The following is a 72,089-nucleotide window of genomic DNA, read 5'->3' as shown; positions in this document are numbered from 1 at the left end:
TGCATTATTTAATGAAGGAAGCTGATGAGCTGGAACTGATTAAATGATTGGTATGCCATGCATGAAGTTTGTTAATGAATCTATGGCAAAGGAAAATCGGCATGAAGATCTACAACTCAGATTGAACTGCAATACCCTAACACAAGTTCCAAGAAATGTATGCAAGTTCCAAGGCAGGGTAAAACATTTTCAGATCGAAGGATACATTGAACCTGGACAAGATTGAAGATTTGATGGCTATGATTGAATATGGGAAATGTGATCAAGGAGATTAAGCGGTTGGCCAATTGTTTATAAATAGGGAACTATTGATAAACAATGTATGTAGGCAAATGTATGCACAGGGATGCTACATAGTGATTACCGAGCACAGAAGCTTGAAGACCTGTTTGAATAACAGAGTATAGAAGCCCAACAGATGGACAAGATTAGTTCTATGTCTAGATTGTATTGAGCAAATAAGAATCTGCTTTAGCATTTTAGATGTGAAGTTGCAAATAGATTTTTATTACTGTTATTTTGTGAAAGTGACAGAAAATCTCTTAACCGAGTGGACTTAACAGTCTTATTTGTAAAACCCTCTAGCAAGGTGACATTCTGATTGAGTGTTGGAAATCCTTTAACAAGGTCACTTCTAACAAGGTGAAGATCCTAACAGATCTGAGGGAAATCCCTTAACCGGGTCACATCTAGCAATGTGTTTGTAATCTTTAACAAGATTTGCTTTTAACCGAGCATACTCTAGAAGAGTATATTTCTTAGTGGGTCCGAAATCCCACAGTGGTTTTTCCCTATTTGGGTTTCCACGTTAAATCTGGCATTATGAGGTTTATGATGTTTATATGCTTTTGAGTTTGCATGTTTAGCAGTTTTGGTTATATTACTGAAGTATATTTACCGAGGCTGAATCTGATGTTTTTATGGAAGATTAAGTTTGTATGATTCACCCCCCCCTCTCATCTTGTTGGCTATTGGATATGTACTTACATTAAGTATTAGAACTATCAATTGGTATCAAAGCTTTGGACTCCGGAAGAAAAGTTTAAAGGTACTTGAGGCAAAGATCCAAAGATGATAAGAGGGATGCACCGAAGCTGAACAAGTCAAGTTTCTCTACATGGCAGAAAAGGATGAAGCTGCACCTATCAGGAGTTGGAGAATATGCTGTATATTATTTGGAGAATGATTTCATTACACCAAGCACCTATCCATTGGCAATGGAAGAGATAAAGGCAAAGCAAGAACATATCCAAGCAATGATTGAAATAACATCTGCATTGACCGACTCAGAGTTTAATGATCTAGAAGGCTGCAATGATGCAAAGGCTATGTGGGATAAGCTCATATTAGTATATGGAGGAGATGAACACATTCAAAGAGCAAAAGTAGACAATCTAAGAGGAAAACTTGAATCTATGAGGATGAATGAAGGTGATAACATAACTTAGTACACTACAAGACTAAAGGAGATTGTCAATCAAATCAAAGGAGCAGGTGGAACTATTGAAGAAAAGGATATAACAAGTTGTTAAGAACCCTTCTACTAGCTTATGCAATCCTCTACAATCAATGAATTGAGGTCTGTACCTATAATGCTAGTTTCTTTAGATGCTACTATTGGTAAGCTACATGTATTTGAGTTAAGTAACTTTGATAATAGTGGATCTTCGGTAAATAAAGTTGAATCTGCATTTAGTTCTTTTCATCTTGATGAATCTAATGATTACAATGAAAGAAAGTATAAGTACGCCAAAGGAGCTCACCGTGGAGCAAGTGAAAGATTTCGTAAGAACATGGAAGAAGTATACAAACTGTATGAGGAAATCAGAAAGCAGGAAGAGTTTGAAGCACTATTAGCCATAAGGTTACCGAGAGGCAAAGGTAAGTATAAAGTGTTAGGTCCCAGAGACAATTGAGAGGGGGGGGTGAATCAATTGTCTAATAAATTCAAACCAAAAACCAATTAACCAACTTAATGCTTAATACCGGTAAACCAGTTAAGTATGCCGGTAGACAGTGTTAACAGTAAATTGCTATACCGATAACAATTAATGCATGAAACATAAACACATGACACCAAAATTTGTACGTGGAAACCCTGTAAGGGGAAAAACCATGGTGGGAAAACTTACCCACAATCAGATGATACTACTGCAAATAGTAAGTGTACATAAATGGGGTTTGCACATGCAGAAAGGCCAACAACTTAGAGCTCATTGCTCAATCACAAAATAGGAGTCACACTGACTACAGTTGGATGGTTAAATCCAATAAGAATATACTGCACAAAATAGCATCTTCATATGATGGATTTAGTATAGGTGTAATGCTGATATGCTTCTACAAAAACCTATCTTCACCTTTAAATGATGTCTTCATGTATACCTCTGCTTAATCTCGCATATAAACTCTCACAATTCTTTTTCACATTCCCACATTCGATCTTACAAATAAGATCTTACATTTATACCATACCCTAAGACCAATTTTAGTAGGTCGGCTCTACAAGATAGTACAATAAAAATATTTTACAAACAATATAATATCCGATGCAATAACCAATTGAACATGTTGGCTTAATGCATTTACAACAATAATAAATCATCTCCATAGCGTGTCATGCTGATCTGGAAAAGATAAACCTTCCGGTGTAACCCTATGTAACCCTGGACCTATTTGCCGGTAAAAACAAATATGCAAATATGAATATACCAATGATTAATTCTTCAAAACAAAGTGTCCATATGATGTCTTCGACATTACCAAGTGTCTTTCATATCATTCCAAGTGCTGGTGATCATTATATCCTGCCGGTGAACCATATACCAGTAACTGTGCAATAGTTACTTGCTTGTCGATGAATGTTGTTGGATCTCCAAAGTGCTAGCATTCCAGTAGGTGTTGACATCAATGAAAAAACCATACCAAAATACCAACAATCTCCCCCTTTGGCATTGATGGCAACACAAGATGGAAAAACCATCAAAGTGCCAAAATAGAAATGCCAAATACCAAAAACCAACAATCTCCTCTAAACAATTTCTCCCCTTGGGAGCAACATGTGTTTATCCAAAGATTTATTTTCAATACCAATCTCTCCTCAAAAGATAATGTGTTTTTCCATAGATATCTCTTCCCCTTTGACATCAAATGCCAAAGTTACAAAAATCAAGTTCATATACAAAATACCAATCAATTCAATATACCAACTACTCCCCCTGAGAAGTAGCTTCCTCATCAAAGACTGGAGTAAAAGATTTGTCTTTCAATTCTGCCGGTTGATGACAATCATCAACTATTTAAGTTTCTACTGGTGGTGGTATGACTCCAAGCTGATCTCTGAGATATTCAAAAGTCTCCTTAGGCAAAGGTTTTGTGAAAATATCTGCAAGGTGTTCTTTAGTATTCACATAAACCAGTTTTATCTCCTTTTCTTCAACTTTTTCCCTTAGTAAATTTAGTTTGATAGAAGCATGTTTTGTTTTAGAGTGTAATACCGGATTCTTAGATATATCAATTGTTGTAGTGTTATCACAATATATAGTAATAGGTTCCTTGCATTTTACCTTTATGTCTTTCAACATTTGCTTAAGCCATAGTACCTGTGTACAGTTAGTTGCTGCTGCAACATATTCTGATTCTGCTATTGATAAAGATGTACAACTTTGTTTCTTACTCAACCAAGAAACTAATCTCTTTCCAAGAAAGAATGCTCCTTCAGTGGTGCTTTTTCTATCATCCACATCTCCTGCCCAATTTGCATCTGTATATGCACATAGATCAAAATTTTCATCTCTAGGATACTATAATCCAAGATTTGTTGTGCCTTGTAAGTATCAAAAAATCCTTTTTACTACTGATTCATGATTTTCTCTAGGATTACTTTGAAATCTAGAAACAATACATACTGCATTCATAATATCAGGCCTGGTTTGTGTCAAATATAGTAGACCTCCTATCATAGATTTATATCTAGTTGGATTAACAGGTGTAGATTCATCCCTTTGGGATAATTTGCCATTTGTAGTCATAGGTGTGCTTATCGGTTTAGAGTTCTCCATCCCAAATCTCTTTAGTAATTCTTTCAAGTACTTGGATTGACTAAAAAATATACCTTTATCAGTCTATGAAATCTGCAATCCTAAAAAGAATTTTATTTCTCCAATCATAGACATTTCAAATTCTTGCTGCATTTTAATAGAAAATTCCTTACATAATCCAACTTCTCCTCCAAAGATTATATCATCAACAAATACTTCTATAATCAAGATGTCATCATTAGTTATTTTGTGATATAAATTGCTGTCTGCATTTCCTTTAGTAAAACCAATCTTTAAAAGATACTTATCCAACCTTGCATACCAAGCTCTTGGGGCTTGTTTCAATCCATACAGAGCTTTTCTTAACCTGCAAACCATATCATTGCCATCTGTCAAAGAAAATCCATCAGGTTGTTCAATATAAACTTCCTCTTCAAGATCTCCATTCAAAAGTGCACATTTAATATCCATTTGATAAACTTTGTAGTCCTTGTGAGCTGCAAAAGCCAAGAATAATCTGACTGCCTCAATTCTAGCTACCGGTGCAAAGGTTTCATTGTAATCAACTCCTTGTTTATGAGAATATCCCTTACACACTAGTCTTGCTTTATTTCTAACAACCTTACCATCTTCATTAAGTTTGTTTCTAAATACCCATTTGGTTCCAATTACATTTTTATCTTTAGGCCGGGGAACTAATGTCCAAGTATTATTCTTCTCAATTTATCCTAATTCTTCTTCCATAGCTTTAATCCAAAATTTATCTTCACATGCCTCATTGATAAATGATGGTTCAATTTGAGAAATAAGACATACCTCTTCATTTTCCAATCTTCCTCTTGTCATAACTCCTTTAAATTTGTTTCCAATTATCTGATCTTCAGAATGATTCAATCTTACATACCGGGGTGTCTTAGTTTGCTGTTGTTCTTCAATTATTGTGGAATCATCTGATGATACCAGGTTAACTGGATCTTCATTCTGTACCGGTGGATTTAGTGTAGGTTCATTTGTCACAATTTCTATTGCCGGTTTAGAGTCTATATACCTTGAAGTTCCTCTCAATTGTTCATCAATCTTTACATTTGTACTCTCAACAATTTTCTGCAATCTTTTATTAAAACATCTATATGCCTTTCTCTTAGATGAATAACCAAGAAATATTCCTTCATCACTTCTAAGATCAAATTTGCCAATATAATCATCTCTTCTAATATAATATTTACTTCCAAAAATTCTGAAATACTTAAGAGTAGGAGTATTACCAAACCATAGTTCATGAGGGGTCTTACCGGTTTCACCTTTGATGTGAACTTTGTTGAATGTATAGACATCAGTGCTAACTGCTTCTCTCCAATACACATATGGTAGATTTGCTTTAGATAACATACTTCTTGTTGCATCCAAGATAGTTCTATTTTTCCTTTCAACAACTCCATTCTGCTGTGGTGTCCGAGGTGCTGATAACTATCTTCTAATTCAATTCACTTCACAGAATGTATTAAAGTCTTTAGATGTGAATTCTCCTCCTTGATCTGATCTTAAACATTTGATTTTCTTACTGGTTTCATTTTCGACCATTGCTTTGAACAATTTGAACTTTCCAAGTGCTTTTGATTTTTCTTTGAGAAAAGTAACCCAACACATTCTAGAATAGTCATCAATAATTAGCATGAAATATCTATCACCTTGTAAGCTTTTAGTTCTAGCTGGACCACATAAATCAGTGTGAATTAAATCAAGAGTATTATTGGATTTTTCTGGAATACTTTTGAAACTAGCTCTAGCCTATTTTCCAAATTGACATTCCTTACAAATTGTATTATGAGGTTTCACAATTTTAGGTAGATCTCTAACCGCCTTAGAAGTACTGATTTTCACCATGCAATCAAAGTTTACATGACATAGTCTCTTATTCCATAACCAACTTTCATCTATATGTGCAATCAAGCATGCCTTTTAACTGTTATTCAAATGAAAGATATTACCTCTAGTCTGATTACCGGTTGCAATTTCCAAACCAGTTCTATTCATGATTTTGCATTTTCCATTTTTAAATTGTAACTAAAATCCTTTCCCAACTAATTGACCAACACTTAAAAGATTATGCTTTAATCCTTCAACATAGTAGACATTGTCAGTGTTATGCTTACCATCAAGAGATATTGAACCCTTACCTTTGATTGAACAGGCTTTGTCATCTCCAAATCTTACTAAACCTCCATTGTATTCTTGAAAGTTCAAGAATTTACCTTTGTCTCCTGTCATGTGATGTGAGCATCCTGAGTCAATGATCCATTCATCCTTTACTTCAACTTTAGCTGCTAGGGCTTGTTCTACTGGTTGAGCAGTAGGTGCCAGTTGATCTTCTGTTAGAGAAACAAAATCCCATCCATTGTCTGCTAGATCCTCATTAGAATCATCAGTCACACCTTCATCAACAATGTAACAAGATTTGTCTTTGTTCTTCTTAAATCTGTATTTCTGATATTCAAAATAGGCTTGTATGTTCTTCTAGCTTCTTCTCTGAGTCTAGCATGTCTATCAGGGCATCTCGAAGCCATATTACCAATCTTATTGTAGTTGAAACATTTAAAGGGTGCTTTACCTTCATATTTACTTCCAATTGGACCTTTTGGCATTTTTCTTGCAAATAGTGCTTCAAGTTCTTCAAGCTCTTCATTCTCCTTCCTAGTTTCTTCAAGTTCTCTTGCATAAAAGGCTTTCCAGTCTGATTTGTCAAATGATGGAGTAGATGATGTTGATGCTTTAAAGACCAAATCTGTCTTTATAGTAGCAACATGACCAAATTCCTCAATTTCAAAGGCTGAAAGTTTTCCAATCAATGTATCCCTAGTTACTGATGTATTAGGCATTGTTCTCAACTCATTTATAGAAGTAACCTTCATTTTATATGCCGGTGGCAATCCTCTTAAAATTTTTGAAACAATTTCATCCTCACTCAAGGTTCCTCCACAACATTTAATACCTAAAACAATTTCATTTACTCTTTCCATAAAAACAGAAATCCTTTCATCTTCTTCCATTTTCAGATGTTCATACCTGACTCAGAAGCTTTCAAGTTTTGCAATCTTGACTGTGGAATCTCCTTCATTTAGTGTTTCCAAATGATCCCAAATAGCTTTAGCAATAGACCTATCTGATAATCCCATGATTTGTTGATCTGATAATGAGCTCAAAAGTGCTTCTCTTGCTTTGCAATCATTCTCCTCATCTTTAGCTAAGGTAGTTGGAGCAGTCTGACCAGGTACAACAGTAGTATAACCATTCTTTGTAACTTCCTAGATGTCTTTACCAATGCAATTCAGATGTGTCTCCATCCTGATCTTCCATATCCCATAGTTGGTTCCATCAAGTTTAGGACTGTCCTTCCTGAAGTAATTAGTAGACATTGGATCTCCTCAAGTTTTTAAACTTCTGCAAAAAGAGGACTAAGCTCTGATACCAATTGTTAGGTCCCGGAGACAACTAAGGGGGGGGGGTGAATTAGTTGTCCAATAAATTCAAACCAAAAACCAATTAACCAACTTAATGCTTAATACTGGTAAACCAGTTAAGTATGCCGATAGATAGTGTTAACAGTAAATTGCTATACTAGTAACAATTAATGCATGAAACATAAACACATGACACCAATATTTGTAAGGGGAAAAACCATGGTGGGAAACCTTACCCACAATCAGATGATACTACTGCAGATAGTAAGTGTACATAAATGGGGTTTGCACATGCAGAAAGGCCAACAGCTTAGGGCTCACTGCTCAATCACAAAATAGGAGTCACACTGACTACAGTTGGATGGTTAAATCCAATAAGAATGTACTGCACAAAATAGCATCTTCATATGCTGCATTCAGTACCAGTGTAATGCTGATATGCTTCTACAAAAACCTATCTTCACCTTCAAATGATGTCTTCATGTATACCTCTGCTTAATCTCGCATATACCATCTCATAATTCTTTTTCACATTCTCACATTCAATCTTACAAATAAAATCTTACATTTATACCATACCCTAAGACCAATTTTAGTAGGTCGACTCTACAAGATAGTACAATAAAAATATTTTACAAACAATATAATATCCGATGCAATAACCAATTGAACATGTTGGCTTAATGCATTTACAAAAATAATAAATCATCTCCATAGTGTGTCATGCTGATTTGGAAAAGATAAACCTGCCGGTGTAACCCTGGACCTATTTGCCGGTAAAAACAAATATGCAAATATGAATATACCAATGATTAATTCTTCAAAATAAAGTGTCCATATGATGTCTTCGACATGACCAAGTGTCTTTCATATCATTCCAAGTGCCAGTGATCATTATATCCTACCGGTGAACCATATACCAGTAACTGTGCAATAGTTACTTGCTTGTCGGTGAATGTTGTTGGATCTCCAAAGTGCTAGTGTTCCAGTAGGTGTTGACATCAATGACAAAACCATACCAAAATACCAACATAAAGGAAAACTACCTTTGAAATGTTTCAATTGTGATAAGATAGGACATATGGCTTCTAACTGTCCTGACAAAGAATCTACTGAAAAGAGAGATTACCGAGATGACAGACATAAAGACAATCATTACAGAGGACACCGATACTTCAGAAGAAGAGATAGAAAGACATGCTTAATAGCTGATGAGGAATCCAATGATGATAAATCAGATGAAACTGATACAGAGGAAGTAGTTTATGTGGCTATCAAAGATGGATCAGATGAAGAAAGGTATGAAGAAAAAGCCTTAATATCTCATGTAAATACTAATGATTCTTGGATTATAGATAGTGGATGCTCACATCATATGACAGGTGATAAACACAAGTTTGTTATGTTAGAAGATTATAATGGAGGCTATGTAAGATTTGGTAATGATGCACCATGTCCAGTAAGAGGTAAAGGATCTATAACACTTCTTGACAATGCAAGATGCAATGATGTTTATTGGGTTGAAGGTTTGAAATACAATTTGTTGAATGTAGCACAACTAAACAATATAGGTTACCGAATAGAATTTCAGAAGGGAATTGTCAAAGTGCATGACAAGAATGGAAAGTTAGCTGCTACTTGGACACAAACAAAAGGTAACACATTTCACCTTGAATCAACTCAGAACAAGTGTCTGTATGCAAAGATAGATGATACCTGGTTATGGCATAAAAGGTTTTGTCATGTAAATTTTGATAATCTGATCAAAATAAGTAAGAAGCACCAAGTAAGAGGTCTATCGAGTCTTGAAAAGCCTGAGAATGCTATGTGTCAAGGATGCCAGATGGATAAGATGACAAGATCAAGATTTACAAGTAAGTCTTACACTTCTAAGGAAATTTTAGATCTTGTGCACACTGATCTTTGTGGTCTTATGAAAGTTCAAAGTTATTATGGTGATAAATATTTCATATTATTTGTGGATGATTACTCAAGGATGATGTCAGTAATGTTTTTAAAAGAAAAATCAGAAGCTTTTCAAATGTTTAAATGGTACAAGACAAGAGTTGAAAATGAAATAGGAAGACAACTGAAATGTCTTAGATCAGATAGAGGAGGAGAGTTCACATATGATGAGTTCAACTTATTCTACAATGATCATGGTATTAAAAGAAAAGTCTCTGCGCTGAGAACTCCACAACAAAATGGAATAGCTGAGAGAAGAAACAGATCTATTGTGGATTATACCAGAACCCTGATGATTGAAAAGAAAGTGCCACAAACATTTTGGAGAGAAGCAATAAATACCACAGTTTACACCCTGAATCGAGTACAACTGAAGAAAGGTACTTTGAAGACACCTTATGAAATCTGGTATGACAAGAAACCTAATGTAAGTTATTTTAAAATCTTTGGAAGCAGATGCTATGTACACAAGGATGATAGAAATGGCAAATTTGATCAAAAAAGTGAAGAAGGAATGTTTCTAGGTTATTCTTCTAGAAGCAAAGCATTTAAATGTCTGATCAAATCATCTAACAAAATAGTAGAAAGTGCAAATGTGAAAATTGATGAATTTGCAGAAAGAAATGATGAAGGAAATTCCAAGGAACCAGAAGACTATGATGAATTTGTCTATGTTCAACCGAGAAGTCCTACCAAGAAGACTGTTAAGAAAATGAAGAGAATATCTAGTTACCGAGTGATGAAGAAGATCATACAGAGCCTACCAAGCCTGTATTAGCCAAGTATGTCAGAAGACAGCATGAACCAAGTCAGATTATAGGAGATAAGGATGATTCAGTGATGACAAGGAACAAACTGAGACATAACACATGTTTGATATCTGAATTTGAACCGAGAATAGTGAAATAGGCATTTAACAGTGAAGATTGGATAAATGCAATGACAGAAGAGATTGATCAAATCAAGAAGAATGACACATGGACACTAATCCCAAGATCGAAAGACAAAAATGTAATTGGTACAAAGTGGATTTTCAAAAACAAGCTAAATGAAAAAGGAGAGGTCATTCGAAACAAAGCAAGACTAGTTTGCAAAGGTTATGTTCAAGAAGAAGGAATTGATTATGGTGAAACTTTTGCACCTGTTGCTAGACTTGAAGGAGTAAGAACATTGTTGGCCTATGCTTCTTTCAAAAATTTCAAGGTATATCAAATGGATGTCAAATCTGCATTTCTGAATGGAATATTAGAAGAAGAAGTTTTCATTGAATAACTTGAAGGATTTGTTGAAGACAATAATAAAGATCAGGTATGTAAATTGAACAAAGCTTTATACGGTTTGAAACAAGCACCAAGAGCATGGTATGAAAGATTGCACTCTTATTTGATTAAGATTGGTTTTATAAGGACAAGTGAGAAAAGCAACATGTACACGAAGAATGATGAAAATGGAATACTGATCTCAACCATATTTGTTGATGATATTATATTTTGTGGAAATGACTCTTTATGCAAGAACTTTGGAAATGAATTGAGCAAAGAATTTGAGATGTCATTAATCGGTGAGATAAAGTATTTTATAGGTTTACAGATACTGCAAATGAAAAATGAGATTTTCATTACTCAATCCAAGTACATAAAGGAAATCTTGAAGAAATTTGGAATGAAGCATTCAAAACCAGTAAGTACTCCTATGACTACCAATTGTAAATTATCAAAGAATGATGAATCTACATCTGTTGATGAGACACTTTACCAATCCATGATTGAAAAGCTACAATATGTTGTTCACAGTAGACCAGACATAGCACATGTAGTAGGTATTGTTTATGGGGAAAATGGATAACAACAATGATAATATTGAAAGACTAAATGAATTCAACCACAAAACCCTAGCCTAACAACAACAAAGATCCACCATAACATATGAAGATTACCTAAGACAATGCAATCAAATGAAATCACAAAGATTATACCATCACATGTCCAATAGGGTTTGGATCTCCATTCTTCCTATCTCCATTGATCTTGCTTGATATATTTGCTCTTAGATTTTATGTGCACAAGAGCTCAATAAAGAACGGAATGTGGTTGCAAGTAGGATCGCATATGAAAAGCATCGTGTAGTCTAGTAATCAGATAGTTAGGGTTAGATAATGAAGGAAGAATCTCCTTATATAGAAGACACTATATGAAATGGAGGGATAAGATTGAGAGGTGTAAAAGGAGGTCGGCTATGATTAAAGGGTAGGAAGAGAAAATAAGAAAATAATGAAAGGGGTAGGTAGTGTATGATTTAAGAGATGAATGACATGTGTCATAAGTAGAAAAGGTTAATGAATTAATTAAATAAATAAAGATTTATTTAATTAATAGAGGAATAGGGATCAATTAAATAAATAAGTTATTTATTTAATTTAGGAAAAGGATAATTTAAATAAATAAATGTATTTATTTAAATGAGAAATAAGGCTAGAAGAGGATAAATGAATTAATTAAATAAATAAAGATTTATTTAATTAATAGAAGAATTATTTAATTAGACATGACAATTTTAGGTGTCTACATTTTGCCCCTCTTTGAGACAATGCGGCTTGTTGTGTTGTTTCAAAGAAGATAATATGAACTAATACAAAGTTGCCCCAAGATGGGAATGATATGCCCCCTCGAGAGATTGGATGAAAATGTCTAAAAAGATTGCAGACAATCTCTCGATAAGAAAGAATGGCTAGAAAGGATTGATCGGATAGAGTGACAGAGTCACAGGATAATGAAGACTGACTCGGGAAATGAGGGCTAGGGTAGTCTATAAGATAGACCACGAGCGAAATACATCCATCCACACATCCAAGAGATCAGAGTGCAAAAGGAGATAGAGAAGCAGCAGTCAACAGTGATGGAAATGGTTCATAGATTCGATCACGTTCATCGATTTCAGAGGCCAGCAGAGACAGGAGAGCCGGTAAGTACCACAAAACCTCCTTGTACTTTGTTGCATTTATTGTTGTCATTAATACATGCTAGATAGGGTAATAAATGCGCTCTAGGATAGGGTCCAAAAAAATGTCAAAAACGTCCAGGCACGTCTGCGTTGGTGCCAGGCGCGTCTGTGTTAGAAAAAACGTCTGTGTAGAATGCGGTCGCGTATGTGAAATGCAGGCACGTCTGTGTCTTTGAGGCGCGTCTATGCAGAGCATAGGCACGTTTGTGTGTTTCAGGCGCGTCTGTGCTAGGCAGGCGCGTTTATGTAGTCTCTAAGCGTGTTTGTGTCCAAAAATGTGAATTTGTGTCTTCGAGGTCAAATCGGCAGTTCTGTGATGAACATACGCTGTCGATTGGATAAGCTGCTGAGAGGATACACTCAAGCAGGTCCTCTAGGGAAGACTAGGATAGCAAATAGGGCTAGGATTGACAATTTTGTGATAGAACATACGTTGCCAATTAGGAAACTACTCAAGAGGATTCACTGAAGCAGAGGTCCTAGGATAGGATAGATCAAGGCACTTTGCGATGAACAGTGAGTACCAAGACATAGTACTTTGTGATGAACAGGGAGTACCAAAATATGAGTAGCACTTTGTGATGAACAGTGAGTGCAAATGTGAGCAGCACTTTGTGATGAACAGGGAGTGCCAAACACGTAGTACTTTGTGATGAACATGGAGTACCACTAGGATAGAAGCAACACTTTGTGATGAACAATGAGTGTCACTAGGATAGAGTACCATATGCATGTAGATAAAAAGTAGTATTTTGTGATGAATAGTGAATACCACTAGGACTGATATGATTGATTTGCTTGACTGCAGGAGTATCTGCCTATGCTAGAGTCACGGGAGAGATTCCCATCGACTCAGAGGTTGCGACCTGAGTTGATAGCCGAGGACCGAGCTGCGATTGAGGCTATGGGATTGAGACATATTTTGTATGTGCCTAAGTTTCAGGCAAACATGGGATTTCTAACTGCACTAGCGGAGAGGTGGCACTTTGAGACTTGCACTTTTCATTTGCCGATGGGGGAGATGACAGTCACCCTGGAGGATGTATATAGGATTCTATGGATATTGATCGATGGGGAGTTGATTCCGTACGATCGAGACAGAGACAGGGATGCCCTAAGACGAGTGTTTTAGGATCCAACATTGGAGATGAGGGTTGGACATGTTGCTTGGGATACCATGGCAGCGACAGGGTTAGTACTACTAGTGGTACTGGGAGGAGTGATTAGTGGGTTCTTGTGTCTGGACTGAGTGACACGAGGGTTGACTGTGGGCTGGGGAGGTGCACTGGAGACACTAGTTACTCAGCACACCAAATATGCCTGGGGATCGTGTGTGCTGGCACATTTATATTATGAGCTGCATCAGTTTGTGTACCATGGATCAGTGGGATTGGGCTGCGGGGTTACATTACTACAGGTGTGGGCATATGAGCATCTGCCAGTGACATGACCGATACGCTTCAGGGGTAGGGGCCATGGACGCAGTTTCGTGCATTTGTACGATATGATCACCTCGCAGCCACGGATTGGCAGGTTGGAGTACTGGCGATGGGCTATAGATGAGATTGATATGGTTAAATGGAGGCCGTACCTGGGATGCGAGTAGTGGGAAGATGATGTAGTAGAGCTACCCTACACCTTCCAGAGCAGGTATCTGATTGGGCGGACTCCCTATGTACTAGAGAGGCAGCTGGTTGATAGGGTTGGCAGATAGTTTGGCAGGATCCAACGGATGCCACGAGGTTTAGGCATGTATGCGTGGATGGTCAGGGATCAGGTGCACTTTGGGCCATTGCTATCATATGATTAGGCTGTTACATAGCTAGTGGAGATGATGCCCTTACCCTGGGATATATGGCTAGAGATCAAGGATGCCAGCATGGATGTAGAGTACATAGCGTATTGGGTCGAGCATCCATTCCCATGCCTGACAGATCCAGGAGAGCTGCTAGATGGAGATGGTGGTGGGGATGGTGATGATGATGGAGATGATGGGGGTAGAGGCCGATGGAGGAGGCGGGGTGTAGTTGGAGAGAGGAGGGTGGCACCGCGGAGGGAGGGTGGAGAGGACAGATAGGCTCGAATTGTGAGTGGTCGCGGTGGATTGTCGCTACAGGTGCCAGTAGCACAGGGTCCCAGATAGGTGCAGGGACAGGGACAGAGGTAGGTATAGGTATAGCCACCGGTACAGGCATAGGCACAGGGACAGGCACCCGTATAGGGGAAGCCACAGGCAGAGCCACAGGGGGAGGCACAGGGGGCCGAGGAGGAGGAGGATGAGCTGGTTGAACTGAGGGAGATCTGCTAGGGACAAGCAGATGAGATCCAGGAGCTGGAGAGGGAGAGGGATAGACTCAGGAGGCGGCTTAGAGATACTGAGCAGGAGCAGGACCAGGCCATTCAACGCTACACAAAGGCTGAGACAACACTGAGGGCTGGGAGGCAGGCGATAGAGGACACAAGGGCCGGATATGCCTATGTGCTACGGGCAGGAGAGGAGATAGGCTACTGGTGCGGCTCAGAGATACTGAGTGGGAGTGGGACCAGGCCATTCAGTGCTACACAGAGGCTGAGACAACACTGAGGGCTGGGAGGCAGGCGACAGAGGACACAGGGGCTTGATATGCCTATGTGCTACGGGCAGGAGAGGAGATAGGCTACTGGCGGGATCTATATTATGGTGCAGTGCCACTATATCAACGGGCGAGGAACTTCCGTAGACCATCGCGGACAACGACAGCTACAGGGGGGAGCCAGAGGAGACAGGCATCTAGCGGTGGGGTTATGGGTCCTCCACCACCACCAGATAGAGGGGACAGGAGGGATGATCCTGAGGCGGGTCCTTCCAGGGCTCAGATTCCGTCGAGGCCAGGTGGCTCTGAGGGAGGGAGTTCATCATAGCCATAGAGGGCTCCCTATGTATCAATATTGTACCATTTTATATTATGATGTAGACACCTTCAGGTGATTGTAGCCATATGATTTTGACATCATTGTATCATGACACTTTATATATATATATATATATATATATATATATATATGAGATGATTCATCTTTGTGGCAGCTATATGCATGTGTACCTATGTGATGAGATGTTCTTATGTTGTATGTTTCTATGTGATGGATGCAAATATGTACATGAGGAAATGCAATATTTTTGTTCTTTTATGTTTTTAATATGTTATGCTAATGCAAATGTGAATGTATGAAATGCTAATGAATATGATAATGCAAATGATGATGAAAAATGTGCTAATATGTGTTGTGTGCAGGATGTGATGTAATTGTGATATCTATATGTATGTATGAAATAATTAATATGTGGTAATGCAGGTGCAACTATATGAAATGCAAATGTTTTTAGTGTGTCGTTATACTCAGTCATGTGATAGTGGGCTACATGGACTCAAGAAGGACTATGGAGGTCAATCAAGAAAGGGGGATGGAAGATAAAAGATATGAAAGTGAAAGAGCTTCTTGTACGTTATCATCATTGAGCTTTATTATGGCAAGTAGGTTATGACAATCGAGGCATATGTTCGACCCAGAAAGTCATTGTACCTGTTTGCATGGAGATAAGACAGTCTCAAACAAGGAATGCCCCAGTTCATACTAGACTCACAATGTCCTCATATCCTTGGACAAGTCATAGCATTACTAAGAAAAAATCCACATACAACAAAGAAAAATAGGTGACGATACCCCATCCTTGCCTTTCTAGTCCAAGACATCCTGGAGATAGAATCTCTAGTCAAAGACATCCCGGAAAAGCTAAAAGACATGTCACCAAAAGATAAAAAATCAAAAGAAAACCAAGACTCGACACCAACATTCACTGTAGTCCTCAAGTTTAGTGTCTCTTGTCACTTGTATAAGTCTTATTTGATTGTGGTCACAATGTTTATTTTCACAAAAAGGATAAATAGCACTGAACCATATGTTGTCTGAGTCTGTTGAAAGATTTGATTTGTTGAAGCCCATTGTTGCTGCTATGTCTCATCTGAAACTGATTGAATCCATGAAACTGATACTTTATTGCGGACTGGCGATGCAAATGTTTCTTTATTGTGGATTGTGCGTGGATAGAATGAAGGAAAGTGGAAGAAACTATACTCTTCGAAACATGTGATGCTCTCAGTTCCACACCCATCACTAGATGTAGGATTTGCCTTAGCCACAGATAGGAGCTGATTTATTATGAATGGAAAGAGGTGAAAAGGAATGATTATTATGAATGGCTAACCAATCTTAGGTAGATCAATAACAAGCCATGATGGGAATGTTTATGTTTATTATGAATGGATAAGTTGTGAGTGTGTGCAAAGTGAAAGGATGAAAGTGAATCCTGAAGGAGGGAGGAGCAATGTCTCTACGCATGGTGCTGGTGACCCAATTTTCACCATGGTACTTGCCTAGGGTGCCACTGAAGTGGTTTTCACCATTGGACAAAATTATTTCTCTTTAGTTTTTTTGATTTTTCAATGTTTTTTGTGTCACAAGGCGCCTGTTTGCCAGGTTTTCACCAATTAACGATTTTTTGTTTTATGATTTTTTTTGTATTTTTGAAATTTTTGATTTTTTTTTTGTATTTTTTGAATTAGGATACTCTAAAGAGCTATGCGTAAAACCTGCGAAAGTGCATGCTGTTGATAGGATCCTCCAAAGGTTCACCTTATGTAGTTGAGAGCTGATATGCCCCAGATCCATATGCTGTTGTAATGATGTAAGGACCAAGCCAATTTGGTTCGAACTTGCCCTTCTTGTCTCTGTCTTGCTGATTTTTGGGGTTTTCTCTAAGAACCAAATCACCTACCTCAAATGTGCGAGGCTTGACTTTGTGATTGTAGCTGTGACTCATTCGTTGTTGATAAGCCTTGAGATGATTAAAAGCAGTTTGTCTTTGTTCATCCAATAGTTCAAGTTCTTGTAAGCGAGAGACCCTGTATTCTTCATCACTGATAATGTTTTACAAAGAGACTCGTAAAGAGGGCAACTCGACCTCAATAGGCAAGATAGCTTTAGTGCTGTAGACAAGTGAATAGGGTGTCACTCCTGTAGGTGTGCGGACACTTGTGCGGTAAGCCCAAAGTGCATGATTAAGTTGGATATGCCAATTACGGCCAGTGTCATCAACTGTCTTTTTTAAGATTTTGAGGATTGTTTTATTAGACGCCTTAGCTTGACCTTTACCTTGGGGGTAATATGGTGTGGAGAAATGATGGGAAATATGGAAGCGATCACAGAGTTCATGAACATCCTAATTTTTGAAGGGACGCCCATTATCGGTGATAATAGAAACAGGAATACTGTATCAAAAAATGATATAGTTGAGAATGAACATAACAATCTATTTTCCAGTGACTTGCATCAGAGGCACGACTTCGATCCATTTTGTGAAATACTCTGTGGTAGTAATAATGAATTTATGACCATTAGAAGAAGGAGGGTGAATCTTGCCTATGAGATCAAGTCCCCACTGACAAAAAGGCCAAGGAGTCACAATTGGTTGAAGTTCTTGTGCTGGCGCATGGATGAGGTCTCCATGAAGTTGACATTGCTTACATTTCCTGACAAACTGATATGAGTCTTTTTCCATACTGGGCCAGTAATATCCAGTCCTGATGAGTTTCTTGGCTAAGGTAGGACCACTAGAATGTGGACCACATATCCCTTCATGTACTTCACGTAACACAATCTGAGCTTCATCGCTTTCCAAATATCTAAGAAGAGTGCCATCTAGACCTCGACGGTATAGGACATCGGCTAAAATGACATAGTGAGAAGATTGGTGAATGAAAGTGCGACGTTGGTTATTGGATAGATCAGGAGGTAGGGTATTGTCACAAAGGTATGTGAAAATGGAACCATATAACTGGGACTCGGGACCGACGACACATATCATCTCAGTAGGAGTGATTTCATATGAAGGAACCAGAAGGTTATCCACCAAGAACTCATAGCGGGTCTCATTCTGAGGTAGATCGATCAGTGAAGCAATTGTAGCCATGGCATCTGCGGCTCGATTCTGCTCTCTTGGTATCTGCTCAAAGTCTATCTTTGTGAAATGTTGTTTCAGGTCATCCACCATTCTTTTGTAAGGCATTAATTTCTCATCCTTTGTTTGGTAATCATCAGTTTCTTGACGGATTACAAGTTGAGAGTCCCCAAAAATAGGAAGTTCCTGGGTCTTCCACTGAACTGCTATTCGTAATCCAGTTGTTAATGCCTCGTATTCTACTATGTTATTAGTGCAAGGAAATGATAAGCGGTATGATTTTGGTATGGAATCCCCTTGAGGAGTTATAAAGAGGATGCCAGCTCCTACCCCATGCTGTGTGTATGAGTCGTCAAAGTATAATTGCCATAGTTTTGCATGTGACATTGTTAAAATGGATTCATCTGGAAATTCTAAAATTAGAGGAACATCATCTATCCTGGGAGCATCTGCTAACTGATCTGCAATGGCTTGTCCTTTTATTGCTTTTTTGTCCACATACTCGATGTCTAATTCACTTAGGATCATTACCCATTTGGCTAGTCGCCCAGTAAGTGTTGCTTTATTGAGAAGGTATTTCAATGGATCGATCCTTGCAACCAACTTAGTCTTATGAGTTAGCATGTAATGTCATAATTTTTGCGAAGCAAAGACCACAACGAGACATGCAGACTCAATTGGTGTGTAGTTTAGCTCATATCCTACCAATGTGTGACTGATATAATACACTGCCTTTTCTTTGCCTTTAGCATCTTGTTGTGCTAAGAGTGCCCCCAGTGCTGTTGAAGTAGCTGATATGTATAGTAACAGGGGCTGATTTGGAATTGGTGGCATCAAAACTGGCAGATTCAAAAGATAATCTTTGAGTATCTAGAAAGCCTGTTGATAGTTATCATCCCATTTGAATTTGATGTTTTTATGTAGCAAGTGTTGAAAGGGATTACATTTATCTGCAAGTTGTGCTATGAATCTTCGTATGGGCTGAAGTCTCCCTTGTAAAGACCGAAGCTGACTGATGTTTCGTGGTAGTTGCATCTCTAGGATGGCCTTGACTTTTGCTGGATCAGCTTTGATTCCTCTTTTTGATACAATGAATCCTAGGAGCTTCTCGGAGGTTACTCCAAAGACACATTTCTTGGGGTTTAATCTTACTTTGTATTTTTCCAACCAATCAAAGACGATTGAAAGTATGTCCAAATGTGTATCTTTGTCTACTGATTTGCCCAAGAGGTCATCCACATAATCTTCCACAGTAACGTGCATGAGATCATGAAAGATAGTAGTCATGTCTCTTTGATATGTAGTGCCTGCATTTTTTAGCCTGAAGGGCATGACATTCCAGTAGAAGGTTCCCCAAGGACAAGTAAATGCCATTTTATGTTGATCCTCAGATGCAATCTTTATTTGGTTATAACCAGAGAATCCATCCATCAAAGATAACATCGCATCACCTGCTGCGAGATCAACAATCAAGTCAATTTTTGGTAATGGAAAATCATCCTTAGGACAAGCTTTGTTGATGTCTCTGAAATCTGTACATATTCTGATACTACGATCTGGTTTACTAATAGGCACTAAGTTGGAGATCCATTCAGGATAATCAATTGGGCATATGAATTCAACATCCAATAATTTCTCAAGTTCTGCTTTGACTAGTAATGCCACTTGTGGATGCATCTTTCTTAATTTCTGTTTCATTGGTTTTGCCCTCGGTTTAACTGTCAAATGATGCATTACCAAATCTGGATCCAATCCAGGCATATCAGCGTATGACCATGCAAAGTTGATTTGTCGTTCTTTGAAGAAATTTATGAACTTTGACCTTTCTGACTCCATCAAAGATTGGGCCAGGAATATGTTGTGTGGAACCTCTTCTGTACCAATATTTGTTTTGATAGTCTCCTCTACCAACATGGATGACTTTTCCTCATATGATGCTGGGAGAATGTCAAGCCTTTCATCTTCGGGTGTCTCAGAGAGGTTTTCGTCCTCAGATACATCCTTTCTTTTTACTTTTTTGGGGTCAGACAACGCCATGGTGTGGTTTTTGCCATAAGACCCTTGGTTTGCTTTTATTTTTATATTTTTGTGACTAGAAGGCCTGACACCCTCACCGAAATATGCCACGCTATTGAGTTCTATAGTGTATCCCGCTTTATGGTCCCTGGGGGGAAGATCATCTCGTATGCCAAGATAGTCAATAAAAGCTTCATCATTTTGGAATGTGTCAAACTGTGCAAGTCCTTCATGATCCCAGTCAATAAGTTGGTGATGAATGAGGGGAAGGCCTTTGATGTCTTTGAAGTTAGCGGGGCTAAGAGTGAAGATGCAGTTATATTCAGGTATGTTGAGGTAGTTATCGAGGTCATTGTTGGCACTCTCCTCATCAGTCTCGATCATGAACGAATCCAAATTATCATCACTAGTAGCACATTCCGGGACAGGTGTTCTCATTCTATGTGATTTCGACCTAGAACTTAGAGACAAAGACTGTATGGGTTCCTCTGGAGTTGTTTCTTGACCAACTTTGAATTTCCTATTAAATTCCTCTTCTTTTGTTAGTTCACTTGGTTCTTTGAATGTTTTGGTGAGCTCGTAGTCACTGGAGGATTTGTCTGAACCCCATTCCCATTCGTTGGAGTTTGTGGAATAACGATTCTCTTGTTGAATTTTGGCATCTTTGATTTGTAATGCTCCTTCTATCTTTTGAGTCATGAAACCAAGTCCCTTTGAATGTTCCTTTTTGAATGTCAATTCAGGTTGTAAAGGTTCAATGATGCCTTCCTTTCTTAACCCAAGAGGGCTTTTGCCATCATACCCAAATTTTTGTAGAATCTTGAACCCTTTGCCATACTTCTCACATGGTATACTGATGTGATCTTCTGTATCATCTTCAAGGTCTTTGTAAAGCATTTTGTATAAGTCTTCCTCTTCCAGTTCACCCCATCTTTGAAAGATAGTAGGGTCCCATTTGAGTATAATGATAGATACTTGCTTATTAGGATGTGGTCTTCCATATTCTTTTGGTGAATTCATGACTTGTTGTAAGTACATGGTCTGATTCAAAGTGTATTCACCCATGCCTTTGTCCTGGAATTTGCCCTTAAGTTCATCTTGTTTTGATGTCAAAGGTTTTAATGACTTAGGATCAATGCATGTAGAAGAAGGAACAACTTCACGATTACTGGGAATGATGGTCTCAGTTTTTGGTCTCAAGTTATTGCAATATATGGATGGATTAGGATCACCATTAACTGTTATTTCAACTCCATTGTGAGGAAACTTAATGCATTGGTGATATGTAGATGGGACTTCCCTCATTTCATGAATCCAAGGATGTCCTAGCAATATGTTGTATGTGAGATCAAGATCAAGTACTTGACAAACCACATCCTTTGTAACTTGCCCAACTCTAAGAGGTAAGGTGACTGTGCCCTTGGATGAACTCTCTTCATCATCATATGCTTTGATAGTAATTTTGTTTGTAGAATTCACAACTTTGTCAGAATATCCCAATTGTTTAATAGTGCTCAATGTACAAATGTTTAGACCTACTCCTCCATCTATCAGGACTCGTTTGATTCTATGTTTGTGTATGAAGGCTTCAATGTGTAATGGTGCATTATGTGGCTAACTTATGGAGGCGTCATCATCTTCTGTGAATGTAAGAGAATGTGGAATGGAAAGGTATCCCACCATGGCTTGAAACTAGTCCACGTTCAGATCAGTAGGAATGACAGTGTCTCTCAAGATTTTGTCCAGAATAGCTTTATGTGCAGGGGATATGCACAAGAGTTCAAGTATGGAGATGAGCACGGGTGTCTTCCCTAACTATTCTACAAGGTCATACTTAGGTTTGGTTGATGAAGAAGCGGTGTTTTTAGCTGGAGCACCTTGCAAAGTGAATTTACCTCGGCAGGTTGTAACAAGACATTCAGAGGTAGGTTTGGAAGAAGATCCAACGCCTTTCAGAACGATCTTGGGTCTCTGGGTAGAATTCTCAAGGGTTTTGTCCTTGATGATAATGATAGAGACATAATTGTCCAATGAAATGTGATTGATAGTTGAATCATAGTTATAAGATGCTCTGGTATAGTTGGTTTGGTCATCTGTGGCTGCAACTTTTCCCTTGTCATGCTTTGGGAATGGTTCCTTTAACATCTCATGTTCTTGATTGGATGAGTGTCCTTCAATCTCAATGTCACCTCTATCAATGAGATCTTGTATGACGTTCTTTAGTCGATGGCAATTTCTTGTCTTATGACCCTTGCTCTTATGAAATTCACAATATTCATCATCATTCCACCAATTTGGTTTCACCTTTGGCTCATATGGAGGAAAATATGGAATAGTGATTACCTTGTTTGCCACTAGCTTTTTGAAAACTGACTCAAGTGGTTCTCCCAATGGAGTGTACTTCCTTCATGATTTAGAAGTTGTTTGAGTATTCACTTGATTTGATCCAGAAAAAATGAATTTGGGTCGCACTGTATTGGCATCAAAAATACCATCATTGACTGTGTTCTTGTTTTTATTCCAAAATCTTGGCTTATCTTTTCCTTTAAAGTCATCTTTGTTTTCCTTGAATATCTTAATGACTCCTTGTTCAATTAGGACCTTTTCTGTCACTAATCCTTTTTCAATGACATCCTTGAAGGTGGACAAACAAGCTTTCCTTAGGTCATAACTAATGTCTTTGTTAACATTTTGGGTGAACATCTCTAACATTTGTTTTTGTGGAATTTCGCAAGAGCATCTGCTGGCTAGATTCCTCCATCTTTGTAAAAATGATGCAAAAGACTCTCCCTCTTTTTGTTTGGTGTTACACAAAGTAGTGACTGATATGTCTATCTCTATGTTGTAGGAGAAATGTTGAATAAATGCCTCTGCTAAGTCACCCCATGAATTAATACCAGGTGGAAGTTGGGAGAACCATTCCATAGCTTGATCACCTAAGCTTTGTGGGAATAATCTCATCAAATATGTCTCTTCCGCTGCTACCTCAATGCAGGCTGTGAAAAACTATCTTATGTGTGCCTTAGGATCCCCTTTGCCTCTATACTTATCAAATTTAGGCGTCACAAAGTGTGTAGGAAAAGGAGGCATTGGAATGCTCTTGTCAAATGGATAAGGACATATGTCTCTCATTATGTATGTTGGCTTTGGTGTATTTATGTCCTCCATTTTCTTTTGTAAGTCCCTGATTTGTTGCTCCAAATTGCTCTTAGGTGGAGATCAACTTCTTGGACCATACCCCATGCTTGAGGCACCAATTGGAGGAGGAGCATGTTGCATGTATGGATGATATTGATCATACACATGTTCATATGGAGGAGGTCTATAGTGATGCTGCATATATGGACCACTTGGTATAGATTCATATTGAGGAATGAAATATCTGTTTTGTCCATGTATACCATACTCTACAGGCATGTCATGTTCTAATGTTTTGCCCCCAAATTTGACACGGGGTTTCCTTGTGTCCAAATTTTGAGCATGCCTTTGAATATCCAATTGCTTTGGTGGTTGATCCTTAGCATTGATATGTGATTGAGCATATTTCTCTGCATAAGACTTCCATAATGGTCTGCAAAGGTGAGTATCATATGCTTGACCATGTGTGTATGGGACCTCTGGTTTTTGAAACAAAGATGATGGTGATTCAGGCACCATATGTGGTCCTCTATTGCCTCCACTATTGGGCCTTCTTTGATCCATGTTGGAGTGAGGTTGTTGTAAAGGTCAATTTTCCATTAGTTGAGACATGTCAAAATCATGAGGTATCTTGGCTCCACTTTGTGCCATCATTTGTAAGAAGTATTGTCTATCCCTCCTCATTATTTCCTCAACCATTCAATTGAAATAGGGATCCATAATGGATTCTTCCACATCTGCTGAATGTACTGAAAAGTTGTCCATATTGTCATTTTGTGTATCATTGTTGTTTGTAGTGTCCATGTTCTCAACATTTGGAATGTTTCTATAAGCATCCATGTCAGGTAATGTAGTATGATCAGAATTGAAAAAGATATCATTGTCATACTCATAAGAACTCATGTTGGCGGACTCTTGAGCCTCTTTAGCTTCTCTCCTAGATTTTTGGGAACGGGTTTTAACCATGAACTAGGTATTGACCGAGATGTGTGAGACTAGATGAAAATGGAAAAGAGTATGGAAGACTGAGAGTTGGATGGAATGTAAATGAATCTAAGGTTTACTTGCAATGTCCAAAGTGTGAGACCAAGTATGTATGTAGTAGAGTAGGTGTGGCTTCCAAAGAGATGATAGTTTCTCTTGATGAGGCAAGTTGACCTTGACTCTAAGTAAGACCAAATGAGACCCAAAGGTGATAGATCTTGATGAGGGACCACTTAGCCAAATGTTGTTGTATGTAATGTGTTGACAAAGTGTGATGAGGACAAGCAAGTGACCTTTTGACTCAAGTTTAGACAAATGTGAATGTAAGGCAAGATGTAAAGAAATGATGGACTGTGTGAGACCCAAAGACAGGTTGAATGCTAGATGAAAACCTGAAAAAATAACCTAGGAAGCTCAAAAATTCTGTAACTGACTGTGTTTGTTTGCTGGACTGTAAAAGTTTTTTTTTTTCAATTCTGAACACAGACGTGCCTGTATACTGCACAGACACGATTTCCTGACACAGACGTGGTTCTTCTTAACACAGACAGGTTTTTGAGATTTTTGTCAAATGCAATGTTGATTCTGGAAACATAGACGCATTTTTGCCCTTCACAGACGCGGTTATAAGACACAAACGCTATTATGTCAAACAGAGATGCGTTTATGCAAAATTTGTGCAATTTTTTTCCAATCTGTGAAGTTGTTTTGTTGTGACCAAATCTGACTATTTGACTATTTTTTCGTGATAAGAGGACACAGTGTTGATGAGGACTCAATGTTTGCAAGTGTCTAGACTCAAAAATATGACTCAAAGAAAGTGTGTTGTTTGATGTAAAAATGTTTTGCATACACTTGAAGACACAAAAGACACAATGTTTTGCTGTTTGGTCTTGAATGTTTGAATGTTTAAAATAAGACAAGCACAATTCTTATGGTTGGCCAAGACAATAGTTGTTGATCCCACATGGGGTTTTACCCCCGAGGCTACGCTATTCAGAGTGGATACTTAGATGCTTGACCTCACTGGCTCCACCCTCGGCACTCACTTCTCAGGTCAGCCAAGCATCAATCCCCATGAAAACTCCCTGTGGTGAACTTTGTATCTCTACTAAGAACCATATGTGTGTGGGCCGCTACCAGAGGTCCGACTTCCTGCCCCAACAACTAGAAGGATTTGGGCTTCTAAAACAAAAAGGTGCTAGTAAGGGCATCCGCTCATGTGGCCATACATGCGGCACTTTCGGCTCTATAAATACAGAAGGCTCCTAGCTGGTAGGGGTTACGCCCTACAAATGATCAAATAAATTTGATCGAATGGGTTTATGGGGAGACATAGTGTCGGTATGAACTAATCAACACACGTTATCCATAGTTTTCACCACAAATACAGTTGTTTATAGTGGTTCGGAAGTGGTGGGTTTTCCTCGCTACCACTTGGGTCATTCTCTTCTCACTAGTAGTCCTAATGATCACACGGGAAGACAGACCCTCTAAAGATTAAACAAAAAGAGCCTATTGCTCAAGACACAAAAGACAATGATTCAATTTTAGTGCACCAATTGAAGTGTTTGCTAGTCTATTAAAACAAGACACACAATAAGAATCCAAAAACCCTTGCCAAGGACCTGCAACAAAGATTTATTAGTAGTTTGGATTGTTTGCAATAATCACCCCTTCCTGCAAGCACACAAGTTAGGTAAATTTTAGATCCAAAAAACTTTGTGAAAATAGGGGCCTTCGACTAAACGATTTTGCTTTCAAGGCAAGCTGCACCAATTTCATTAGCTAGATCTGAAGATGTTAGCTCAAAATAAACCAGATCTGATAAAACTGAATGACTAAAAACCGAATCAATAAAACTCCAAAAATGAAATCAATGCACACAAACGCGACTCTCTGACGCAGATGCGCTTCTGTGAAACATAGATGCGGTTTCAGAATGTAGACGTGGCTTATGGGCATAGATGCACCTAAAAACACCATAGACATGACTAAGGAACACATACGTAGTTTTCAGAATCTACAAAAGTAAAATACAGTCGAGGATGTAGACACGATCCAAGATGTCGCAAACACGGCATAAAACCTAAAACGCGATCCGAAAGTATGCAGATGCAAAAATACCAAAATACCATCGAAAATGTCAGATCTGCAACTTCAAAATACAATATCTGCAACAAGAATGTTAAATGCAAAAGGGACAAGAGTCCCACCGGGTGTGCCAAAATGTTTACGATGAAAATGGATAACAACAATGATAATATTGAAAGACTAAATGAATTCAACCACAAAACCCTAGCCTAACAACAACAAAGATCCACCATAACATATGAAGATTACCTAAGACAATGCAATCAAATGAAATCACAAAGATTATACCATCACATGTCCAATAGGGTTTGGATCTCCATTCTTCCTATCTCCATTGATCTTGCTTGATATATTTCCTCTCAGATTTTATGTGCACAAGAGCTCAACAAAGAACAGAATGTGGTTGCAAGTAGGATCGCATATGAAAAGCATCATGTAGTCCAGTAATCGGATAGTTAGGGTTAGATAATGAAGGAAGCATCTCCTTATACAGAAGACACTATATGAAATGGAGGGATAAGATTGAGAGGTGTAAAAGGAGGTCGGCTATGATTAGAGGGTAAGTAGAGAAAATAATAAAATAATGAAAGGGGTAGGTAGTGTATGAATTAAGAGATGAATGGCATGTGTCATAAGTAGAAAAGGTTAATGAATTAATTAAATAAATAAAGATTTATTTAATTAATAGAGAAATAGGGATCAATTAAATAAATAAGATATTTATTTAATTTAGGAAAAGGATAATTTAAATAAATAAATGTATTTATTTAAATGAGAAATAAGGCTAGAAGAGGATAAATGAATTAATTAAATAAATAAAGATTTATTTAATTTATAGAAGAATTATTTAATTAGACATGACAATTTTAGGTGTCTACAAGTATTGTTGCAAGATTCTCTGCAGATCCTAAGGAAACACACATGACAACAATCAAAAGAATTTTTAGATACTTGAAAGGCATAGAGGATTATGGCCTACTATATCAGAAAGGAAATGATTTTGATTTAAAAGTTTATACTGATGCTGATCGGGCAAGCAACATTGATGACAGAAAAAACACAAGTGGAGGAGCTTTCTTTTTAGGAGAAAGACTAGTGAGTTGGCCTAGCAAGAAACAAGGATGTGTTTCACAGTCAACAACATAAGCTGAATACGTTGCTGTAGCATTGAATTGTACCAACATTGCATGGATCAAACAATTGTTGGAAGGTATAAATGAGAAAGTTACCAAGCCAGTAACTATATTTTGTGACAATACTAGTGCCATTCATATTTCAAAGAATCCTGTTATGCACTCTAAGACAAAGCACATATCTATCAAATATCATTATATTAGAGAAGAAGCTCAAGAGAAGAAAGTGATGTTGGAGTATGTTAGCACAAAGGAACAAATAGCAGATATCTTCACCAAACCACTACCAAGGGACACTTTTGAATATCTCAGAAGTAGGTTAGGGGTCCTACCCCTATCTTCTACTCAATGACCAAGTTTGGTGAAAGCATCAATCCGATGACTCTATTAAATATCTTTTGGGAGTTTATGCTGATTTATACACTTTAGGATGTTTTCTAAGGGTGTATAGGAAATAATATAGGAAATATTACAGGGAACAAGAATTGAAGACAAATGCTTTGAACGAGACTCAGTTGATACACAACAGTAGGAAATAACTTCTTACAGAAAGTAATTATGTTTTCGTTCTTTACTTTTTGGCATTGTTGTCAAAGGGGGAGAAGACTACTATAAAGGGGGAGAAGAATAATATAGAGGAAGAAGACCTATCAGGGGAGAAGACTAAAAAACTAATATAGAGGAAGAAGACCTATCAGGGGAGAAGACTAAAAGAAAACTGAGCAGACTACAGATTGGAAAGAAGACTGAAACCAGGAGAAGTCTAATGTATGGGGGAGAGCATTTCAGCATTTTAGAATCACAGCAATCCGAATCTTTTAAGGTCAAATCAATTGGTTTTGCCATCAATGCCAAAGGGGGAGATTGTTGGCAACATAGCTTTATAATAGACAATGAAAGATTATTGGCATTTCAATAAGGATATTGAGAAGGTTGTTGATGATTATGGATATAACTGATTAAAGATGTTTACTGTCTTGATATTATTATTTTGTCATTGATGTCAAGAAATTGATTTTCTAATTCAGTATGATGTTGCCATATCTTGAGAAGTATGATATGAAGATTATAAAGATGTCGGTAAAAGACATAGGAAATAATATGATGAATAAGGTATTCAATGGGCAACTAGTACCGAGTCAGACAATGATGAGATCATGATGTTTTAGATTGTTTTAACATCATACATATGTTGTAAAATGTAAAGGTTAATACTATACTATGTTATCAAGCAAAGAATCTAGTTGGTAAACCCTAAGGAACCTAGTTGGTAAACCCTAAGGTTAACACTATCGGTTAATGAAGGCGAAATGTCTACCGAGTGAAGTTTAGTATTCACCGAGTTATTACTGAGTTGTAACCGAGCTATAACAGAATGCATTAAATGTTTACATGTGGTATTTAATGAAGGAAGCTGATGAGCTGGAACTAATCAATGATTAGTGAGCCGTGAATGAAGTTTGTTAACAAATCTAAGGCAATGAAAAGTCGGCATGAAGATCTACAGCTCAGATTGAACCGCAATACCCTGACAGAAGTTCCAAGACTAATATGCAAGTTCCAAGGTGGGGTAAAACATTTTGATATCGGAAGATGCATTGAACCTGGACAAGATTGAAGATCTGATGGCTATGATTGATCATGGGAAATGTGATCAAGGAGATTAAGCGGTTACCTAATTGTTTATAAATAGGAAACTATTGATAAACAATGTATGCGGGCAAGTGTATGCACAGGGATGCTACATAGTGATTATCGAGCACAAAAGCTTGAAGACCTGTTTGAATAATAGAGTATAGAAGCCCAACAGATAGACAAGATTAGTACTATGTCTATATTGTATTGAACAAATAGGAATCTGCTTTAGCATTTTAGATGTGAAGTTGCAGATATATTTTATTCCTGTTATTTTGTGAAAGTGACAGAAAATCTCTTAATCGAGTGGACTTAACAGTCTTATTTGTAAAACCCTCTAGCAAGGTGACATTCTGATTTAGTGTTTGAAATCCTTTAACAAGGTCACTTCTAACAAAGTGAAGATCCTAACAGATCTGAGGGAAATCCCTTAACCGGGTCACATCTAGCAATGTGTTTGTAATCTTTAACAAGATTTTCTTTTAACCAAGCATACTCTAGAAGAGTATATTTCTTAGTGGGTCCGAAATCCCACAGTGGTTTTTCCCTATTTGGGTTTCCACGTTAAATATGGTGTTATGAGGTTTATGATGTTTACATGCTTTTGAGTTTGCATGGTTGACAATTTTGGTTATATTACTTAAATATATGTTACCAAGGTCAAATTTGATGTTTTTGGGGATGATTAAGTTTGTATGATTCACCCCCCCCTCTCATCTTGTTGGCTATTAGATTTGTACTTATATTAAGTATCAGAACTATCAAGAGATTGATCAAATCAAGAAGAATGACACATGGATACTAATCCCAAGACCAAAGGACAAAAATATAATCGGTACAAAGTGGATTTTCAGAAACAAGCTAAATGAAAAAGGTGAGGTCATTCGAAATAAAGCAAGACTAGTTTGCAAAGGTTATGCTCAAGAAGAAGGAATTGATTATGGTGAAACTTTTGCACCTGTGGCTAGACTTGAAGGAGTAAGAACATTGTTGGCATATGTTGTTTTCAAAAAATTCAAGGTATATCAAATGGATGTCAAATCTGCATTTCTGAATGGAATATTAGAAGAAGAAGTTTTTATTGAACAACTTGAAGGATTTGTTGAAGACAATAATAAAGATCAGGTATGTAAATTGAACAAAGCATTATATGGTCTGAAACAAGCACCTAGAGCATGGTATGAAAGATTGCACTCTTATTTGATTAAGATTGGTTTTATAAGGACAAGTGAGAATAGCAATATGTACATGAAGAATGATGAAAATGGAATACTAATCTCAGCCATATTTGTTGATGATATTATATTTTGTGGAAATGACTCTCTATGTAGGAACTTTGGAAATGAAATAAGCAAAGAATTTGAGATGTCATTAATCGGCGAGATAAAGTATTTTATAGGTTTACAGATATTGCAAATGAAAAATGAGATTTTCATTACTCAATCCGAGTACATAAAGGAAATCTTGAAGAAATTTGGAATGGAGGATTCAAAACCAGTAAGTACTTCTATGACTACCAACTGTAAACTATCAAAGAATGATGAATCTGCATCTATTGATGAGACACTTTACCGATCCATGATTGGAAAGCTACAATATGTTGTTCACAACAGACCAAACATAGCACATGCAGTAGGTATAGTTGCAAGATTCTCTACAGATCCTAAGGAAACACACATGACAACAATCAAAAGAATTTTTAGATACTTGAAAGGCACCGAGGATTATGGCTTAGTATATCAGAAAGGAAATGATTTTGATTTAAAAGTTTATACTGATGCTGATTGGGCAAGCAACATTGACGACAGGAAAAGCACAAGTGGAGGAGCTTTCTTTTTAGGAGAAATACTAGTGAGTTGGCTTAGCAAGAAACAAGGATGTGTTTGACAATCAACAACAGAAGCTGAATATGTTGCTGCAACATTGAATTGTACCAACATAGCATGGATCAAACAACTGTTGGAAGGTATAAATGAGAAAGTTACCAAGCTAGTAACTATATTCTGTGACAATACTAGTGCCATTAACATTTCAAATAATTCTGTTATGCACTCTAAGACAAAGCACATCTCTATCAAATATCATTATCTTAGAGAAGAAGCTCAAGAGAAGAAAGTGGTGTTGGAGTATGTTAGCACAATGGAACAAATAGCAGATATCTTCACCAAGCCACTACCAAGGGACACTTTTAAGTATCTCAGAAGTAAGTTAGGGGTCCTACCCCATCTTCTACTCACTGATCGAGTTCGGTGAAAGCATCAATTCAGTGACTATCGAATATCTTTTTAGAGTTGATGCTGATTTACACACTTTAGGATGTTTTCTAAAGGTGTACAAGAAATAATGCAAGATACAATACACAGAACAGGAATTGAAGACAAAATGCTTTGACCGAGACTAAGTTGACACATTACAGCAGGAATTCACTTGATATAGGAAGAAATTATGTTTTAGTTCTTTACTTTTTGGCATTGTTGTCAAAGGGGGAGAAGACTGATTGAAAATACTGGAACTGAAGATTGAAAAAAGGGGGAGAAGACTGAAGAAAATAGGAGAAGTCTATTGACAGCAAGAGAGCATTTCAGCATTTCAGAATCACAGCAATCTGAATCTTTTTAAGGTCAAATCAATTGGTTTTGCCATCAATGCCAAAGGGGGAGATTGTTGGCATTTGGCATTATAACAGACAATGGGAGATTGTTGGCATTTCAATAAGGATATTGAGAAGGTTGTTGATGATTATGGATATAACTGATTAAGGATGTTTACTGTCTTGATATTATTATTTTGTGATTGATGTCAAGAAATGGATTTTCTAATTCAGTATGATGTTGCCATATCTTGAGAAGTATGATTTGATGAGTATAAAAATGTCGGTAATGAATAAGGTATTCAATGGGAAACTATTACCAAGTCAGACAATGATGAGATCATGATGTTTAGATTGTTTTAACATCATACATATGTTGCAAATTGTAAGGATAATACTATACTATGTTACCGAGCAAAGAACCTAGTCGGTAAACCCTAAGGTTATCGCTATCGGTTAATGAAGGCAGAATGTCTACCGAGTGAAGTTTAGTATGTACCCAGTTGTAACCGAGCTATAACAAAATACATTAAATAGTTACATGCGTTATTTAATGAAGGAAGCTGATGAGCTGGAACTGATTAAATGATTGGTATGTCGTGCATGAAGTTTGTTAATGAATCTATGGCAAAGGAAAATTGGTATGAAGATCTACATCTCAGATTGAACTACAATACCCTAGCACAAGTTCCAAGAAATGTATGCAAGTTCCAAGGTAGAGTAAAACATTTTCAAATCGAAGGATACATTGAACCTGGACAAGATTGAAGATCTGATGGCTATGATTGATCATGGGAAATGTGATCAAGGAGATTAAGCGGTTGGCGAATTGTTTATAAATAGGGAACTATTGATAAACAATGTATGTAGGCAAATGTATGCACAGGGATGCTACATAGTGATTACCGAGCACATAAGCTTGAAGACTTGTTTAAATAGCAGAGTATAGAAGCCTAGCAGATGGACAAGATTAGTTTTATGTCTAGATTGTATTGAGCAAATAAGAATCTGCTTTAGCATTTTAGATGTGAAGTTGCAAATAGATTTTTATTACTGTTATTTTGTGAAAGTGACAAAAAATCTCTTAACCGAGTGGACTTAACAGTCTTATTTGTAAAACCCTCTAGCAAGGTGACATTCTGATTGAGTGTTGGAAATCCTTTAACAAGGTCACTTCTAACAAGGTGAAGATCCTAATAGATCTGAGGGAAATCCCTTAACCGGGTCACATCTAGCAATGTGTTTGTAATCTTTAACAGGATTTGCTTTTAACCGAGCATACTCTAGAAGAGTATATTTCTTAGTGGGTCCGAAATCCCACAGTGGTTTTTCCCTATTTGGGTTTCCACGTTAAATCTGGTGTTATGAGGTTTATGATGTTTATATGCTTTTGAGTTTGCGTGTTTAGCAGTTTTGGTTATATTATTGAAGTATATGTTACCGAGGTTGAATCTGATGTTTTTATGGAAGATTAAGTTTGTATGATTCACCCCCCCCTCTCATCTTGTTGGCTATTGGATCTGTACTTACATTAAGTATCAGAAATATCATATTATCTTATAAATTCCCCTTGTAATTTGTTGCTAATGTTGGGAAAACTCAGTTGATGGTTGTATGTCTATTGTTGGGGTTTCTATCTTTATTTCTTTTTAGTTTTATGTTTTCTCCTTTATGTACTTTCAGGTTAAAAGTACATGAAAATCCTAAACACCCCTATCATACGAGGGAGCTGCCCCTCTCATACGCAGAGGAAGATCATATTTCATAGAATGATCTCTCCAACTGTTGGAACATTTGTCACTGCTTATCGGGCAAACAGGGTCAGTTTGAAGTAAACGACCGTAGTGACAAATCTATTTACCAACAATATACATATACATATACATATACATATACATATACATATACATATATATATATATATATATATATATATATATATATGTACACATATATACATGTATACATATCTATACATGATATACATATACATATACATATACATATACATATACATATACATATACATATACATACACACACACACACACACACAGGTATGAGCGTACCCTTCCCCAATGGTTAAATCAGAGATAGCGCATTAGATAAATAATTACTAAACCTTACCCATCGTACTCAATTGTGTGATTCCCCATGCAGATATCATCAAAGTCCTAGATATTGTCTTGGTAACCTTTGGATTACCGTAAATCTCTCTTGTGATTGACCGGTAATATTGTCGTCAATTTTATTATGTAATTGGATTTTAATGATTTTATTGGTAATTTAGTTCCCTTGGATTTAATTAGGTCTTATGAGTATTTGTTTTAATTGGGATTTGTCCAATTGGGCATATGGGTGATTTTTGGATTTAAATTTGGACTTCTGGGAAATTCAAGTTTTAATTATTAATCTATTTAATGTTGATATGACTTTTAGTGGTTGAATGATTATTTAATGTTTTGGAAATATTTTTATGGGGCTTATTTATGTTCATTTTATTACACATTTCATTGGGGTGAGTTTATAAATGCGGGAATTAAAGTTTTATATTAATTATTTTATTTTTTAAAAGTCAATTTTAGTCTTATTTTGGGAACACACATTAGTTTTTAAATTAGAGATTTGAGGAGGATATCTTGAGAAATTTTGTGGGTATTGCTTCATTGGGATAAGAATGGGACCAATTTATTGTCACTCTATGTATTCGAAGGATTTATTGGAGTTTTCAAAGTTGTCTTCTTTACAAATTTTGGGCAAAGTGGAGATAAGAACCTCATAAATTTCTCTATGCTTTTATCTTTTTTATTTGGGTTGGTTGCTAACGAACCATTACATGATTTAGAACATTTTTCATTGAAAGCAATACATTTCATTGAGTATTCAATTTGTTGTGAGTAAAACTGAGTAAATTCCATTTTTAAGGCATTACCATGCCAAAATTTTAGTAGAATTCATAGTTTGTGTATGTGAGTGTTAAAGTGGGTTGTTGAGTGGATTTAGACCAGTAGTGTACATCTTTAGAGTTTTGAAATTTGAACTTTTAATTTTTAGTGTTCTTGAAGGTGTAGTGTCATAAAATTGCAACCTCTGCAATTTGCGACCACATTAGGGTCTTTACGTTGGTGATTTGAATCCCCAAGCCTGATCGAAGACTCGAGACTTGCTCATCCCCAGAAACTGCACTTTTTTGGCCCTCCGCATTGCCTGAACCTGCTTCCTGTCTTGAGATAAGGGCAGGACAGGGGCATGGTGCTCCTATCCCCCCTAATATAGGGGTGTGGTACCCCTATCCCTGCCCTATTTTGGGGCCCCCTTTGTCCTATCTTTGCAATGTTCTTTGCACTTAAAGTGATAAAACTTTCTCTATGTCGACCTATGATGAAAAATCAGTCAATTAACCCTAATTGACGAATATATAAGTCACATTTTTCCTCCCATTTGCATATGTTGGATGAGGTGAAAATTAGCATAACTTCAATAAGCGAAGAGTGGGCATGAGTTCAAGCATTCAAGCATTCCTTTCTAGTATTGAGCATTCTCAAGTCTCCCTTCAAGACTAGGTGTTGCATTCTGGTGCAGGAGCACCACCTATGAAGGAATGAACCAAAGACAAGATTATTTTCTATTAGTCTAAAATGAATGTAATAAGACCCTATGGGTCTTGTTGGGGCCCAAAACCACAGATTGGGAAAATAAGAGGCTGCCAATCCTCTTTCTATTTCCACAATTGGCCTTGGCCAATGAACAGGAATGGTCGAAGACCAAATTCCCCTACACTCTAGGCTTCACTAAACCTCAGCAGGTGTACCCCAATCTCCAAGCACAAAGAGATTGCTTCTTTATAGTGAATTTAAACTTGAGGACAAACATTTAACAGGAACAACAGTTTCCCTGGAACATTTATTGAAACTTATGTGCTTTAAGAATGCTTATTATTGAATGCTAGTAAACAAAATGCTGAGAAAAATGTATATTGAAAAAGGAAACAACTTCAAGAATGATTAGTAATTATGAACAGGGCAGAGATCATAAGAATTCAAAAATGCTTCTTAGTTAAGGACCTTAAACATATATCAAAATTGTTCGAGAAATCAACACTAGACTAGTGCCTTCATCCGACAATTAGTGTATTACTTATAGACATAAATCTTGATAAGACCCTAGAGACATTTTTAAAACTATCACTGAAATGGTTTCATTAAGTGCTGTGAGAACAATAAAAACTTAATTTTATATTCAATCACAATAACTTGTGATGTCACATTACAACAAACCCTTATAAGATTTATCTAGGGGACTCAAACAAACATCAACATGAAAAAATAACACAATGATCAAGGAATTAGAAGCAACAGGTTTTATATATTGATCCTGAAAAAACAATACTGAATACATAAGCTACACTCACAGAGATTACATGATTTTCTCAAAAACTTTTCATTCTCATTTACCCTTCTGTAACATAAGACTAACAGTCCCTTGGCCCTTTTTTTAAAACTGTAGACAATTGTGATCATCCTTTGATACAAAATGACTCAATACAAATATATATGCCAAGGGACATGAATGAAAGGACACACCCTTTCATTATCCTAGACAAATAACTGAACTAAAACAACCTAACCTAAACATCAATTACATTACAAACATAAAACTAAACAATAAACTAAGACTTTCGGTCCAGCCGTTGTCCGCACTTCTGAATGTGCTGCAAATAGCCTGTATCTTTGTAGGTTGTAGCATTGAATATTGCATCCCTAGCTCTGTTCTCGATCACGTAGAAGTTCTCGAACTAATCGACTGTGTCATTCATATCAAGAATATCCATCTTGGCAATGGCTTGGGCTGCACTAAGTAAAGAATTACACTTAGAAAGCCATATGGTCTTATCCTTAATTACACCTGCATCGTCCACCAAACTGGGAACCCCATGCTGAACAATTTGTTGGCACTCAACAAATTCAGATTTCAAATCCTTTGTGAATTCATCATGTGTGACAAGCAAATCCTGAACCTTCTTCTTTACCTTTTCCCTAGTTGATGCATCTTATAACAATAGGTTGAGTCTATCTCGAATTTTGGTGTTAGAAACCATATTGTCCATGTTCATCTGATATACACCCCAGAATTTGTCCAATGCCTTCTCCATGTTATCTTATCTTTTACTCATCAATACACAAGCAATATCAGACCTGATGCTCTTCATCTCCTTCTTCAACTTAGTGTGCTCATAAGCTAATTTTTCAAACTTCTTCTTCCAGTGGCTTCCTGAATCATTAATCTGAGGGATTGGATGCCCACTACTCTTAAGGATTTCCTCATATAAGGCCTTATATTTATTTTTCTCTACTATCTCATGTTTCATCTGATCCTTATTGAATTTTGAGATATCAATACCTATGTCAGCAGTGACCATAGGATCCACCTCTCCATCTTTCAGGGTCATCATATGACCAAAGGCTTTATCCACATCTATGATTTTTGGCCTTTTATTCGAGGGGTACAATGCCCATAATAACATTGCCTGTTCATCTAGATCATATCTTGACCCAATGAATATATCACTAACCCCTTGGACATCCAACTTGAAGTCCTTATTTTCTACATGTAATAAACTATCAAAAATAAATGATGCACTCAAATCCCACCCTGGCAAAAGAATAATACCTGCTTCCACTAGCAACTGCCTCCCTCTCTGTGGGGTCATTGTCTCCACTTCTGCATCAATATCAACCTTAAGCTTCTGCAACATTTCCTCCTCATTATTTGGTGTGATATTAGGCATTGCTTCCCTCAAATTCTTCCCTTTGTAGTGGTACACGAAAGACTTAAACTCTTTAGACTTGATGAATTGATCATATGAAACAAATGAAGTGTGCTCTATCATCCTTTCATCTATTTCTACATTTAGCACAATGAGGAGCTTATCCTGTGCTTTTGGCTCCTTCTCTTTCTCAGGTACATAGAGCTTGGAAACTACTTTGTTCTCCCTTGAATCACATTGAGCTGGCTCTCGCTCAATGTTTTCTAATCTCAGTCTTCTCTCCTCCAGTTTCTTCTCCAAGGTCTCCATAACCTCTGCAAGCTCCTCCACTTCCTTATTTTTACACATGGCCTCAAATTCATCCTCCTGATGAAGGTAATCTCCCAACTCTTATCTCTTCCTGCATATGTGGATGTAGCCCTGAGGATCATAATTCATTCTGGATGTGTGCTGGAACAAGTTGTACTCATCCACCAGCTTCCTGTCAATAGCCTCGTATGCTCTAGTAGATACAATTTTGAAATCCAAGAAATGAAGTGTGCCAGGGAGAAAGGCTTGTTTGTGTATACCTCCAAAATGTTTGGCATTAGAGACACTTAATTGCCTTACAAAAACCAAAAAAGCAATCTTGTCCGGTGCAGGCTTCGGTAGCACATAGGGGTAACCTTCAAATCCATAGCACCGAACAAAAGTGATATTTTGGCATGAGTACCAATCACCCCAATTGTGATTAACCTTTGGATTTTTTTGCTCATGAGGCCTAAGAAACCTCTTTACATCCTCAGAAAATGATCCTTGCAGAGGCTCAGCAAAGAGCAAGGAAATTGGGTTAACAAAAAACTCTTAAAATTTGATGTAATGGGAATTTACATATCTGTAATCCCAGAGAGAAACCCATAACTGAACTAGTTGATCTTGTCCATTCTTCCCAATTGTATTTACATTCAAACCCTCTGGCCATAACCCTCTCAATCTCCCATAAAATAAAACAATGTGCATTAATAGTGAATAATGCTTGAAGTGCTTGTCTAGATTTTCTTTTAAGTTCAGGAAACCTTCATGAAGTCTATCCACTAGGTATGAAGCAAAATCAAAAGCTCTAGGCTCATGTCTTTGAATATCTGCTTTTAAAACTAGTGGTCCCATGTTTGCTACATTAGGAGCTTCAACTCCTCCAACCCGACCACATGCCATATATGTATACTGTAAATATTTCTTGAAAATGGTCATATCATAAGGAGGACCATCCTCCTCTGTTAGCCTCCCCCTCTCTGCTTTGTGGATAGCAAGGTTCCAACCCTGGTATGTAGTATCCATTTTTCTGTATTTCTCTTCCAAATCCATAAAAGATAAGGGCACATTCGCCTAAAGATCCATTGCAAAAACCTCTTGAATTGTGGCTAGTGCAAAGTGAACTAAAACGGTCTCATCGGGCAACAAAATGCATCGCTTGTTTGTATCATAATGTCTTATCATGAGCTTCAATAAATCAATATTTACAAGATATTAGGTATGGCAAGTTTACCTAAACTTGTCCTCCATGGGTTCAAAATTGGTATGGGATCATTCCTGCGGAAGTAATGGAAATGAAACAGCTCGTGCCCTCCCACTATTGTCCATACATATCTAACTTCTCTGTATTTGTCTTCCAGCTGGTTGTGAATAGGAAAATCCACCTTAGCTCTGCATGACCTAACTCCTGGAGAGCCCATCTATTCTATCATGTCTTGATTTAATTTCCTTCAAGCCTCACTGACTTCACCCTTCGATGTTTTTGACGTGCTATTGGATATTTGAACGACCTTTTGCTTCCCTTTTGAGCTTGACCCTTCCATCTCTGCAAACTCTTTGCTATGTGCTCAACAACTTAAAATATTTCTCAATGAACACCTCATAACTTTTGCAACAGCTTTGTACGAAATATCATTGTGCAACACCAGCTATATATCTCGAAGGAGTCTAATCTTGCACTTAATTACTACAATCTTGATGGATCTATTTTGTGTGGCATCGAACCTACCTAATGGATGCATTTAATGGAAGCCATCTTGTTAGATTTTTGCATCAAGACCTTCAATGACTAATCAACGAGAATTTTCTCGATGATTCAATTGTTTGGCACTGTTTGTTATGACTTTACTACTTCTTACCTTCTGATCGGCACAAGCTATCCTGACCAACTCATCGAGTCTCGAGATAGCAATTTTTCTCCTATCCCGATGGTTCATTTCATCCTGATGGATACTCCTTTAGTTTCAGCTTTTCTTTTGTTTTCATGATCCATCGGTATAACTCTCCCCAATACACCCACCTTCATTTTTTTTTACTTACCCATCGGGTATCAACATAATTCATTTTATGTCCCTTCGATGCCTCGATGACCTCAACATTTCGATCCGCATTCTGACTAAGCTTCCTGCGTCATCGACATAACTCACCTTGAAGAACTCCTTGCAACTCACCATCCACTGTAACAATCCTATGGGGACTCAACATAGCATAAAAATTCTCCTCCTGATGTCTCGATGAGTCTTCAATTCATGTTACTTTATCAGTATGATTCACAACGATATCCCCACAGGCACTTTTATCTTCATCGGGGGTCGGAATAGCCTTTTTCTATTCCTCCCAAAGTCTTGATGTTACTCTGATGCACTTTTATGCTTTATACCTCCAAGTCTGCTTTATCGGTATAGGTAATACTGATGGTTCTGCCTTCTGATTCTCCATGTCATCGGGGATCGGCCTATCTTTTTTTGCATTATCTCGATATGGTCTTTTTCTCCGATGGACCCGCCTTCAGTTCCCTTCAGTCATCGGGTATCAGGATAGAGTTTTTTCATTTTTTCTAATCTCCCAATGCTATAAGTCCATGATCTGCGCTACCTTTTCATCATTATAATTTACACCGATAGCCTCATAGGTTATCGATATAGCAATTTTTACACTTTTTCGATAAGCTGATACACGTCGATAGAAAAACACCCTCCTTCCGCCTCATCAGAACAAGCTATCCTGATGGTATGACTTTTCCAAGAGTGTGCACCATGCTGAATATTATTTAAGTACTCCAATGAATCTACCTTATGATTTATTGGTATATGTCATGTCGATAATCCTTCTTTTGCTTGCCAATGCTGTTTCATCGAGACTACTTATGCTGATAATTGAAAATTTGTAGTTTTAAGAAAATGAGCCATCCACCATGAATAATAGTGATCCCAGCTATCCCACAGGGTCTAATACATACTGAAAAACAACCTTAGATTATACCATAATGATTTCTTCACTGATAAATGCTCCCATACTGGATTCCTTGTGCAGCCTATACTTAGTGCATGCCCTTAGTGTGCCCAAGTGATACCTTGACACTCTTGAAACAATTGATCCTTAGAGAACTTTGCCTATGCTAGTAAGGCTCTTGCACATGCAAACCGATAGTAAATGCTCTCATAATAGCACATAAATTTTTTCAAAAATGTGTGCTAACAGTGGCTCTTTCTGGGGATGTATTTTCTTTTAAAGGACATAGCAAGATCCCAACTATCTCTGGAAAGCAGACCAAAAAAGAAAAAAGAAAACAAAATAGAAAGAAAAAGAAACTAAAATAACCATGATACAAAAATAATCCCTTCTCATCAAGAGAAGAAATGATTGAGATACTGAGCGTGAACCAGGAACTCCTGCACCTGACCATCAACATCCTGCAAGTAATAAGAGTTTTCTCCATTTTGTTCTGAAATAATGAAAGGTCCTAGCCAAAGTGCATCGAACTTGCCATGCTTCCCTTTATCCTGATCCTTGGCATTCCATTTTAACACCCATTCTCCTTCCTCAAATGACTTTTCACATGCTTTCTTATCATGTAAAGCCTTTACCATTTGTTGTCTTTGTAGATTTCTTTCTTAAGCTTCTTTTCTACATTCATCCAACTCAGCCAACACCATCAATCTGTCCCCCATAAAGTTTACTTCTTCTAAAAATTTCTCTATAACAAATTTATAAACTGGGAGAAAATTATTCAAAGGTAATCATGCTTCTTTGCCATATACATGCTCATATGGAGCAAATCCTATGGACTTCTAAACTGCCAATTTGTCAGCCCATACCGCTAGGACCAATTTTAAATCCCAAGCCTTCTTATTATTACCCAACATCCTTTTGATAATCTTCAACAAGTTTTTATTACTGGATTCTTCTTGTCCATTTCCTTGGGGATGATAGGGTGATGAATAGGAAAAAGTGATGCCATAATTTTCACAGAAATTAAAGAGCTCATTGGATCTAAAACACATCCCATTATCTACCACAATTTTACGAGGTACCCCAAATCTAGTCAGAATGTTTTCCAAAAGAAACTTTATCACAACTTTGCTGGTAGCCTGTCTTGTGGGAATGGCTTCAACCCAGTTAGTAAAATAATAGGTAGCCACCAAAATCCATTTATGCCCACCACTAGATTTGTTTGCTATCTCTCCTATGAAGTCAATACCCCACATCTAGAATGGTTCCTCTGTATGCATGGGTCTGAGAGGGATGGATCCATCATTCTTGAGCTTCCCTGAATTTTTTTGACAAGCCTCACATTTTTTGATATAAGTATGAAAATCCTTGAAAACTTGAGGCCAATAATAATCGGTATTAAAAATAACAGAATATTTACAAAAGGATCTTGAAGCAATTGTAAGTACGGAGAGTGAGGAATGGGCAAAGGTTCAATTTTTTTTGGTTTTCAAAATAGGGTGGGAGGAGGCCCAAATTTTCTTAGGGTTCAGAATAGGGTTCCAAGGAATGGAAGATGGTGGCAAGATGACAGTGTAGCATGGTAGGGCAAGGCAAGGCCTCAAAGAAAGGCCATAGGGAATAGTAGATGGTGGCAAGTTTTTAGTGTCCCCCATCAGGCTCGCCAAGGACAGTCAAAGGATGCCCCTCGTTTTGGCCAATATTCAAAATTTGACATCAACCCCTTCGTCAAAATCTTTAGGGACAAACATTACATCAAATCGGTTTCAGATTTACCCTCAGGAAACTAATGGTTAAATTGTTTTGCATGTCTACAAGATCAGCTAGATATCCCCAACACTTTTTTCCATAGTCCTCTTGCTCATCCGGCCAACCATTTCACTCCCATCCCCATAAAGCAGTTGGTAACCTTTAGAATCAATTGAACTCCAACACCTGCATCCAGGGAGCTTCTCTCAACCATGGGGCTCATACGATCCTTAGGGGACACCCAGGCCACCCTCCACCTTCATTCGGGCTGGAAAAAAAAATTCAAAATTCATTTGGGAGGGAAAAAAAAATTCAAAATTTATTTGGGCGGGAATTTTTTTTTCAAAATCCTGTCAGAAAGCCTCCATTTCCGAATCCATTCTGAACAAAACTCCAAAAGAAACAAGTAATTTTTGACATCTGTGAAGCATCTCCTTCTGTCCCTCACCAGCCCCCTCTCAAAGCTTGCTTTGTTGACAGGAAAACTGGAGCAGATCAACAAAGAGATCATGGAAAGTCAAAATCAACACACTCTGTGTGGAAAAGAAAACTAGCAAAGTTTAAAGAGACATATTCCTCTTTCCCCATTCCAGCACGGGCTTTGGTTGAGGATGTTGAACAATATATTTGAACTTAAAAATCTTCCCAAAGGCGTGAAAGCTAAAAGATCATCGGCCAAAAATATCATGTCGAGCATCTCAAAATGAGTTTCACCGAAAGAATAGTTTCATCGAAATAAAACATAAAGTGCAAAACACTAAGTTAAGATGTCTTCGGCAAAATATCTCTTCTGGTAAATGAGGAAGCCACTCATTGATATTCCAGTTTCATCGAAAAGTGAAAGGCCAACAAAAGGTGAAGTCGAGGAAATAAAATTGCTGAGGAAACTTAAAAAACATTCACTGAAAAACAAATCTTATCGATAACAATATGTCGATAAAAACAGAGGGATTTCATCGATAAAAGAAGGACATCGAAGAAAAAAGGATTTCGGAGGGCTCGTGTGAACTTTCACCGAAGTATAAAACTCATCGAAAAAGATTTCATCTAGGAGAGGATGATTTCGAGGAGACTAGAAGATGGTTTTTCGACAAGGGCCATTCACCGATGAGGTGATATTGAGGAAAATGAACTTTCGATGAAAGATTAAAGCATTCAAATGAAGACAAGGGTTTCATCGAAAAATCGATTAACAATCATTTCAGCTGAACAATACTTCCCGCGAAGGAATTAAAAGCTCAAGTTGAGGATGTCAAATCTGCAATTAAGTTTAAACATTTGAGTAGCCGTTATAAACACAGAGACATTAACTATTGCACAAGTTGCCCACACAATTACAGCTGAATTGATCAAATTTTCATAAGAACCAGATTGTTGCCAAAAGACGGAAAGTTACAAGGAGTTAGCTGAAGTTTGTAAACAACAGTCAGAAGAGCTCGACAATTCTCCAAGTAAGTGTGATATCTCACATTGATTGAAATTATGGAACCCTCTTCTTCTTCTAAAAAGAGTAGGAAAGGAAAGGAATTGAACCCTGAAGAGAAACCCAAATGATAGAAAAAGGAGGGTAGAACTTTAGCTCAGGATCTGCTAGACCAGTGCCCGACATCCAGTGTGAGGTCCAAAAAAATCAAAAGTGAAGAGGAAGGGTTGGAAGATAGATTTGAACATCTAGGAGACATATGGAGTGAAATCAGAGGACATGAGTTGTTCTTATTTGGTTACAAGAGAAGGGATGCTCCTGAGCCCATGAGTAACCTGTGGAAGAAGAATTTAGGGAAATTGACAGTTCCGAATGTATTTGTGGATGTCGAATTAATGAAAGCCCTAGTAGATTGTTATTATCCAAAAACCAAAACCATATGTGACTACCGAGGGAATCCTATGGTGGTAATTAACAAACAGACCATTGATATGGTGTTTGATCTAGACTGGGATGTAGAAGAGAAAATTGACATACAGAAACTGTCGCAAGAGTTCTTCAATTTAGAGGACATCTATAGGACATGGAGACTACCCATTCACCGGCCAAAAGTGGGAAAGTCCTTAGTTCCTCTCAGTAAAGATGACAAGGTGCCTTTTGATGTCAACCAATTCCATCCATATTTCAAGTATACATACTATGCTGTAGCCCAAGTATTAGGCTTAGAGGCTCATCCGCTCATGGATATTGGGGTTATGGTTCTATGTGCTGATCTACAATCAAAAGACCCTAGACCGTTTGACTATGCCACTTATGTTGCAGAAGCCCTAAATCATGGGTTGGAGAAGTTAAAAGGAGACCTTGTAAATGTTCATTTCTCATTGTATTCCTTATTAATGCACATTATTCATTATTGTGGACGAGAATTCAATTTCTGGTCAGACGATTTTAGCATCAGAGCTTATGATAAAAATGGTTTGAAGAAACCAGTCCAGTTGTGGGTTTCTGCATGGGATGAAAGATTTGTAAACAACCAATATTGGCACTTTCAGGAATATTTTGTAAAACCACTTAGTGCAACCTTCAGACAACATAGAAATTATACTTTGTCTCTTGAAATTAAAAGATTTCTCTCCAGAATCTCAGATTGATCACAACTGGGGTGATTGGTATTGCCACCCTAATCATACAGAAATCAGGGTATTCGGGTATGAAGGAAAGCCATACATGCTTCCAATTATAGCGCCAAACAGGGTGGCTAGTCTAGAGATTGTAAGACAACTCTCTGCTGTCAGTGCCAAACATCTCACAGATTTTGGTAAACAATCTATTGTGCCAGGGTTACTGGTGTTTTCTAATTTCATTGTTAAAAGTTCTAAAAGTTATCATTTACTTCAAAATAATTTGGATTATTATGGCATGACTCTGGGTGATCCTAGAGAGAGCTTTGATCCTGAGGGATATATAAGAGCTGCAAGGGCATCACAGAAGCTAAAAGCTGGAATACATGTGGCTCAGATGCCAGACGATTTAATCAGGAACCTTGAAAGGGAAGAGGCCAAGGTTTTGAGAGAAAGAAGCGAGATGACTTGGGAAGCTTTCAAGTGGAAAAGAGAAAGGGGGATGGTGGATGGAGACCTACTTGGAAACCTCCAAGATCCTTTGGAGATAGCCAAAAAACTACTTCAGCATGAGGTAGAGATTATGCATAGAGTACCCCCACAGTTCCTCCATTTTGTCAACACCGGAAAAGATAGTAAGCCATTGGCTCACATGTCACTAAAATCAACTGCTAGTAGCATCCCTGCTGACTCCCCTAGAGAAGATTATCCCCCTGGTTTTGAAGGAGAGGTAGATGTGGAAACTGGTGAATTCAATATTAGCGATGTAGTTGATATAAGGATGACAGAACATGAAGACTTTGTTGCGGATGATGGATTCGCTTCCTCAGGAGAATTCCTTTCATTCTTATACCAGTACAAGGGGGCTCATGTGAGACGAAGTATGGCTGGGAGATCAGAAGAAGAGCAGATGAGAAGGCTGCAAGATGAGATAGATGCTCTCATGAAAGATATGACCCCTGAGAAGGGGAGTAAAATATTGAAGGAGGCTGGAGTTATCATATTTTCAGGTTGGGATATAAATTCAGCACTTCTGTTTGATGGATTCCTGAAGAAGCAAGACACAAATCAACAGGTATTGCCTCAAGAGATAGATAAATTGTTCATGGGCTCGGGGTATGATCCTGATCAAAAAGCTCTCCTACAATGGGCACTATATCCGAGAGGAAAAAGACCAATTATTGTGGATGTTGAAGAAACCTTTGGACACCTTATGGTCCATCAGGTAGGAAAGACTGACCCTAGGGTCATTGCAAGATTAAACTTGGATGTAGCCAAACTAAATTTAGATCAGACAAAGTTTTTGGTCAGAGAAAACATTACCTATAAGGGTTTATATGAAAGAGCTAAAGAGGAGAATCAGAGGCTACAAGCAAGGATGTTGCAGCTTGAGACATGAACTCCTTTAAGTGAATATGCTGCATATCCCACAGGACAAAGCTTGCATGATGTCTCTGGTGTTCTGTATTGGAAATATCAAGCAGAAAAGGCTACCAAACAGGTGAGTAATATTCAACAAAAGATGGATAAATTGGTTAATGATATCATTGAACACAGGTTCAACACCATGCTCATGCATGTTGAACATTACTGGAGGGTGTACACTGGAACCATAAAGGCATTAAGAGAGCATGAAAGGTTAAAAGCACGATTGCATGAAGTGATAAACAGTGTTGATGTGATGATGCTAGAGGAGAATACAGAAGGGACTTTGTATATGGAAAATCATGTTAAATACGAAGATGCGCTAAAAAGAGATCTTCAAGAATTGGATGATGGGAGCCCTATTGGAATGCCCTCGATCTATAAAGAGGGAGAATTAATATCTATGGAGGAATGGCGGAATGAACTTATAAGCGTCAAGGATCGGGCTCTGTCAAGATTGGATTGAAGCAAAGACATGGCCTCTACCATCAACCAGATGATATTTGAATACCTTTCACAGGGAGAAGAATTAAAGAAACAGAGCATCAAGATCAATAATTTTAATGAAGATGATTACATTCATCATTTAGGGATGCTTAATCTCTTTTTACTTAAGTTTGTTAGGAATGTTCAAATTGACAGTTAGTATTTTGAAAAGACACATCTTTTCATAGATAGCATTTGCTCTCATATATATATGAGAGAGTTTTCTTGTAATAGGATTCATGACATGATCCTAGGAAAAGGACAGTAACATATGATAGCTTGAAAGCTTCCTGTTATACAAATTTTTGACGGATACATAATATAATCAGTTGTCTTTTCTTTGCATATGTGCTGTGGATTATTTCATTTGTTGTTGGCAGTTGCTTGTGATATTATCTAAAGGAGATAAGGTTATTCATATTCTTTGAGTGAAATTTATGTTGTATGTTATAAGGTTGAAATAAAACTTCTGCGTGTGAATTATAATTGTTCTTTGCAGTGCTTACTTGGGTGGTCCCTTAAAGGTAGGGTTAAATTCATTCAAGCAACTTATGATATAGGCATTCAATTGATCTCATAAGAAATAGTAACTGACAGACCCATAAAAGGGGTGGGTTTAAAAACTGTCTCACAAGTTCACACAATAAGTCCTAAGGAAATATAAAGACTCTGTATCCTAGACACCAAAGAAGGCACTGGCCATTTATAAATTACAACTCATCACCATATTCATCACATTTCAAGCAATAGGAGTAGTTGAGTAGGAAACATAGAGTAAGTTGGCAATAGTGTATATATATAAAATTCTAAGCATAAAGATCAAGTAGCTTTTACAACAACAATCTTGAACTCATCTGCTATATCTCTATCCTAGAAACTTATGCCATTCTGAGATAGGAGGAATCCAGATTAAGACATTGAATCTGCTATAAAAAGCATTAGTTGATGGAACAACTAGTGAGTAGGTATACCCGCCTAGGTCCTGCAGAGCCTAAAGTGAGAGAGTTAGTAACCAAATAGGTTCACTCTATAAGTCGGCCAAGTCAATTGGAGGGTTTGATCATAGGAGTTGGCATTTCCTTAGAACCTATCCAATCTATTGATTTGAGACCCAACAGATTGGCGACTTTGCTGGGGAAGTATTATTAAGACTCTATTGTGAGAGAGAACTCAGAAGAAAGAAAAAACTTTCCTCTTAAGAAGAGAGGTGGCGACTCTGAATTAAAAAAAAGGGGAACAAGAGGAATATCTATGGACGGAAGGAGATCGGTCACAAAAGGACAGGCTTTATCCCAGTAAGATTTCTCTCAACTAAAGAATAAAAACTAAAAAGAATCCATGAATGAATTCATGAGAGAAAGGTACAGTTAGTATAAATATGAAAACAACCAACATTAACCTTTAAGGGAATAGGATAAAGCAACTACTTTAAGTCCAGTGAATGAGGATTTGGTTGCAACATATAGAGCCCAAAAGGGCCAATATCAAATCCTTTGGTTTTGAATATCACGAAGCACAATCCCGACAAAACACATCAACTTCATCGGGATCAAGTATGGCAGATCCTGTAGATAGATTTGCAGATTTAACTAAAAAGATGATGGAGGTAGCTGCTGAAATGAGAGATTCTGGAAGGACTCAGGAATGTTTGGAGTTATGTGCTAAATTAGGCATAAATGTTGGTGAGGACGACTTTAATCAAGATGTAAACAATTACAGAAAAAACATTCTCAGACAGATCAGGGAGTGAGTAAAACAAAGAGTGATGATTTTAAGGCTTATGAGAACCCCTTGTTTAGTAACAAAAGGAATGATCATGTGCAATTGAGTGCACCACCAGTCCAGCAAAATTTACATAATAATTTTGCCGCTCATAACCAGTTTCCACCTCAAGGTCAATTTTATAACCAATGTCCACCCCCTGATCAATTTCAACATCAATACTAGAATCAATACCCTTTTCCTTATCAAAATCAAATGCCCTTATATGATAACATGGACCAAAACTTTAGGAACCCCCATGGGGGACATGGGCTAATGAATATGGAACGAATGAGGCAGTTTGATTTCTTAGGAATGATGGTGTACCCATATCCTATCCCGAATGAAATCAGGACTGCAATACCAAGATTCACTGGAAGTAATGCAATTACAGGGGAGGCTCATTGTAAGGCTTTTGATGCAGTAATAGAGGATTTTGGTTTACCACATGAAGATGTTAAGATCAGGTTATTTATGCAGTCATTAACAGAAGATGCAAGAGATTGGTTTAGAGCATTGCTTGATGCATCCATTAGAAGTCTTGCAGAATTCAAAAGCTTATTCCTTGAACAGTATGGAGACCATAACAGCCCTAAATTTGCTTTGCATGAGATCATTAGCATCAAGAAGGAGCAAAATGAATCAGTGGTAGATTTTAACAAAAGATTTAACAGGGTTCTAAACAAAATTCCCAACAGGATAAAGCCAGTACCTGAGGTAAGCATTCTATATAAAATCAATGCTTATGATAGTAAAACAAACTATGAGTTGAGAACTAGAAATCCTAGAGACCTCTAGGATGTTATGAAAGCTACCATTATTATAGAAAATAATAGGAAGGCCACTGGTAAAGGAGGAAAGAGAGAAGATGCAAGGTTGTACAATCCTAAAGCACCCAAAGCTAACAAGGATGAGGATAAGCTTGACAAAGTTTTGAATGCTCGAAAAGATCTATCTGTGAGGGTAAACAAAACAAAGAAGCAACAATATTATCGTCCTGAAAGGTCCAGATTGCATGACATGCCCTATAACACTACATGGAAAGATGGAAGACTAGTAAATAGGAACCATAAGGATAACCAACAAGTCCCAGATCCCTTGAAAAGAACATTAAACTACGCTCAAGATGATGACATGTGGTGTTATGCCTGCAATATGCCACATGCTCCTTCTATGTGTGCTGTAGCAAGAGGATTGCAGGAGGAAGAGAATGGCTATGAGGAGCATATGGGCGACCCGACTATTAACATGATATCCTTTGTAGAAGAAGGAGGATCAGATTCCATGAACATTGATCAGTGCTCTATGTTACCCGTAATCACCAACATAGGTGAAGGTATTAAGCTCAGAATCCCCACTGAAGAAGAAAAAAGAAGAATTACAGCCTCTGCTGTTGCACAAGCAAAAGGGACTTACGATTTGAGGAATAGAATGGTGAATCCAGAGCAAGGTAAACCTGCTAGTCTTTTTATAAAAGAAACTGATGAGACACCCAAGCAAACACATAAAGCAGCTAAGATTAAGGAAGTTGTACCAAAGAATAATAAAAGGGGTCTTGATGATCAAAAGGAAGAAATAACAAAATTTCCTTTAGCACAACACTCTACTTCATTTGATAATTCAAGTGCATTAACACAATTAAAAGTTTCTGTTCCATTGATGGAAATAATGAAGTTTCCTGAATACAGAGAGAAGACTCTGGAGATGATTTCAGGTATCCAAAAAGAAAAAGTAAATGAACAGAAACAAGAGGTTCCAAAAGGTGACAATAATGAACAAATGGCCCCAGTTATATATTTAGGGTCCACCACAACCAAAAACCCAACACAGGTAGACCCATTTTATCTCACTTTGGTGATAAACAATAAGAAAGTGAAGAATTGTATGATCGACTCAGGAGCAGCCATAAATGTTATGCCTATTGGAGTGATGAAAGAGCTTGGATTGGAAGTTGATACTACCTTTGGGAAGTGTTATGCCATGGACAATAGGTCGGTCCTAGTAGTTGGTATCATGAAGGATGTAGAATTCAAATTGGCAGCTTGTCCATAAGCATCCTACAAAATAGATATTACAGTGGTGGATGTCCCTCCAAACTATGGGATGTTGCTATCTAGGCAATGGTTGAACATGATTGGTGGATATGTGCAGTTAGATTTATCATATGCTATGATTCCAATCAATGGACAGGAGGTAAAAATTGATAGGGAACCCCGGTCCACATATATCATAGAAGACATGGAAGAATCAGCAAATCAAATATGATTTTTGCAAACTGACATGGACAATTTCCAAGTGCAATTGACAAAACCTAAGGTTGACGAATGGATCCCCATTGAATCATGTCTAGATGGAAAGGATGATCAAGTGTGGAAAATGTTCTTTGATGGGTCTTGTAGCAAGGAAGGGAGTGGGGCTGGAATCTTATTTATTTCACCCATAGGGGAAACCTACAAATATTCTTTCAAATTGTTATTTGAGTGCACAAATAACACTGCGGAGTATGAAGCCTTACTCACTGGTCTTAATATAGCAGTTAAACATGGAATTAGATTACTCAGTGTATTTGGTGACTCAGAGTTAATAGTCTCACAAGTGAAGGAGAAGTATACTTCAAAGCACTTAAGATTGAAACAGTATAGAAATGCTGTCTGGGATACTATAGAACTTTTTGATGCTTTTCAAATAAACTGGATAGACAGATCAAAAAACATTATGGCCGACTTTTTGGCCAATATTGCATTGAAGGATAACACTAACTGGGATATTTGAAGTAGAGATGAAAGTAAGACCATCTGTTCCTGACAACTTATATAATTGGCAAGTGTTTCAAGATGATGTAGACCTACTGAAATTCTTACAGTGTGTTGATCACTATCAGATTCAGGCTATAAATTTCAATGACTTTGTGGAAGAGACTGAAGGTAAACAAACTTTATTCAGACATGAAATCATACAACTGAAGTCAAACAAATTACCAAGAGGCCTAGTAGCATTAGAAAGGGCTTTCAATACTCAGGATGTGATTGAGACTAAAGGATCAACAGTTAAAGAAAGTGATGTGGAACAAGTCAATTTAGGAAATGAAGAAACTCCTAGGAATGTTTTTATTGGGAAAATGTTAACTCCTACCATGAGGCAACAACTGACAACATTGTTAAAGAGGTATAAACACGTGTTCGCGTGGTCTTATGAAGATCTCAAAGCTTATAGGGAAGATCTTTTTCAGCATGAGATACCACTTAAGCCAGAAGCTAAACCATTCAAACAGAAGCAGAGACCTATTAATCCAACACTGTTACCAAAAATGAGGGAAGAGATCATAAAAATGAAAGATGTAGGAATTATTGAACCCTGCAGATATTCCACATGGGTCTCTAACTTGGTGCCGATCAGAAAGAAGAATGGGGATATTAGATTGTCTGTGGACTTTAGAAACTTAAACATATCATCTCTAAAGGACAATTATCCATTGCCAAATATGGATAACATGTTGCAGAAGGTGACAGGGTGTGAGTTATTGTCTATGATGGATGGGTTTTCAGGTTATAATTAGGTGAAAGTTAAAGAAACTAAAAAATATAAGACAACCTTTACAACTCCATGGGGCACTTATGTCTATGCACGAATGCCATTCGGATTGACTAATGCTGGTGCTACATTTCAGAGGGCAATGGATGTGGCTTTTGCAGAATTGATTGATATAATCATGGTAGTATACCAAGATGACCTAACTGCATACTCAAAGAAAGCTGAGGATCATTGTGAGCACCTTGAAAAGATATTCAAGAAAGCCTCAGAGTATGGGATTTCCTTGAATCCTAAAAAATGCCACTTTGGTGTCGAAGAAGGAAAGTTACTTGGACACATAGTATCCAAGGAAGGGGTAAGAATTGACCCTAAAAGGGTGGCAGCTATCAATGCGATTCCCATTCCCCGAACCATCAAGGCCATCCAATCATTCTTGGGACAAATAAATTTTGTAAGAAGGTTTATTTTAAATTTTCCAGACATAATAAAACCTATAGTAAGGATGTTAAAGAAAGGAGCCCAAATAGATTGGACTGAGGAAGCAATCGACTTCTTTGTAGCAATCAAAAGAGCAATTTTAGAAGCACCAGTACTGATCTCTCCAGATTTTAGCAAGCCTTTTATAATATTCTCATTCGCCTCCTGTCACACAATAGCGGCAGTGTTGCTGCAGAAGAATCAAGAAGGGTATGAGCAGCCCATTGCATATTTTAGCAAGTCTTTGAGCCCCTCAGAAATAAAATATGAGTTGAATGAAAAGCAAGCTTATGCCTTGGTCAAATCAGTAAAATAGTTTAGACCATACTTAGTAGGGGCTGAAGTTATAGCATATGTTCCCAATGCAATAGTGAAAGATATCTTTAGACAAACTGAGGTCACGGGCAGAAGATGTAAATGGATCAACCAAATACAAGAGTTCAACATTGAACTCAAAATTTCACAAGTTATCAAAGGTCAAGGATTGGCCAAACTCATGACAGGAATTGAGATTGAGGAGTCTTGTGTAAATCAAGTAGCGTTGGAAGAAGCCAATTTCAGCATTGAGAATACAACATGGTACACTGATATCATGTATTACCTTAAGCACTTAAAATGTCTGGATGGTATGACTGATAATCAGAGAAGAACTTTAAAGCTGAAATCTGCAAAATATGTGATTGTCAATGGGGACTTGTATTGGAAAAACAGAGATGGGATATTATTATTATGTCTAGATGACTACCAAGCAAAGAAAGTTCTTCAAGAAATGCATGATGGGGTTTGTGGTGGTCATTTTTTGGCTAGGACTACTGCACATAAGATATTGAGAGCTGGATACTTTTGGCCATGTGTTTTCAATGACTCTTACAGATATGTTAGAAAGTGTGAAGCTTGTCAAAAATTTTCAGGCAAAATGAAATATCAAGGGTCACTCCTATTAAGACCAATGCTAGCTGAAGAACCATTTCAGCAATGGGGAATAGATTTCATACGAGAGATATCAGAAAAATACAGCGGAGGACACAGATGGATATTGGTCGCTACAGACTATTTTACCAAGTGGGTAGAGGTAATACCCACTAGACAGGCTACTAGTAAAGTGGTAATAAAATTCATAATGGAGAACATTATCACTAGATTCGGTGTTCCTGCAAGGATCATCTCAGACAATGGTATGTCCTTTAGGTCTGAGGAATTCAACACTTTTTGTGAAGAATACAACATCAAAATATCTCATTCTTCTCCTTACCACCCTCACGGAAATGGGCAAGACGAATCAAGCAACAAAAACATCCTAAAGATCATTAAAAAGATGCTAGGACACAACAAGAAGGCATGGGATTCAAAGTTGAGTTTTGCATTATGGGCAGATAGAATAACAGTGAAGAAATCTATGGGAAAGTCTCCATTTGAGTTGGTTTATGGCAAAAGAGCCAGATTGCCTTTGGACAATCTCTTGCCTGTACATAGATTCATGACTCAAGAAGGGATAGATGTTGAAGATCCCTCACAAGGGAGGATGATGCAGTTAGTAGAGCTTGATGAAGTCAGAGCAGAGGCTCAGAAGCAGAATATCAAAATTCAAAATCAGATGAAAAGGTTGTACGACAAGAGGACAGCAGATAGGAAATTTTATGTGGATGATTGGGTTTTAATGTGGAATGCAAGGAGTCAAGACAAAGGCAAGCATGGAAAATTTGAGGCCTTATGGAACAGACCATATGTGATTATGGATAAAAAAGGAGAAGATTCTTACCTTCTCCAAAGTGCAACAGGGGAAGTCCAAGAATTGCCAGTATATGGACAATTCTTGAAAAACTTCTTTTCTTGATATATTCTGTTATATGTACAGTAGATTTGGATCCACTTCCATTGTAAATACCATAACTTGTAAAAATGTATCCTCGCTAACCAGAGATTCTGAATTCTTGAAGACATACACAATATGCCTCCATCCTCAGTCAGAGTCACTGTTGAACAATATATTTGAACTTAAAAATCTTCCCAAAGGCGTGAAAGCTAAAAGATCATCGGCCAAAAATATCATGTCGAGCATCTCAAAATGAGTTTCACCGAAAGAATAGTTTCATCGAAATAAAACATAAAGTGTAAAACACTAAGTTAAGATGCCTTCGGCAAAATATCTCTTCTGGTAAATGAAGGAAGCCACTCATCGATATTCCAGTTTCATCGAAAAGTGAAAGGCCAACAAAAGGTGAAGTCGAGGAAATAAAATTGCCGAGGAAACTTAAAAAAAATTCATCGAAAAAAAATCTTATCAATAACAATATGTCGATAAAAACAGAGGGATTTCATCGATAAAAGGACATCGAAGAAAAAAGGATTTCGGAGGGCTCCTGTGAACTTTCACCGAAGTATAAAACTCATCGAAAAAGATTTCATCCAGGAGAGGATGATTTCAAGGAGACTAGAAGATGGTTTTTCGACAAGGGCCATTCACCGATGAGGTGATATCGAGGAAAATGAACTTTCGATGAAAGATTAAAGCATTCAAATGAAGACAAGGGTTTCATCGAAAACTCGATTAACAATCATTTCAGCTGAATAATACTTCCCGCGAAGGAATTAAAAGCTCAAGTTGAGGATGTCACATCTGCAATTAAGTTTAAACATTTGAGTAGCCGTTATAAACACAGAGACATTAACTATTGCACAAGTTGCCCACACAATTACAGCTGAATTGATCGAATTTTCATAAGAACCAGATTGTTGCCAAAAGATGGAAAGTTACAAGGAGTTAGCTGAAGTTCGTAAACAACAGTCAGAAGAGCTTGACAATTCTCCAAGTAAGTGTGATATCTCACATTGATTGAAATTATGGAACCCTCTTCTTCTTCTAAAAAGAGTAGGAAAGGAAAGGAATTGAATCCTGAAGAGAAACCCAAATGACAGAAAAAGGAGGGTAGAACTTTAGCTCAGGATCTGCTAGACCAGTGCCCGACATCCAGTGTGAGGTCCAAAAAAATCAAAAGTGAAGAGGAAGGGTTGGAAGATAGATTTGAACATCTAGGAGACATATGGAGTGAAATCAGAGGACATGAGTTGTTCTTATTTGGTTACAAGAGAAGGGATGCTCCTGAGCCCATGAGTAACCTGTGGAAGAAGAATTTAGGGAAATTGGCAGTTCCGAATGTATATGTGGATGTTGAATTAATGAAAGCCCTAGTAGATTGTTATGATCCAAAAACCAAAACCATATGTGACTACCGAGGGAATCCTATGGTGGTAATTAACAAACAGACCATTGATATGGTGTTTGATCTAGACTGGGATGTAGAAGAGAAAATTGACATACAGAAATTGTCGCAATAGTTCTTCAATTTAGAGGACATCTATAGGACATGGAGATTACCCATTCACCAGCAAAAAGTGGGAAAGTCCTTAGTTCCTCTCAGTAAAGATGACAAGGTGCCTTTTGATGTCAACCAATTCCATCCATATTTCAAGTATACATACTATGCTGTAGCCCAAGTATTAGGCTTAGAGGCTCATCCGCTCATGGATATTGGGGTTATGGTTCTATGTGCTGATCTACAATCAAAAGACCCTAGGCCGTTTGACTATGCCACTTATGTTGCAGAAGCCCTAAATCATGGGTTGGAGAAGTTAAAAGGAGACCTTGTAAATGTTCATTTCTCATTGTATTCCTTATTAATACACATTATTCTTTATTGTGGACAAGAATTCAATTTCTGGTCGGACGATTTTAGCATCAGAGCTTATGATAAAAATGGTTTGAAGAAACCAGTCCAGTTGTGGGTTTCTGCATGGGATCAAAGATTTGTAAACAACCAATATTGGCACTTTCAGGAATATTTTGTAAAACCACTTAGTGCAGCCTTCAGACAACATAGAAATTATACTTTGTCTCTTGAAATTAAAAGATTTCTCTCCAGAGTCTCAGATTGATCACAACTGGGGTGATTGGTATTGCCACCCTAATCATACAGAAATCAGGGTATTCGGGTATGAAGGAAAGCCATACATGCTTCCAATTATAGCGCCAAACAGGGTGGCTACTCTAGAGATTGTAAGACAACTCTTTGCTGTCAGTGCCAAACATCTCACAGATTTTGGTAAACAATCTATTGTGCCAGGGTTACTGGTGTTTTCTGATTTCATTGTTAAAAGTTCTAAAAGTTATCATTTACTTCAAAATAAGTTGGATTATTATGGCATGACTCTGGGTGATCCTAGAGAGAGCTTTGATCCTGAGGGATATATAAGAGCTGCAAGGGCATCACAGAAGCTAAAAGCTGGAATACATGTGGCTCAGATGCCAGACGATTTAATCAGGAACCTTGAAAGGGAAGAGGCCAAGGTTTTGAGAGAAAGAAGCGAGATGACTTGGGAAGCTTTCAAGTGGAAAAGAGAAAGGGGGATGGTGGATGGAGACCTACTTGGAAACCTCCAAGATCCTTTGGAGATAGCCAAAAAACTACTTCAGCATGAGGTAGAGATTATGCATAGAGTACCCCCACAGTTCCTCCATTTTGTCAACACCGGAAAAGATAGTAAGCCATTGGCTCACATGTCACCAAAATCAACTGCTAGTAGCACCCCTGTTGACTCCCCTAGAGAAGATTATCCCCCTGGTTTTGAAGGAGAGGTAGATGTGGAAACTGGTGAATTCAATATTAGGGATGTAGTTGATATAAGGATGACAGAACATGAAGACTTTGTTGCGGATGATGGATTCGCTTCCTCAGGAGAATTCCTTTCATTCTTATACCAGTACAAGGGGGCTCATGTGAGACGAAGTATGGCTGGGAGATCAGAAGAAGAGCAGATGAGAAGGCTGCAAGATGAGATAGATGCTCTCATGAAAGATATGACCCCTGAGAAGGGGAGGAAAATATTGAAGGAGGCTGGAGTTATCATATTTTCAGGTTGGGATATAAATTCAGCACTTCTGTTTGATGGATTCTTGAAGAAGAAAGACACAAATCAACAGGTATTGCCTCAAGAGATAGATAAATTGTTCATGGGCTTGGGGTATGATCCTGATCAAAAAGCTCTCCTACAATGGGCACTATATCGGAGAGGAAAAAGACCAATTATTGTGGATGTTGAAGAAACCTTTGGACACCTTATGGTCCATCAGGTAGGAAAGACTGACCCTAGGGTCACTGCAAGATTAAACTTGGATGTAGCCAAACTAAATTTAGATCAGACAGAGTTTTTGGTCAGAGAAAACATTACCTATAAGGGTTTATATGAAAGAGCTAAAGAGGAGAATCAGAGGCTACAAGCAAGGATGTTGCAGCTTGAGACATGAACTCCTTTAAGTGAATATGCTACATATCCCACAGGACAAAGCTTGCATGATGTCTCTGGTGTTCTGTATTGGAAATATCAAGCAGAAAAGGCTACCAAACAGGTGAGTAATATTCAACAAAAGATGGATAAATTGGTTAATGATATCATTGAACACAGGTTCAACACCATGCTCATGCATGTTGAACATTACTGGAGGGTGTACACTAGAACCATAAAGGCATTAAGAGAGCATGAAAGGTTAAAAACATGATTGCATGAAGTGATAAACAGTGTTGATGTGATGACGCTAGAGGAGAAAACAGAAGGGACTTTGTATATGGAAAATCATGTTAAATACGAAGATGCGCTAAAAAGAGATCTTCAAGAATTGGATGATGGGAGCCCTATTGGAATGCCCTCGATCTATAAAGAGGGAGAATTAATATCTATGGAGGAATGGTGGAATGAACTTATAAGCGTCAAGGACCGGGCTCTGTCAAGATTGGATCGAAGCAAAGACATGGCCCCTACCGTCAACTAGATGATATTTGAATACCTTTAACAGGGAGAAGAATTAAAGAAACAGAGCATCAAGATCAATAATTTTAAAGAATATGATTACATTCATCATTTAGGGATGCTTAATCTCTTTTTACTTAAGTTTGTTAGGAATGTTCAAATTGACAGTTAGTATTTCGAAAAGACACGTCTTTTCATAGATAGCATTTTCTCTCATATATATATGAGAGAGTTTTCTTGTAATAGGATTCATGACATGATCCTAGGAAAAGGACAGTAACATATGATAGTTTGAAAGCTTCCTGTTATACAAATTTTTGACGGACACATAATATAATCAGTTGTCTTTTCTTTGCATATGTGCTGTGGATTATTTCATTTGTTGTTGGTAGTTTCTTGTGATATTATCTAAAGGAGATAAGGTTATTCATATTCTTTGAGTGCAATTTATGTTGTATGTTATAAGGTTGAAATAAAACTTCTGCGTGTGAATTATAATTGTTCTTTGCAGTGCTTACTTGGGTGGTCCCTTAAAGGTAGGGTTAAATTCATTCAAGCAACTTATGATATAGGCATTCAATTGATCTCATAAGAAATAGTAACTGACAGACCCATAAAAGGGGTGGGTTTAAAAACTGTCTCACAAGTTCACACAATAAGTCCTAAGGAAATATAAAGACTCTGTAGCCCAGACACCAAAGAAGGCACTGGCCATTTATAAATTACAACTCATCACCATATTCATCACATTTCAAGCAATAGGAGTAGTTGAGTAGGAAACATAGAGTAAGTTGGCAATAGTGTATATATATAAAATTCTAAGCATAAAGATCAAGTAGCTTTTACAACAACAATCTTGAACTCATCTGCTATATCTCTGTCCTAGAAACTTATGCCATTATGAGATAGGAGGAATCCAGATTAAGACATTGAATCTTCTATAAAAAGCATTAGTTGAAGGAACAAATAGTGAGTAGGTATACCCGCCTAGGTCCTGCAGAGCCTAAAGTGAGAGAGTTAGTAACCAAATAGGTTCACTCTATAAGTCGGCAAAGTCAATTGGAGGGTTTGATCATAGGAGTTGGCATTTCCTTAGAACCTATCCAATCTGTTGATTTGAGACCCAACAAAGGACACCCGCACTGTCAAGATATCCTTTCTTGACCATGTTCTCTCCCAGTCGGTCTCTTTTCTCAGGAAATCGGCTCTCATCGATAAGTTTAGTTCTTCAATCCTACTTCAAACTCTGCTTTCATGGGCAAATAGTCACTGGTTGGGTCTTTGTGATATTTTCTTCATTGACAGTCGCTCAAAATTTTTCGTAGCCCTATTTTCTTTAGCAGAAGATAGAGATGCAATACACAAAAACAAAGGCTAGTTTTGCCAAGGGGCTGGTCTTTTTACCTTATCCTGGATTCCAAACTTTAAACCAGATGCTAATCTTTGTAGATTTTATCCCCACTAGATCTCCTTTCCAGGTTTGCCTTTGGAATACAGAGACCCAGATATTGTGGAGACAATGGCCAATGAACTAGGCATCTTTGTCACTCATGATCTTATACCCTTTGAAACAATCTAGAGAGATATTAAGGTCTATCTTCTCCTTACCTCAAAAAGGACCTTGCCAAAGAATTTGACCATTTCATCCAAATGGGGTTTGTGGCATCAAGACATCGCATTGGATAATGCTGAGGTCATCTACAAATATTAGCAACAATTAGGCCACTTCACAAATTTCTGTAGTGGTCATGAGGACCCAGAGCTTTGAGTCTGTAAAAATCATTGCTCAGATCCTCTTCTATGTCCTGCCCACCAGCATGAGGTAGTTCTATCTTCCGATCATGTACAATCATGTAATGATCCCCCTGAACCTTAGGATGCCTTTGAACCATCCTATGTTCAATGGATTAATCAGCTGACCCATTTTTTTATCACGTATAACTGGATCCTTTATAGCTTTAAATCTACCTCCATGCCCACACCGGTTCTCCAATTATGTGACAAAACATCTAATGACAAAGAAGCTATAGTTCGGGACCTAATGTTCAATGAATCCTTAATCGATATCCAGAATTTAATGCAGAGCTTATTAGTTTCAGGGATAGCTATCTCAAGTAAGGAGTGTCATATCCAGGAAATAGCAAACGATATCCTGTCCACTCTAGCTGCCACTATGATTGAGGAAATTGTAGAAGAGGAAGGTGTTAGTATGAAAAATGTAATGTGTCCCTTATGAGAAACAAGGTGCGTTTGTTCATCTCCTGACATCTCATATAAAGGGAAACTCCCCTCAGAAATTAGGCAGGAAGAAGTGGAAACCCCTTCACAAGATGGTGAGGAAATTTTTATTTTTATTTTTGAGTATGCACAATCCTTATTGGTTGAACAGAGCACCAGTTTGAAATCAGATGGCTTTACAACCCCCAAAAAGAGAGGTAGAAAACCAAACTCTGTGAAAAATTAAAAAATAAATAAAGGTAGGTGTGCAGAGTACCTTAGACGGAGAATTTAAAGTATCAAAAAGAATTACAAGGAGTGCAAAAGGCACTCCCTCTTCACAATGAAAATGATTTCTTGGAACGCCAGGGGAATTAATGCCCCTGACAAAAGAGGAAGAATCAAATCTCAACTTGATTCTTCAAAGGCGGACATTTTTTTAATCCAAGAAACAAAGCTATCACAAGAAATGTATCACAAAATAGTGGCTAAATTGACACAATTTGGATCGGCCCACATGCAAGGTCTTGGGGCCTCGGGCGAATTGCTTACATTATGGAATCCTAAAAAAGTCCAAGTTCACTGATTAGATCAAGATCTTAACTGGAAAATGTTGAAAGTAGTATGCTATGACATGACCTTTACGGTATTTAATATTTATGGCCCCATCCCCACTCTAGAAAAGAAAGGCCTATGGGACAAGCTGACTTTGTTACTGCAACAAGAGGAAGCACAAAAATTCATCATTGGAGGAGAATTTAATGCAATCTTGTCCCATAAGGAAAAAAAAGGAGGAATCTGCCCACCCCCACGATCTATGCAGGATTTTCTAAGTTTCACCATTGAAAACAACTTATTGGATGTGATCCCCAATAATGGTCTCTTTACCTAGACTAACAAGAGATCAGGATTCCTTCAGATTGTAGAGAGACTCGATAGGTTTTTGATTCCTTTGGAATGGCGCCTTAATCAGGGCAGTTATCATTCAGACATTCTCCCCATTTCTGAATTAGATCACTTCCTAGTCCAAATTATCCTGGAATGGCAAAAATAGAACCCCATGCCGGTTTATGGCTCCTCCTTCAAGTTTGAGCGCATGTGGTTTAGACACCCACATTTTCAAGATTTATTAAGACAATGGTGGGTATCTACCCCTACATGTAGTGGAATGAAGATGTTCCACTTTTTTAAGAAACTTTAGTTTATTAAGATCCAGGCTAAGGAATGGAACAAGAAGATTTTTAAGAATGTTTTTGCTAAAAAAAAATCATTGCTCAACAACTGGAAGAAGTTAACCAAAACATAATTTCCAAGGGTTTGGATCAACTCCTACACTCTACACAAAAGGGCCTTCAAAGTGAATGAGAAGAGGTCTGTAAGAGAGAAGAAGAGTGTTGTCTTCAAAATCTGATTCCCTTTAACATCCTTAAAATAATATGATTAAACTCGGTGCAGAAGAGACATCAAAGATAAGGAAATTCTCAAGACAAAATATGACAAGGTTTGATTGAACCTTCTACACTTTGGACTTACTCAGAGCCTAGGTGGGTATACCTTTGTGAATTGAATTCACACTTTCAAACATAAATCCACAGCAAACCAGTCCAGAAAACCAGTGGATCTATTCACCTTGAAATCAACTGAAAACAAAGAATGGAAATTATACTTAAATTCAGCATTTCGATCAACAAAACATGTAATAAACAACTTCAATCAATACCAGTGCCTTATCCAAGGTCACAGAGTCATCTAAACCTGGATAATACTCCTCAAACAAAACATCTTTATGTGTCCCGTTGGCTTGGTTTCTATTAATCCTTGTATATGCCTGACACCTACAAGAATTTATGCATTCCAAATTAAACTATGATCATCAAAATTCAAAGTCTCTTCCAAAGAGTTTACTGGTATGAGTGATCCCCGCATCTTTAATTTCCCTCCTAAAGAGAAAAGCTAACGAACACTTCTACTAAAATTGCTTTGCAATTCCATTCAAACAGAACAACCCTGGATTATTCAGAATGAAAACAGTAAACAAATTGTAAACACACTTGAAGACAACACAAAGCTTCACTCAAAAACAATGGTCTGTATATTGATATTTAATTCAAGAAATATTACAAGAAGTTTTTGAATATTCTCCATTAGACTTAGAAAAGCTCAGATAAATTTCTGCAGCGTTTTCTTACAATTCTTTGTGATCCTTTTTTCTTCTAGTCTTGGTATCCATTTATAACAACATGGATGCACAAAGCTTCAGACTTCTCAAGGAGAGTTTGTTACAATCATTTCTTTCAAAATAAAGAGTTTACAAGCTTTTCGCAAAAGCAGTTACAAGCTCTTTTTGGCCTCTGCAGTTTCTTCAACAGGTTGTTCAGTTGCAACCTCTTCTACCTTTTCAGGGGCACTTTCCAACTATTCCAGATCATGGGTGGCATATTTAGTTGTCCACTCATCATACACCTCTTCTATCAGCCATGAGAAATTAATCACTTTATCCTTAGTTTTAGTCAACCTTTTCCAAGAATTTCTCATTTTGTTGACTTCTGAATTAAGAAAACCATAATGTGACTTAATTTTCTCTATCTCTTGTATTGTCAAAACAAAGAAAGAAGCATCATCTAGATCAATAATTCCTTTAACTCTTGCCGACAATTTAGCTTCCATCTCCTTAAGCCACATTTGTTTGTCCTTTAATTGATCCGGGCTAGCAAAAACTCCTAGGAGCAACTCAAAAACTTGATCAGTGTACTCCTTTTTGCACAAATTTACCTTCCTATCAACATTATCCACTTCTGTTGCTAATTGTACTAAGACTTTAGCAACATTAGAAGTGGATTTAATGATGGGATTGGCCCTTGCTTCATCACAAGATACACACATAAACTCTAAATCTTGCTCCCTAGGCCTCCATTTGTCAAAAATAGGTGTCAAAATGGCCTTGTCTCTCCTGAGCTCATTCCATATATCCATAATTTTACCTACATTGTTGTAGAGCAATGAGGCATTTATTGTATCTACAAAATTGGAAATTGTAGCCCTTACTCTCTCCTCATACTTCTTTGCATATAAGGCCTGAGCCTGTTTCAAGTTTTCTAATTCTTAAGGAGTAATTTCAACCATTTGAGAGCTAGAGGGTGCTGGAGATGGTGGAAACTCAATGATAGGGCTAGTAGGTGGAGGTATTGCAAGAGAAGAGGAGATCATCAGTGTTGAAGACTCACCTTGATGTTATTGTCTAGTCAACTGGCTCTGCAGCTTGGCAATGATGCTATCCTTACCTCTTACCTCCTCCTTGGCATTGTTATAGGCCTTCAAAACTATTTCCAACTTGACTTGGAGGGCCTCTTTCTCTTTGGCTTCCTTCTCTACTACTGCAACACTAAATTTTGCAGTCTCTAACACAGTGCTAGCAGCTTCCACTACCCCTGTACTCTGCACTCTCTTCACCATCATCCCACCAAGGTAACTTGACCTTGGGGTGTCTTTGCTTTTCTTACTCTCATTTCTCTTGAGAGACCACATGACGATTGCAACATTGTCCTTATTGAAATTAATCCCCTCCATGGGTTTAGTCTCTTTTCTCACTGCATCTAGTACCAGGGCATCTACTATATCCCATTCGGGTAAAATAAGCACTCTAGCTTGTGCTACCATATCTCTTCCCTGCTTAGGGGTGATGGTTTTGAATTCTTCCATCATCTCTTTCTTTATTTCCTCTTCTACCAGGGCTGGATCTTTATTGGGCTGCTCAGCCTTTCTCTTTTCACATCTAGCATTATATTTATCTATGTGCTGTTTCCATATAAATTGCATAAATGCTTCTGATGTGACAAAATTGTTATCAGCTAAGAAGGCACTACTTGCTTGCTTTATCTCAGGATCCCACTCCTGGCCTTTGAGTTCAGTGGTAGTGATATCCATTTCAGTAGCAATGGGTTCTTCTGGCATTCCTTCCTCCACTTCATCATAAGTGTAGGGAATTTCCCCTAGACTACCTAACTGTAGGAGTTGCTCAGCTGCTGCTTGCTCATTTCCTATATGGATAGGGGATTGGGATGGGGAATACAAAGGTGTATCTGGTTGTACTTCTTTCCCCACCCTTTGCTTCTTTGGGCTTTCTTGGATGTCAATGACATCTTGTATCTTCCTCTTTCCTTTGGAGGTAGAGGGCTCCCCTGTTGTAGGCATCAACACACTATAACTGGATTTCTTATGCAATGTATAATCACCAGGAGGGATTACTTTGTTGGAAGGTGACCTAATTAAGATCATTCTTTCCTTCTCAGGGTTGCTTTTGATTATAGCTTCCCTCTTCTCCTTCAGGGTCTGCATCACATCTTCAAAGCAAACAATTAAAAACTTTATTTTCTCCTCCAGAGGGAAAAAGCTAGACAATGGGTCATAGCTGGCATCAAACTGATGCACAAAATTCAAGGCTTTCTTATAAGCCACCCACTTCTCTTTCCTCAGCTCCTGCTCATCTAGATCAAACTCATTTTTGATGAGGTCTTCAGGAAACTGGAATTGATGAGGCCTACCTCTGCATGCTGCCTTCTTTCTAAACACACCATTGAAGAAGTCTTCTTGATCAGCACACTGGGACACTGCAGTGGACAAATGATAAGGCTTGAGGAAATCCTCAAAGAAATTCCAACCTCCCTTTGTTATTACAAATTGGTGGGCTATGGTAGCTGCAGGGAAAATAGTCCCTTTACCCTTGCCTGTCAACTCTACCTCTTGTAAACCACCAATTTGTCTAAGGATCTCTGCAATTCCTACTTTGAGAGGGACCTGGTAAGGTAGCAAAAATGGGGTGCCTCTGAAACCAAACACTCTGAAAACTGTTGAGACTGGATACAAGTAAATGTCACCCCAATTATGAACAATTTTTATGTTCTCTGCGAATTCTTTTGGTCTTATGAATTCCAGAAGAACTTTGGGGATTCTTGGGTTCTTAGAGTAGATGAGAGAGTCCTTATCTTGGATGCAAAATATTTATCAAACTTCAAAAAACTGGCATCCTCTCTATCCCATGACAATACAGTACTCCATAATTGTACCGACATTTTTTCTCCTTCTTTCTCCTTGACAAGGTCTAGTCCACTGGCAAAGTAATCACCACCTTTGAAGAGAAAAAGATGCATCAGGAGTGAGTACCATTCGAAAGGCCTATCCACCTTTCCATTCTTGATTCCTGTTAACCCTCCATGAATAACATCAGCAATGAAAGAGGCATAATCAAATGTAATTGCAAGAGAAGGATTCAAAATCTGAGCAATCATTAACAGGTAATGATTTGGCATATTTGCTTCAGCATCTTCTCCCAAAACTTGGCAAAGTGCCCAATACATTCCTTTAGCCCTCAGGGTGAACATACTTAATGAAAAGGGCTCTTGTGTTTTGGGTCCTACAACTGTTAACCCTCCTATCTTCACAAAAAACTCCTTGAGAGGCCCGTTCCTAAGATGACTCCTCTGTACACTGTAAATTTGGGCTAATGATGTGAAATTTATAGGTTCTAAAAAATTGGTGAACTCATTAAGCCCAAAAGCTTTCTTGAATTCTTTAGCATTAATCTCAACAAGGGTTTTCCCATTTATATCCCGAATGCTTCTTGTGACTGGATCATAGTTGAGCGCAATTTGGGTCAACAGATCTATGTCCATAAATACCCCTGGGACTACCAGTTTCCCAACATCTAGTTCCCAAATACTGTTTTGTGGGGCCGAAGAATTTCTCATTCCAAATCCAATCTTAAACAACCCCAACCCAGACAATCCAACCTGTGGGTCTCTCAACCAATTACCCTTGTCATATAGTCCTTCTCCTATCTTTAAACGGGGAGCCTTGGGCACTAATTCTTTTGCCTTTGACGCCTGATTAGTTGACAACGTCAACTGTTTTAAAAAATCATCACAGACACTCCTTTCTGAATAGTTAACTTTGCCAGAAAATTCTCTTTTAGGAGCCATTTAGAAAACGTAAGAAATGAATACCACTCTTAGACAATCCTATGACAAATCAATTATCTTATCTAAAACACACCACACAGGAATTACTACGCAAGAATACGAGAAAACCTATTTTTGACTTGAAGGAATTTGCTCTGCAACTGAACTGACTTGCTCTGTACCTGAAGAAAATAGTTCTGCATCCGCTCCTCTGCAAAATTCTTTAAAAGATATCTTCACCCGGTTGATAGGAAATCAAATATTGTACTCAAGGCCTTAACTACAACATTGATTCCGCATGCTTCGATTGTCCCTTCAAAATTGAATTCATACAAGAATTCATATTTTTCGCTCCAATGGGTCACAACGTTTCTGCAAGTGTTTCATTTTGCTCTTTTGCAACTTCGCGAAGCATAACTATCACGCAACTTGGTCCTGCGAAATAGCGCCGACCGTCCGATCTAAAGAAACTTGATCAAGCATTAGATTAACTAACAGCTTTGGCTCCGCACTGGGTCCCGCTTCTCTATTGGCTATATGATACCACATGGCACCCAACCATTGGCCTTGAAATTTCCTTTGCATTCGACTTAACGCTGGCCGCGTGTCTTTCTTTTATACCGCCGGTTCGACCTTGGCGGGCCCACAACTTTTTTCTTAGACCACATGTCATCAGACACGTGGATGACTATCATTCACTCTCGCTATTTCACGGGGTATAAAGAATGAGCATCTTACCCTCATGAAATAGAGCGGGCCATCGGATCATCTTTTAAGTTGATCGACATTTAACCGTCTGAAAAGGCTTTCGGGAGGGGTGGGCTCGCTGACTCACTGTGAACACCTGGCGTCCAGTCATCTTCGGAGCTGACTTGTCACTTTTTTATACGCTGAAAGAAAACAACGGGGCCTCAATTTATTCTTGACACCTGTATCTGCCAGGTTATCTGTCACCGCATGTGGACGGCTCTCATTCACTCTCGCTATTTTGCGGGGTATAAAGAACGAGCATCTTACCCTTGCGAAATAGCGTGGGCCGTCGGATCATCTTTTAAGTTGATCGACATTTAACCGTCTGAAAAGGCTTTCGGGAGGGGTGGGCTCGCTAACTCACTATGAACACCTGGCATCCAGTCATCTTCAGAGCTGACTTGTCACTTTTTTATATGCTGAAAGAAAACCATGGGGCCTCAATTTATTCTTGACAGCTGTATCCGCCAGGTTATCTGTCACGACACGTGGACGACTCTCATTCACTCTTGCTATTTCGCAGGGTATAAAGAACGAGCATCTTACCCTTGCGAAATAGCACGGGCTGTCAGATCATCTTTTAAGTTGATCGGCATTTAACCATTTGAAAAGGCTTTCGGGAGGGGTGGACCCGCTGACTCACTGTGAACACCTGGCATCCAGTCATCTTCAGAGCTGACTTGTCACTTTTTTATTTGCTGAGAGAAAGCCACTGGGTCCCAACAAACTTTTGACAGCTATATCCGCCAGGTCATCTCTTGACTATGACTTGACTCACCTCTGGGGCCTGCCTTTTAGCCTTTGATCCTGATCTGCTGACTGTTGTAACTTATGCCGCGTGCTGCCATTTTACTTGCTATCATCAACCAGCTAGACCATCTATGTGGCATGCCATGTCATTTTCGCAACTTCGCTGGTTTTAAATTACGCGCAACTTCACCTAGCAAAATAACGCGAGCCATGGATCCACCCGCAAGATGCCCACTAGTTACTGGGCCCGACAACTTTAGGAGAAAAACATATGAGGCATAAATTTTTTGATTAATTAACATGACCACCTAGGCAAACAACAAGGGGGAACACTTCCTATGACCCCATGACCTATTACTTAAGTGAGTAAAGTAACGAAAGATTAGAAACCAGAGGGTTTAAAACAAACACAAGAGGATCTAAAATCAAAAACCCTTAAACCCTTGAGGTCTGGAACAAAGCTAAAGCATTTGAAACTGCACCCTATTCAAAATTTCAACAAACCATAGCCAATCATGGGAAAAGAAAAGCCCATTTTTAATGAGTGATAAAAAAGAGTACTGGAGACAAAAATCAAGAGAGCTTTGGCTGCAATAGGGAGATAAGAACACAAAATTCTTTCATGCTTCCACAAAACAAAGAAAAGCATCTAATGTTATATTCTCAATCAAGCATGAGGACTCAACGGAATTGATTAAAAATTTAGCAGATATCCAAGATCAAGGAGTAGAGTTTTAAAAGAATCTCCTAGCCCCACCACATTCTAATTTAGATCCTTTTTGGAAGGACAATGCTGAGCTTCTACTACAATCTATTCCACCTCTAATCTCTGACCAGGATAAAAGAGCCCTTCTGGCCCCCTTCACTTTGGAGTAAGTCCACAAAGTGGTATTTTCCCTTTCCCTAGATAAAGCCCCAAGTCCGGATGGGTTCACCGCCCTCTTCTTTCAAAAGTGTTGGGATGTGATTGGTTTTGACCTCTTAGAGGTAATGGAAGAATCCAGGAAAAGGGGAGCTATGCTGAAAGGTTTTAATGCAACAAATATTGTTCTTATCCCAAAAACCCCTTCCCCTTCTTCATTCACAGAGTTCAGACCCATTTCTCTTTGTAACATAATATATAAGATTGTAACTAAGGCCATTTACCTTAGAATGCACTTCCTCATACCTAAGATCATCTCACAAGAACAAGGGGGTTTTGTCCTAGGTAGGGAGACTATGGAAGGAGCCCTAGTAGCACATGAGGATTTACACTCTATCCATGAGAGCCAACAAGAAAATTTTGTTATCAAACTTGATATGATGAAAGCATATGACCGGGTTAAGTGGGAGTTCCTTTTAAAAGTATTATCAAAATTTGGTTTCTCAGACAAATGGTGCAAATGGATCAAAAATTGTATCTCAGGCACACATTTTTCTATTCTAATAAATGGCCATCCCTCAAGGTTTTTTCAAGGTACACAGGGGATAAGACAAGGTGACCCTCTGTCACCCTTTCTCTTCATTCTCATGGCAGATACTTTGAGCAGATACATCAATTTTCAATCTTCAAAAGGGCTTTGGCTTGGGGTCACCCTTGCAGGTACTTCAATAATAGTAGCTCACTCTCTCTTTGCTGATGACACATTGTTATTCGGTAAGTCTTCTCTAAAAGAAGCCAAGCTCATCAAGCAAACACTGGATATCTATTCTTCTGCTTCGGGTTAGAAAATTAATGCTGCCAAGTTTAAGATTTTCATTTTCAACACACCTTCAATCTTATCACTAAGAATATGCAAGACTTTGGGCTTCTTAATGGACCAATTGCCATCCTCCTACCTTGGCATCCCATTTTTTATGGGATCAAACAAACCGTCCTATTGGTTTGCTGTCATTGGTAGAATTCGGGGACGAATCTCATCTTGGAAAGTAAGGTGGCTTTCACTATCAGGTAGAATCCTTCTTATCAAGTCAGTGCTAACAACAATACTGAACTATTACATGTTTGTCCTCAAGGCTCCCTCATCCGTCATCCAACAATTGCAGAAACTCGTTAGAGATTTTCTATGGAACAATAATATGACAAATGAAAGGAAAATCCCCTTAACCTCTCTGGAAAATATGTCATGCCAGAAATCCCAAGGGGGAGTGGGACTTCACAATTTAAAGCACCACAACAAGGTCTTTGGAGGGAAACTGATTTGGAAAATGTACACTAACCCAGTCTCCAAATGGTGCCAGATTATGCAAGATAAATATTTGGACAACACTCAACCATCAAGAGTATTGACACTTTTAGTTTGGAATTTCATGATGGATTCAAGGAATCTAATATCCAAGTGTGTTTCATGGGAAATCAACAATGGTCTCAGTGCTAACTTCTGGATAGACTCATGGTGTGGGCATCCTCCTATTGCTCAATTGGATAACATTGAGTAAATAAATTGAGTGACTATGTGTCTGCTATAGAAATATTTTTAGGGAAAATAATTTGGAAAGATCCTACTCTTCTCCCAATATCCCTCCAACAAGATTCCTCATTGGCCAACATTTTATTGAATAGTTCAGTTATCATGTCTAACAGAGATGATGCGTTATTTTGGGCAGTTTCAAAATCAGGGCAATATTCAATCAAAGAAGGTTACAATGCCTTGCAGCAGGGTTGCAACAGTAAGGCAAGTAGTCAGGCATACTCCTTTTGTTGGAATGACATTGTCTTACCAAAAGCAGGTTGTTTTGCGTGGCTAACATTAAATAAAAGAATCTTAATAGTAGAGAGATTAGTAAAACTAGGCATTACACAAGCTTTTAATTGTGAATTTAGTGACCTAGAGGAAGAATCAGTTGATCATTTATTTTTACACTGCTCTTTTGCCTCCCAATGTTGGTTCTTCATCATGAATAAACTCCAACTTATGTTGCCCTTGCCGGAATCACTATGGGATATGTTTAACTCTTGGCCTCTTTTATTCTCTACATCAACCTTCTCAGGTATTTGGAAATGTGCTCCTGCTCACATTATTTGGGCAATCTGGTGGGAGAGGAACAAAAGAATCTTTAGAAAAACATCCTCTTCTCTGGATCAAGTTTTGATCAAATTGGAAAATTCGATTGCAGAAATCATAAATTCTTCACTTACAAATTCCAAGGACATCCAATCATTTACCCGATGGGATAAGGCAATTGCAAAATCTTGGCACGGTATTATTTTGCCAATAGGGATTCCCCCGAACTGGTCTTCAGTCCATGTGAAAGATAGGTCATCCATAAAATGGACACCCCCAGCTCCAAATTTTTTTAAGATCAACTTTGATGGCTCTTCTCATGGAAATCAGGAATTGGAGTTTGCATATGAGACCATTTTGGCAAAATACGTGCTTTCCAAGCTTCACCCATCCCTCTGGGTACGAATAACTTGGCGGAAGTAAATGCCTTACTAACTGGTCTAGTGTTAGCAAGGAAGTGTGGCCTCTCCAATATACACATAGATGGGGATTCTTTAGTCATTATCAACTCAATTACCTTGAAAAGATCTAAGACCAAGCAACTATCTTATACTCTAAAGCATACCTTGGATCTTCTCGACACTTTTTCAAACTACTC

This window comes from Cryptomeria japonica, chromosome 7, assembly GCF_030272615.1.
Source record: "Cryptomeria japonica chromosome 7, Sugi_1.0, whole genome shotgun sequence".
Taxonomy (NCBI): Eukaryota; Viridiplantae; Streptophyta; class Pinopsida; order Cupressales; family Cupressaceae; genus Cryptomeria; species Cryptomeria japonica.
Note: the sequence above shows the minus strand (reverse complement) of the source record.